General features: G+C 33.1%; 3 protein-coding genes across 3 annotated transcripts; 1 reads left to right on the top strand and 2 right to left on the bottom strand.

The window, feature by feature from the left end:
- Positions 1-7,559: 7,559 nt before the first annotated feature.
- On the top strand, positions 7,560-9,757 carry LOC132755033 (uncharacterized). The gene has a single exon (XM_060745815.1). The coding sequence runs from the start codon at positions 7,684-7,686 to the stop codon at positions 8,170-8,172; it is 489 nt and encodes a 162-aa protein (XP_060601798.1). The 5' UTR covers positions 7,560-7,683; the 3' UTR covers positions 8,173-9,757.
- Positions 9,758-40,239: 30,482 nt separating this feature from the next.
- On the bottom strand, positions 40,240-53,212 carry LOC132755034 (sushi, von Willebrand factor type A, EGF and pentraxin domain-containing protein 1-like). The gene is made up of 13 exons (XM_060745816.1): positions 52,916-53,212; positions 51,742-51,913; positions 51,051-51,114; positions 49,598-49,736; positions 49,051-49,178; positions 48,436-48,580; positions 47,724-47,897; positions 46,944-47,117; positions 45,179-45,352; positions 43,437-43,601; positions 42,615-42,773; positions 40,920-40,988; positions 40,240-40,638 (listed from the first exon to the last, which is right to left on the bottom strand). Exons 5-13 carry the CDS (start codon positions 49,072-49,074, stop codon positions 40,379-40,381), a joined length of 1,344 nt encoding a protein of 447 aa, XP_060601799.1. The 5' UTR covers positions 49,075-49,178; positions 49,598-49,736; positions 51,051-51,114; positions 51,742-51,913; positions 52,916-53,212; the 3' UTR covers positions 40,240-40,378.
- Positions 53,213-66,570: 13,358 nt separating this feature from the next.
- Positions 66,571-71,585, bottom strand: LOC132755032 (uncharacterized; the record flags this gene model as incomplete). Its single annotated transcript, XM_060745814.1, is given in 2 exon segments — positions 66,571-70,628; positions 71,376-71,585. Coding segments are annotated over 2 exon segments (438 nt in total), but the record flags the coding sequence as incomplete, so codon positions are not given.
- Positions 71,586-72,089: the final 504 nt, after the last annotated feature.

The following is a 72,089-nucleotide window of genomic DNA, read 5'->3' as shown; positions in this document are numbered from 1 at the left end:
CGGAAAAAAGTACTAAATTGCTCTTTCTTCAACGAAGGATATTGTTCTTGTTCTTGCCGTCGTGACAAAGTTCAAATGAGGCATTTAAAAATGGCTTTAAACTAGATAAAGGCGATGGTTTTTGGTGTGAGGAAATGCCTTTCTCACCGGGATAAAACTAAAAGTATTACCAAATTTGATAAAAACTTTATATAAGTGTTATCTTGCCTGTACCTATGTGACTTCTGCCACAAGACCCGAGAAAACTCCACGTTGGCCAGCGTGTAAATGATAACCGAAAGTCGCCGAATTAACGGAAAGACCTCGTACCATGATTCTGTTATCAGATGAACTTCGATTTTCACGAAACTGTCCTTGCACTTGGAAACCTTAAATCGACCCTTAGGTTACTTGGTACTTTGGTCAAACAACCAGTTTGTTTTATGGTGATGGGGTTGCTTTTGTTATTGTTGTTGTTTCTGATTTTTTTTTAAACAGAAGCCCCTGCATATTATACCTTATGTGTATATAATGGCTTTATCCGAAAACAGCTTAAGAAAACCATAATGTTTGTAGATTTTTTTATCTGGATAGTGAATAAGCATAGCACAGACGTTATACAAATTTACACCTATAACTTATATCTAGAAACGTATTATAAAATTCTACAGAAGGATGATTTTCGCATACACATATTCTCAAACATTAACACATTATTATTCTAGAATGATAATCCTGTTTTAAAGAAAAAGCATAAATAATATTATACAGACCATACCTCGTATTATATGAAACTTCATATCAAACGTTTGCAAAAACATAATAATAATAATAATAATAATAATAATAATAATAATAATACTAATAATAATAATAATAATAATAATAATAAATAATATAATAATAATAATAATAATAATAATAATAATAATAATAAAATAATGATAATAATAATAATAATAACTATGATAGTAATGATAATAATAATAATGATAATTATAATAATAATGAAAAAAAAAATAATGATAAAAAATATGGGAGACATCATCACGTGCATTTTATATCATTTCATATAGTCATCAATATTGTTTAATATAAAACAGTATTTTCTTTTGAGAATACTAGACAAGGCATTGTTCCCCTTTCACAAGCGCTTTTAATAATACAAAAAAATACGAGAAAGAGAAAAAAGAAAAAATGTCATTTTGTGTCTGCGTGGGATTTCTTTTTCTAATTATTTATAATGTTAATGTATTTAAGAAAAAAAATCATCATCACGATAAAGACATATGAGTGAGGCAAAGTCCAGACGATTTATTTCAATCATGGGTTATTTTTGTTTTTGTTTAACGCGCAGTCACGTATATAGTCATGTTGTTATGAGTATAGTCTCATTCTTATATAAATCACGCGAGATTCTGCGTTGTTTAAATGACCGGAACACTTACTTTACAATTCTGAACTTTACTCCCCCACCCCACCCACCCATCCACTCTTACTGTGTCTAATGGATTTGCCCAGTTATTGTTTAAGAACCGTTCATTTCTAATTAAAGGGAATACTATGTTAAACATCGAGGCAGTCTCATCTGCATATATACTGCTTGTATGGACAAGTTATCATCAATTTTATAACCTGACCAGAGCCCCGCCCCACCTCCGTACATTATGTCAGGTACGGACGGACATCTTTGTACATGTACATTCAATTTGTATATTCCTTTCATGGTTTTTTGCACTGTCTCTGTCGAACGCACATTTGTTAGTATCAAGTGACTCTTTCGTAACCAATTTGGCCTTGGAGGTTCAGCATGTAAGACTAACATAAGATTTTCCTTAGACTGAAACATATAAAGATGTATATACCCTGTAATACTTATACATATACAGTCGGCAATAATAACTATGGAATATGATGATATTAACATATAGCGGGGATTGGAACGGCTTTCAGCAAATAAACTACTTAACTTCTGTCGGCAGATCTGACCGCAGTATGAGAGTAATAAACGATTAACTCTATTAGTAAATATTGTTTACTCGAATAAATAATCCTTTGTACGAAAACGACCCGCGATGTAAACATCTGAGTCATATTCTATTACCTTTCATAATACGATTAAAACATTATTGAACTCGCAAAAATAAAATCCCCAAAGTAGCTTAAGATTTTTATTTTGAATTTAGAAAATGGAAGACACACGAATGCTCCCCGTGACAATTACATTCCTGATTGGTTTCATGTAAAGAACGCGTGGTTTTATGAATTAAAACAAATATTTGGAAAAAAGTACACGGGAACTTTGTTCTGATCACTCGATTAAGCATGCAAAATTTTAGAGAAATTTAATCCGCGCCGGGAGAAAATCAAACACAGTCATGTTGTGAATTTGCGAAATAAAACAATGCGATATTGATTAAAACAGTGGCAAAATATTATTAACTCCATGACTTCCTGATTTTATGGGTTGTGGACAAAAGTGGGGGGGTTTAATTTCGAAATATTCGACCCCACCTTGGTTCAATGTAGGCACAGCTCAACACATGGTTACTAACAATATAACATATCTTATTTTTAGTTTAATTGTTCTACTATTGTAACAAATATTTTACTTACTAAAAACAATGAGTAAAGAACTTTCCTTAATAAAGTCCCACAATGATTTGATAGTGGTTCTTTGATTTGATAAAGAATAAATGGTAATGTAATATAATATTTAGAGTTATTATGATTTTCGTGACAAAGTGGTTCAGGTCGCTGACTTGGATTAAGTTGGTCCTCAAACCCATGAGTTCGAATCCTCCCTGACTATACTGGTTCATCATCATCATCATCATCATTGTTATTTTTATTATTATTATTATTATTATTATTATTATTATCATTGTTGTTGTTGTTGTTGTTCTTCTTCTTCTTCTTATTATTATTATTGTTATTATGTCTTTGTTTGTTTGTTTCATTTTACGCCTTTTCCCAACAGTGTTTCAGTCTTATAGGCGGGCAGTTTCCTAACCACCGTTCCTGGAGAGTAACATCAGTACTAGACTACCTTCCTCCGCGCTAAACTATCAAAGCATCTCCCGGGATCGAACCCACGCCAGAGAGGTGACTGGATTAGAAGTCATCGACTCTAACCCCTCGACCACGGAGGCGGCCTATTATTGTGTTTGTTTTTTTCATCGGTCTTTAATATATGTGTTTTTAAAGCAATCTTGACTTTATGCTTCATATAAACATATTATATTGAGTGCAACCACTGAAAAGTGTCCCTCCGTACTGCATTAACATTATGACAACAGCAGCATCAAGAGTTCTCATTAAATTTAATTTCTCAACAGCAATCAACATGTTATATCTCTTAAGGGAGAGTTTTGCTCTTCAAATGCTGTAGTGTTATAAACTTTAAGTTCGAATGAATGAAATAATATCACATATAACGTAATTTTATTCAAATATTTGTCATTATGTCTTTTGCAAATAATGTCAGTAAGGTCACTGTTTACGTCATACAAAAAGAAATAAAGGTGAAACAATCTTGTTATTGACTAGCAGATATGTTGAGATAACGCACTATTTTTTTTTCAATTTCCTCATTCAGATATTAATCCGCAATGTAAATATTTAAAAACCACTTGAGTTTTGTATGGACATGTTAAGGGTCTATGTAATGAAATGATTTCTGACAATAAAAGCGATATCGCAATGCAAATTCAATTCAAAAAGGCGTTTTCGCATTTTTATCACGAAAATTTGGCGCGCTTTGTTTGCTGCGATGTGCACTTGGCAATAAAACGCTTGATTTTTTGTTGTTTGTCTTGAATAAAGCTTTTAAAGTACAAGATTACTGTACCGGAGGTAATATTAATGTAATAAATAAAATGAAACGCAGATATTTATCATACAGAAAAGCACTTTTGACATTAATAAATGATGCGGGGCTTTCATTCAACACCCAAAATATAAAATCAAATTATGTGTTAACATTACTTATCGTGTCATATATTTCATTCATGTTGCCAATACATATATTATAATATGATAGTCAAGGTGCTGCAAAATCATTTATATTCATAGTGTACTTATTCAAAATCCCAGTCATATATTACGATCATTTCCATACATGAACAAGAAATTTTTAAGGATAAATTACGTGAATTAAAACCCTTTTTTTTAATTGAAATTCCTTGTTCAAAACTGTCGTTTCTGTTTTAAAACATGCTGTGAGAATATGTAACTTCTGTTGTCTTTATTTTTTCTTCTTCTCATTTGACTTAAAAAGAAAAGAAAACACCTTTTTCATGTAGCACATTCCTTCTTGCTTTAACGCTTGTCTCCGTACCACGTTTTTATTCATATAACGTTTAAATGGAATGCAAAAGTTACGTTCCCGGCGCCCGTTTACAACATTCCGTATATAATGTACAAGCATTAAATATTTCGACAACATCAAGGTCATGTGATCTGCCTCACGAAAGATGATGCTGTCTGAGGCATTTTTTTAAACAATAAAATGTGAAACTAATAATTTTATCCATTTATTATTAATGATTTATGAACTATCAAAGTCATTTAAGATGTTATTTTATCAACCATCGTTTAATTCACCATTGTTGCGACGTTATAAATGATTGCATGGCACTTAGACATTACTTTAATACCAAGATGAATTATCTTAAAATTGATTGAGTAATTTCGCCGTCTTGTGTGTATACACAATGTAATACAATCATATATATTTTTAATCATTTTATTCCATATTTACGTGTTACCACAGAGTTTGGGATAGGGTAGGTTTGTCAAGGCAGCGAGGAGGTGTAGGGATGGGGGTGGTCAAAACGTTTACCCCCTCCCTCGAGTTTTACAAAACTCTTGTTTAAAACCCACATTGGTGCCTCGGTAATATTTTCACAAATTGATACCAGTACTGATATTGTCCGCGAGTGAAACTGGCTCAAGGACGGTCCAATATAAGTATCAAAGATTTCTCTTTTCTAGTCAAGCTAGTTATTTAAGTGGATATATCTAAACTTAATTTTGAAAATGTTGTAAAACTTCACAATAAAAACAAGTGTTCTCACTGCAACACTGTAAATAACTAGCAGCTCAGTTTTATGAAAATAAAAAAGGAAATAATTCAGTTCTGCAAATACCATACACGTCACGCGCTGACGAGCTGTGGGAATCAATGATATTTTCAATTCCCGCATCGAAGAAAATAAAAACAGTTGTTTTGTGTTGTTCTATGTTTCTGACGCATTATTTTACTAAACTATTCACGAACTGGTACGGCAGTACGGGCATTTTAATTTTACGTACGTTTTTGGGTTAAATTAAATATTTTCATAATGAAATTAAAAAGGAGAGGTTTATATCAACATATATTTGTAATTCGGGATAAAGGGATAACAAATGTGTGCAATCATTTTTATTCAAAAGTACATTAAGTTTTCCCCTGTATACGCCCTTGATAACCTTGTAAAAGTTTACCTATACTGAATTGAACTTAAACTTCACTTGTATGATAAATTTTACATGTAATCGCTTGATTTTATTACATTTTATATATATACATGAACGTATTAATCACGCTCCGACATCCATACTGTACAAAATAAGATACGCACGGATTAAATACATAAAATGTCTCATACAACAGAGATAAATATCTGTGTCTAAACTGCATGACTTAAAAATGTACTTTTCAGCGAATCTCATATAAATAATACAAGAAAAGCATTGATGCAAAGCATCAATGGGCGACGCCAAAAGAATTTGATCCAGGTTTGCACCTAAATACTTAACAAAAGATGTGTACTTTATAGCAGCACCATTTCATGTGACCTGGAGGCTTGGCCCAGTTTATGTTGAAACTTAAACAAAAAAAGAATAGACTCTGTCTTGCCAAGATGCAAAGACAATTTATAGTCAATAAACCAATCTTAAGATTTACTTTACCAGATACAAGGATACCTGAGTCATCATCATAATATATTATAATGACAGGCACAAGTATCACACCTGGGAAGAAAAAATATGACCAGATTAATAAAAAATCTGTGTTCATCTTAAAAGTGTCAAAAACCAAAAAAAAAATGTAAATAATGACCCCCTTTAAAAATATACTATTAACTTAAAGTACTTTATTGGTTTTCATGTGGCACAAATCACCCACTATAAAATTTAGTGTACAAATTTATTCAAGGACAAGTATCAATCTACTCTATGAAAAGTCTGTTGTCGGGTTGACTCAGGAGACCTGGAGATTGAGACCGGTGTCCCTCCATTACAAATAGATAAGGCAGAAGCTGTCCTTTTCAAACTATGCACATGTTAGAAAAAAATTAGAATAACTATTCAGAACATGATTTTTTGAGGCTTTATCAATTATATTGCTTGATCCAAGTTTCAGGACATTTTCAATCAATACATGTATTATCATTTATAACTTTAAATGAAAGTCTCATCTCTTTAATAATAATGACATAACTGCAACTCTTTAAATTCAGAAATATTATAAGTCTCATCATACCAATATACTAAGATATAAATGTATGCACATAACATTAATAATTCCAAGTTTCTATTAAATAAATATGAAATATTGGGTATATAAAGCCAGTAAAAGTATATATATATCAATATTCACTCATCAGGGCCTCTATGCTTTTGATGACCTTACAACTGGTAAATTTTATAAAACAAAAATTGTAATCAATACCTAAGATAGACAGAAAAGAACAAATAATTTCGTAAACATGAGTTACTTCCCCTTGAAATAAAGAAAACATGAAACCCAAAAGAACACCCTAAACATCAAAATTAATAAATGTTGCAGGCTCATTTTAATTATGTCATGCAAATTAATGGTAAAGTATTCATAAAAAAGTAGATGGCCATGTGACAGCAGTAATTGCAGAAAATCGGATAGCTGTCAACATCCGGATACTGGTACACTTTGTAAAAACAACCATTCTGTACAACAGATAAACGTAATATGGATAAAATCAATAGGATAATCGTTTACAACAGTCCATTACCTATCCTAATACTCATTTGCAGGTGAACTTTCTTCTTGTAGGAAAGTTTTGAAAATATATAAATGAATGAGCATCAATGTAGACCACAACGATATTCGAAATCCGGGTTTTAGCATTGTCAATAAAACAAAGGGACAAGCTGTTAATCTGAGCCTGCAATTTCGTGAAAATAATATCACAATGCACATGCTTTTTATATAAAGTTATTAAATACAAATATAACAACATATTTGTTTACTTGATTTTTACGAATCAAAATAAATATAATTAACACAACATGAAATTAACTGCTAATAATAACAGCTCCTTCCATAGGCCAAAATAAAAAGTATTCCATAAAAGACGACGCCGCTCACCGGCGTCGCCAACAAAGTGAAATGCAGACAGCGCTTTACTACAGTACCACGTTAGTATTTAACAAGCTCAACGTTGATTGGCTACTTGTTTACAGATATGACGTAAATTTGCATATATGGAAGTTGAACTCTCACGTGGTACAGTTCACCGCCAGTCGATACGCGTGGTAAATATATAGCGGTATCGTCTGCTAGTGTGTAGTAGTAATTGAAAGAAAGTCAGACGATAAAGAAGAGAAGACGATAAAAACAAGCGAAAATAAATTAAAGGAATAAATATACATAGATATTTGACGGAGTTAGAGAAAAATATGAAAAATATAATTGGACAGTCTTGTCTAAGTGGCACTATGTGTAATAAAGAAGTAAATACCAGCGACAGTTTGGAGATTAAAAGCGGACGTTTGTGTCTTGTTCAGATGCACAAGGGACGTAAAATGCGGATACAAGTGTTCGTCCGTGTGTACAGGAGCTCGTTCGAACATTACGCAGTTCTGTTCAAGGATCAGAAATTCAGTCTCCAGTCGGGCTATATCAGTTTGAAGAACTGCATTGTGGATAAAACGAGCGGGAAAGAACACCAGGTTCGTGTTACGTTGAATGACTTTGAAGGAACGGGTGTTACATTTGAATCCAACACGTGCAAAGAAGCAGACGAATGGCAGGAGGCACTCCAGCCCCAAATAATGTCTTCATCTCCAACACTAAGCGCCATTGCGCCGAGTTTATCACCGGTCATTCCTAGATCACCATTAATGCCGACGTTAGCTGAGGAAGAAGAGAGTGACGAAGACGTATGAGGTGCCGACGACGACATTCCAACGGTCATTGTTGTTGTCATTCTGTGAAATGGATCCCTAAATCCATTTGTTCGAAACTAGCGTCAGGCATTATTTTGGACATTTTAGCCGAGTTTTACGACTTGGCGATTTTTTAAGTTGAAATCCCGCCAGACTCTAGTGAAGTTGCCAAGACTTTAGTGAAGTTGCTAACACTTTGGTGCTACATTGGTGCGATTAGAGACGACAGATAACTGTGATATGTAACGTTATAGTGCAATGGATTCTTAGCAGACGATAAAAAAAGTTCTTACTTGGATTACGTACTGCCATAACAGAACATTTAAAATGTTGATAAAAATCTACTCAACAGAACACCACAAACTCTCAACACTATGAAATTTAAAGACGTGTCGTTATTTAACTTAGGACACTTTAACTACAGGGGAGAGTGCATTTTAGGTGTAATTTATATAATTTAAATATTTTAAGGACAAACATTTTTGAAGAGAGTATTAAAATTTTCAAGGACTTCTAGTGAACAATCCTTTATACGCTATGACACAGGTTTTGGTAAACAAAAAACACCCACTTACGAATCGAATGATGTAAATGCTACTTCAGACACGCCAATAAAACTTTACCTGCGTTAATAATGAGATAAATGATATCTCCCCTGGGCGCGTGCCAGAAATAAAAACAAGACTGTAGGAGTAGTCGCCCTTTATCCGGTGTTTTATTGTGTTCTATTGTAAATTCTTCATTGATTTATTTTTGATTGTATAATTATGCATTTCTTTACTTTAATCTAGTCTGCTTTTCTGCAATAAGTCATTTCTAAAGTGTGTTTTAAAATTTTGTAAATCATTTAAAATCATACGATTTACTTCACCGATTCAACATTCACTTGAATGACTCATTTAGGTTTATTACTGTATATCAACTGTAGTGGGAAAGTTTCTCTCTTATCGTATTGTTCATCATTTTATCATGGTTTGATAAATAAAGCTATACAAATAGGCGATGAATCATTGATTGATGGAGATTAAATGTACTACGGAAATCATTTATTACTATCTATTCAACTAAATCATTTTATAGAAATGCTATTTTAAGAAACACCGTGATGTTTAATTGTTTATCATTTCCGAATCGCATGATCCTTTAAGTAAGTAAAACTTTTGATGATAAATCATTGTTCAATAAAAAAAATATGTATAATTTATTTTAAGATCTGGCTCAAAGAAAATTTAAGAACTGTACTAGTTAACATCAGTATATTAGAATATGATAGATTCCTAAGGGAATGCATAAAAAATAGTTTCTTTACTTTGATCAAAGATAATAAAACACACTAGCAGCGTTGTTAAAAATACTGTTGTAATTTATTTTTATTTTTGTGTATTGAGAAAATTGTTGCTAAGAGTTGTTACAAGTTATGAATATGGTTGTGCAAATTTATTCATTGAGTTTTTGAAACATTTGTTAATATATTTATTAGAATTGTTGTATGTTTATATATGAAAAAGTGCTATTTGTTGATAAAATAAATATAAAAATACAGAGAAAAAAAACATTTGAATAAAAATTATAAACTTTTAAATAATGTTATTGCCTTTTCTATTCCCCATGTATTTCCTTTAAGTATAGGTTAAAGTTTATCAGTAAGTATTTACAAAATTAAATTGGCCAGGCGCGGTGCGGTGTGTTACGATTCATTTGAAATGGACAAAAAATAATTTCAACCATTAGATCTAGATGAAATCACCTTACCAATAAAAGTGTGGGCATTTAAAATTTGTGAGAACAAGTAATGAAATAAGTTTAGAAATTATAGCTCTTGGGTTCGAGCCCTACTTGAATAACAAAAGCAAATTCCCCACTTACACCAGTACTGGTTCTCTCCATGAAGCGGACTCGAAACAAGTTCTTATTAGCCCAACAAATTGTGCGTCAGGGCTTTCAATTATATAGATTGTGGTCGCCCTTCATATACGTGTATATGTAATATCAGTTTATAAAATAGGTCGGTCTTGCAGTCGAAATATTGAGGCTAGGCTCAGATAACTTTAAACTACCTAAAATCTGACTATTATTATTATTATATTACAAAAAATGTACCCCCCGCTCTAGAGCACGATAAGCGAAAAGTTTTGTGTGACTAATAATAAGTACATATATATTTCAGTAATTGGCAGATATATGATTAAAACACTTATTCAAAGTCATACCGTGTTCCTTACTCATCGTTTATCATGCACGTTACCTTCGTGGTTAAATTTGAGGACCTTGAATCACTTGCCCCCACCGAATAAAGCTAAGGATGGTAGATTCTCTCTTGTCTGGAATCTCTGTAGTTAGTTTGCGGCCGCGGAAGGCTTGCTTATCTCAGTGACCCGCATGTCCGGAGAATACACAGATCAGTTACACACATGATCAAAGGGAGGTAATTTCACAGATAGGCTGCATATATTTACCTCCCTTGAATTTTGAGTTTCTTTACCAAAAATGTAAGGTGATTTTTATCGATACAATAAAAAAGGATGTTAGGATTAGTGTTAAATGCACATCAATTCATTCGTCAACGATATTATGAAATCATAACGTATACAATGTACGTTTGTTTTATACTCCAACTGTAAATGAATTTTACTTAGATTTGCTTGTTTGACTTGATTTGACTTGAGTTAAAAAAAAACCGATTCCGCCAGACGCAAACAAATCCTGTTGTAGTTATATGAGTTTGTAGAAGTACGTGTGGTGTGAAATAGTCATAAAACAATGGAAACAAATGACCTCATTTGGTAATATGTCATTGAAACATAATATTAAGTGTTTCACAAGGCCGTCTATAGCACATCAGTAAAGTTGGACAAAACTTACTTACAAAATATAGAGTTTGTCTGTTGTTTTTTTTTTTCGGCAAAAGTGGGGGAAATTTTTTAACTTCAGGACATGTATATGTAAACTGTGTAAGCTTTAACGATGCTAAAGTATCTTTATGGATATCATAATTATAAAACATTTGAAAAATAATTAAAGATTTTTCAAAGTCGATTATTGCTTTTTTGTGCTTAAAACGAAAACATCCGTCCTTTAACATCTAAGTTTTGTGAAATCCATCTCCGTCATTTACAGGGAAAAATCTTTTCTTTTCTTATGATTAAGTATGATGATGATTATAATGATGATGATGATAATAAAGGGTAATGATGCTGCTGTTTAAGGATGATGATCATGATGATGATGATGATGACTAAGTATGATTATGGTGATGATGATGATTTAGGATGGAAATGATGATGACTAAGTATGGTGATAAAGGATGATGGTGATAAAGGATGATGATGATGGTGGTGGTTGTGATGATGACTAAGTATGACTATGATGCTGATGATAATTATTATGATGATGATGATAATGATGATGATGACTGAGTATTATTATGGTGATGATGATGATGCTGATGATAATAAGGCATATCACGATTAAAACTGTTGTACAATGTTCAAGACATTTTAAAATTAAATATAAGGTTAAACTAACTTTAAACAGGTTCGATCATTTATTGTCAGGAATATTCTGCGGTATATTAACCTGTTTATGAAATACGCATGTATGCTTGAATATATTCCCACCATCACATCCGGTTTATGAAATTCGTTACACTCGTAACTAATTTTACCTAGTCTAACTAAAGGGAAGCAACTTGTACTCATAACAAAACAGATATTTACAAAATCTACTTAATCCCCATTCAAAGCTACGTACATGTATAATTATAATGGCATTTGGCTAGCCCCTTTTATAGTAAACGCTCTGATAATGGTATAATATTGTATGGTACGGTACGATACGATACAATACGATACGATACGATACGATACGATGCGATATGATATAATGTGATACATGAATGATATGATGTGATCCGGTGCAATGCGATGCGTTGTGGTGCGGTGCTGTGCAGTGTTATGTAGATTAATATCGGGCATGTACATACGGGCCTGTGGAAAAATAAGCGAAAACTTTGATTATCAATAAAATATGGTAAAGTATAAGCATAGTTATATATATCTTTTCATGAAATATTAAATAGTTTGGGATTGGTCAATACATTTTGGCAACATTGCTCTACATATCCAACAGTAAATGATTGTGTGACGGACGGACACTGGCTTTAATAGCGACTTCAAATCGTTTATTAAGGCCTGATTGTTCATGTTTTTCTCAGTTGTTACAGAAGTATAAGACCTGTGGATTGTAAGCTTTTGCTTCGACTCCAAATTCTCATTGTCACAAAAAGATACGATCTGCTTATATCTTACAATTCATCTGGAAAACTTACGAAACAGGAAGATGGCATTTCCATCATAAGGTATGTTGTTGTTGTTTTTGAATGTACGTGCACAATGTATGTTCAATGCATAAATTTGTGAAACATTATTAGTAAGTTTTTTCACGACTTTTAACTTTTCGTGATATTAAAGTTTTTGCTTGCTAGAAAAAATTATAATACATCGTCTAACTGTTGCAATGGCTAATTGTCAGTTTTTTCTTTTCAACCATTTCTATTTTCTAATGAATTTTCACTTCCAATCAACGCAAATAGGGCCATATAACCTGTCAAAAATCTTTATAACAAATATTATACCACTGCAGGTTTGTAACGTCTTTTTTCATTGGATAATCGTGAAGTTTATATAATTTTATATAAACGGCTGTTTTTCACTTTGAAGACATTTCATTTTTTTTTCAAGTAAAAGGTGGAAATTTGCTGTATCATAAATTTGTTATAAAGATTCCTGACAGGTTAAATGGCCGCATGTAAATGGTTGTTTGCAAAATATACTGTTTCATGAGTGTATAGGATATTGTTTTTTTTTCATTTAGACATTTGCATTTCAAAAAAGTATGTATGCTAGTTCTATGATCAGCAATAAAATTTCAGTGAAGGGGGGGGGGGGGGCGGGTGATGGTAATCATATTTTAGGACAATTTGCAAAAAAAAGGTCGGTTAACACTTTATAACAAGATCATTTTGATGTATCAGGCATGTCATTTTGCTAGAACAAACACATCTTTTACATGAAAACTTAAAAAAGTATGTTTAAGTATGGAACGCCATAGCTGCCTTATATTCAATCTTATCAAGTCGTGATGTCCTTTGGATAAATGGTGATGTCGTTTTATAGATGGTGCTATGGTTTTGATAGATGGTGATGTTATTTTCATATATGGTGATGTCGTTCAGATAGATGGTCATGTAATTTAGATATATGGTGCAGTCATGTTATAAACGGTGCAGTGGTTTTGATATATGGTGATGTCATTTTAATAAATGGTGCTGTGATTTCAATACTTGGTTAAGTCTATTTGAAATATTGTGCTGTAGCACTGATCGATGGTGTTATCGTTTTTACATATGGTGATGTCGTTTTGATAAATGGCGAAGTCGAATTGATAAATGATGCTGTAGTTTTGTTAAACGGTGTTGTAAGTTTTAAAGATGTGGCTGTAATTTTGATACCTGGTGATGTCGTTTCAATAGACGGTGCTGTGAATTGGATAAATGGTTATGTCGTTTTGTAAGATGGGGCTGTGGTTGTTACAGATGGTGCTGTAATTTTGATAAATGGTTATGTCGTTTTGTTAGATGGTGCTGTGGTTTTTATAGATGGTTATGTCGTTTTGTTAGATGGTGCTGTGGTTGTTGTAGATAGTGCTGTGATTTTGATAAATGGTTATGTCGTATTGTAAGATGGTGCTGTGCTATTTATAGATGGTGCTGTAATTTTGATAAATGGTTATATCGTTTTATTAGATGATGCTGTAATTTTGATAAATGGTTGTCGTTTTGTTAGATGGTGCTGTAATTTTGATAAATGGTTATGTCGTTTCAATAGACTTTACATGTACCTCATATAGACGTTATTTGACGGCTTGTCGACCCCCCCCCCCCTTATGAGGCCTCAGGCAGTACAAAATGCCCTATTTAAGCCCTAGACACTGTTTTTCGTTTGAGAAATGTTGTTAAAAAGTGACCATATTTTCGGCGCCGCCCCCATCAAAATGGTACATCAAGGGGTTGTCAGAAAGGGGATGTGCCCCCTTCTGTTTGGGGGGGGGGTTGAAGGGGGCGGCAGTCCCCCTCATCACCAAGAAAATTTTGGACATGTGACAGGCTTAAATGGCCTCAGGTCGATCGTAAGGTAACGTGTAACCAACGCTGAAAAGCCTTTTGCTCTATCTCAATCCATTGAGAAGTTGCAGCACTTTGAAATCACTTTTGATGGAAAAAAAACAATGCAAAATAGTGATTTTTGGCAATTTTGAGACGTTCCCCCTTTGCCAATTTTACAGGAAATTTAAGATTGAGCATGCTGTTACATGTACAGAGGCTATTGTCCAGTCAACATTTGTGCCAATTTTCATCAGTATCGCAGCATTTTTCATAGTTCCATAGCAATTTGAACTTTTAACAGGAGGCTTTCCATTGAAAACGGCCATTTTTGACAATTTTCTCATCAAGAAAAGGGTTAAATGTTTTTCTCTGAGATAAATTAATTAAAATTAAAGTTGAAATGTATAACTGGTGGAAAACAAGGGAAGCAATTTTGAAAAACATTGGAATGGGTAACTTGTGGACAATGTTTGAAAATGAAAAAATCCCGCCTGATTTTGTCTGCAAATTATCTATGTAGACAATGTAATACTTGGGGGTAAATAACAGTCAAGATGTGATGAAGCTCAGATAAGAGTGTATAGAATTTGGCGAAAAAACGTCTCCATTTTTTAAAATAACCAATCAAAATAGTCCGGTAAACAAACAGGTCATCTATAAATAGTTCATCATCATCGTAATAAAAAATCACAGAACCATACATCAAAATAGTATCACCATGTATAAAAAGAACATCACCACATAGCAAAATAGTATAACCATTTATAAAAAGAACAACACCATATATCAAAATAGTATAGCCATTTATAAAAACAACATCACCATACATCAAAATAGTATCACCATTTATAAAAACAACATCACCATATAGCAAAATTACAGCGACATTTATAAAAACAACAGCACCATATATAAAATGACACCACCAGGTACCAAAGTGACACCACCATATATCAAAACGAGCTCACCATTTATCATTACTGCAGCACCATGTATCAAAACAACAGTACCATATATATAATTATACATCACCAATAATCAAAATGACAAAACCAGCTAACAAAACCACAGCACCATCTGTCAAAACGACATCACCATTTATCAAAACCACAGCACCATTTATTAAATCCACAGCACCATTTATTTAAACTACAGTACCACCTGTCAAAACGACATCACCATTTATCAAAACCACAGCACCATTTACTTAAACTACAGCACCATCTGTCAAAACGAAATCACCATTTATCAAAACCACAGCACCATTTATTAAATCCACAGCACCATTTGTTTAAACTACAGCACCATCTGTCAAAACGACATCACCATTTATCAAAACCACAGCACTATTTACTTAAACTACAGCACCATCTGTCAAAACGACATCACCATTTATCAAAACCACAGCACCATTTATTAAATCCACAGCACCATTTATTTAAACTACAGCACCATCTGTCAAAACGACATCACCATTTATCAAAACCACAGCACCATTTACTTAAACTACAGCACCATCTGTCAAAACGACATCACCATTTATCAAAACCACAGCACCATTTACTTAAACTACAGCACCATCTGTCAAAACGACATCACCATTTATTAAAACCACATAACCATTTATCAGAACCACAACACTATCTGTCAAAAGGACATGACCACTTTAGAAGTGTTTATATAAGGCAGCTATGGCGTTCCATATTTAAGGGTCATTTCTTATAATGTAAGATAATCCCTAGAAACATTACGCGTTATCAGATGTTACCGGATCAAAATATTTACGGCAACACCGATTGTCGCGAAAAAATAGACACCAGAAGAAGAGCATGTTAGAATTAGAAGAGCTTCAATATCAAGTTACTGTCTCAATGTGCTTGTAATTAATTAAATTGCATTAAAACTGCGTGTCAATAAAGTAGTTGAGTATATCTAGTTCATTAATTTATATTGTATCTTTGTCAAGATCACGGAATAAGTCAGGAAAAAAAAGATTGAATATAAACCGGTATTTCTCTGTGTCAAAGCGTTCAACAGATGCTCTAATAACGTGAGTTGCGTGAAGAAATAGGTTAATCAATACATATATATAAACACTTTAAAACCTTGTAACCTCGAAATGTCATTGAAACTGAAACTATATAGATATTTTCTTTTTCGCATATATTTCTATAGAACAGAACGACACATATAGAATATACACATATAAAGCCATACAGCTACTAGTGTTTTACTTATTTAATGTAATATATGTCACATGTATGTGAACCATACATATAGAAATCAAATAGCATTATATAAATAAGTATCTATCAGAATACTCAACGAATAAAGTTATACAAGAATCATGTATTATCATATACAAATGTAATGACAAATCCAATGTTCATTTCCACCCATAACAACTATAAAGAGCACAACAACTACATATTTGCGATATTGAAAAGTTTCATTATACAACTGAGCCGCGTCACGACAAAACCAACATAATGCGTTTGCTGGTTGCAAACGCATTATGTTGGTTTTGTCGTGACGCGGCTCAACTATTAGACATTCTGGCAGTATATATAGCAGCAAGCACCTTACACATGGGGGACCTGCTTTTTTGTTAAATATTTATAATAGTTCTTCCTATCTTTCAAATGGTATCAAAGCCTACATTTCAGTCAAAGAGTATATTACCCCATATACTTTATAGTTGTATTTAATCATATACCCTATTTCTTTATAATTTAGTACATAGCTACTTATATCATATCATATCATATCCCCTACCATTTCTTATAAAAGAAATATCTACTGTTTTCACCGAAACATATGTTACACCTTACATTTTAATTGATATCATATCATATCATATCATATCGTATCGTATCGTATCATATCATTTCATATCATATCGTTTCGTATCGTATCATATCATATCATATAAATCATATCGTATCGTTTCATACCATATCATATCGTATCATATCATATCGTATCATGTCATATCATATCGTTTCGTATCGTATCGTATCGTATCGTATCACATCATATCATATCATATCATATCATATATCGTATCATATTATAGCATATAAATCATATCATATCATATTATATCGTATCATATCAAATCATATCATATCATATCCCCAACGTTTTCATCTAACGTATCATATAAGTTATGTAATATTTTTCCCCTTTTTTTATAATCATTATAACAAAACTCCCATGTTACACATGTATAAAAAGTTATTTTATGAATGCACTATTAAGTCATTTGAGGAGTACTATTTAACTTTCTACCAATCCTTACTTACAAGTATACTTGTCATTCAGCACGTATTCACGTAATACAATATAATTGTTTAAACGATAAATGTATTTTGAAATACCAAAATGAAAAACAGATCAACCCTTTCTGGATATAAATGGTAATAATATACCTCATCTGGAGGCATGCGGCTTTAAGATCTCAAATGATTTTAATTTCCGAGAAACATGAAAAGTTTTCGACGTTATTTTGTTTGTTTCTTTGTTGTTTTTTTTTCTTTATTACTTTTATTTTTTTATTTTCTTTTATGTATTTATCTTTTTTTCTTTTCTTTTTTTTGGGGGGGGGGGGGGGTAGTAAATTCAATTTCATAGGTATGAAGTGCTGAATTCTCTTCTCTTTGGTTCTATTTTCAAACTATCGGTTGTCAAAAACAAATAGTTAACATAATATGCATTCAACAATTATTGTACTTTTCTCATTGAAATTGATATTAAAGCCAAGGAATGGATTAAGAATGAACATCTATCTACAGGCATTATATTTTATCTTTTATTTAAATCTCAACATCGTACAACTCATTGTGCCATTGCATAGAATTTATACATATACATTGCACATAGTCGTAGTCATTCTAAGGACTAAACGAAGTTTTATGTCCAGATGACTTAAACATTTCCGTATTCATGATCTTTAGAATAAATGTCAGATATTCCTTGCATAGCCTGACAGCCACTTTATTATATTGCCAGAGTTAAATGATACTAGTAAGTTGGAAAAGAAAGGATTTAATAAATAAAATTTGACATGATTTTAATAAAAATGCGCTAGATGCGCTCAGGGGAAAAAAAACACACTTAAAAACATATATTACCACTTAAGACTAGTGGTAGAAGATTAGCAAGTAATTTCTAACAAAAAGTAAAAACCATAACGATGGATAAGAATTCAGCATAATTTCAAAATTTAAAAACAACTACTTTTTTCTGAATCATGATGTCCCAAACCATCTGACACAAGGGGGAAAATTTAATTTTAATTTTGTAAAAGTTGTTAACGGGAAAACGACAATTGAGTGTACATGTTTAGTTCTAGCGGATTCAACTTATGTCTGACAATTAAAAAGAAACCGTTTTTACATCTATTATTTCCTTGAAAAGGACTTATTTACTTTAAAATTATCATAAATTAAACAATGACTTCAATGATAACTAATAGCTTTCAATTGATCAATGATGATGGTATATCAACACATTTCTAAATTTCTAACGTAAGTCAGCCATCTTGTGCAGCAACATTTGGGGGAAAAACCTTTTTGTCTAAGATGGACCGAATTTATGCTTGTAAACTGTTGAGTGCTCACGATATCGTCAACCTCAACAGATGCTGTCTGAATTGTGTATATACACTGAAGAATCTGGATTCTTTCGCTTACTATACAATTCATTACGGCTGGTTTATCATTAAGTCAGTATGCGATCTAAAATGTAAGTAAAACCTTTAATATGCCCGTGGTTTGCTTATGATCTTGTCAGATTGCACTTCGTGTGTTGTGCTTAAAGCAGCACGCCTCAAGATGCATGTCAATTTTCATGAAAATTTTGGAAATGTATTTAAAAGTAAGATATTGTGAGGTGAACAAATAAAGTAATGCAATCGGCACTTACTATCCAAGAAAATTACCAAAAAGTCGTCAACATATGCAAAAATAGCCCTTACTGCGTTAGTAACGCAGTAAAAATATGGTAATAAAATACTGCAAAGTCTGTCTTAAACCGCATATAACATGTAAAATATAACATGGATCTTGAATGTTTTTACCTTTCATAAAATTTTAGTACATTTTTCTCAATACTGATTTTCTTGATATACACTTTGTACTTTGGCTCATCTGGAGGCGTGCAGCTTTAAAAACAACATATTCTAATACTTGTTTCTTGTACTTATTGAATTGGGCTAGAGTTCAATTCAGTTTCACTGAAAAAAGTACAGTAGTACAATTGCTACGTGAGTATACAGAGCTAAATACTTCAAATGATGATAATTAGAAAGACCCTGTTAATTGACACTTGACCTGTATTTCAAAAGATCATCTGTACTTGATATAATATCATTTCTTAAAATGGGAGAGGCTTTGTTTAAGAAACATTATTGTATGGAATTTAGTTTATTTTTCCTTTATTCACTTCTTTGCCATTGCGACCAACATGAGAAATATGAGCACCCATAGAAAGATACCATATACTTTTCCTTTCTACGCCATTGAAAATCAGCTGTTTGGTATTTAGTAAGAAGTGAATGCAATAGCAACGAAACCGCAACGTTTCGCACAAGGATGCCTTATGGCGTAGAAAGCAATCGAAAGACCGTGTAGAGGTTTGAAACTCAAATTTCGCGTGTAACAGATGCTACTGACGGTTGGGAGTGGTCCCATTTAATGTATTCAGCAATATTATTCAGTGAGTTTGACCCGTACTCGGCTGACAAACATGTATTAGTCTATGTTTACGTACGGTAACGAATCGTTATGCCACTTTTTGTCTACCTGGGATGAGCTCGTTTGCTGATAGAGATTTCATGGACGACGGGAAGGACTAGAGACTTGGAGTCGTTCTCATTCGGAAGTTTAATACAAAAGTGAAAAAGTGATAAAAGTTTTTTTTAATTATCTGGATAATTGTTTTCACTTTGATACTCTAAAAAGAAGATAAAAAATATTTGATTTGTAACTGGGAATAACAAATCAAATATTTTTTATCTTCTTTTTAGAGTATCAAAGTCCTTATAAGGATTTTATAACTCGTGATTAAAAATAAAAAAGGGCCTAATTAGGCTTTTAAAAATTCTAACAATAACTTTCGTCTCACCCCGGTACGGAATTAGACACAACCCGTTCTAGAAAGTAATTCTTTTAATTTTTGAAGTTCTCTAGTCTGATTGGCCATAATTAAAGTGTATTTATTGCACGTGTGTAGTTTTTGTGTGTTATAGGATGACTCTAAAAGTTGTTTGTGTGTGTGTGTGTGTGTATTTTCCAGGGAACTCATTTGTTGGAGGAAGGATTAAAGATGCACCACCCACCAGCAGTAAGGAGTTTTCAAAGTGGTGAATTAAAACAGTGTTAAAACAGAATGAAGATTTCCTAAAAAAGGGAGTTGACTAACCTATTATATTTGCGGCCTCATTTGACTAAGATAGTGTTGATGTTTAAAGTTGAAGACAGTATGTAATTCATCAAGAACAGTGGAATTGAGAATTAACCCTCAAATGTGACTTATTTACTATAAAACAAAAGTACGAAACCTTTTACACCAGGCGGTTCCGTAGCAAAATACTTTTGAAAACATTGTCATTTATTGGAAATTTCCGACCTTGCGACATTCATTCATCGGGGATATTTTCTAAGGAAAGTGACCGTGCGACTACATACACATTTATTGTTTATTTCCATGAACAAGCTAAACAGGCAACAATTTCAATTTTGCATTGCTATGCATTCTTTAAGGTTTTCAATTCATCTTTTTTAAACTTCCCGCACAAGACAGTAACTTTGTAATAACTCGCAGGTTTGTGTTCTGTGATGTCTGGAATTTCTGTGGCTTTTCGATGTTTCACTAAATACATTGAAGGACCACTCATATCTACGAAAGATCAATGGGGGATATTTCAACTTCATGAATTCCCGATTTGACAATTTTAGTCCTCATATATTCACGATTTCATCTTCACGATTTCAAATTCGTGAATTAATGACTTTTAACTTTACGAATTCAAGATTTCAACTTCACGCATTCATCGTCGTGAATTCAGGATTTCATTCACAAATTCACGATTTCAACTTCACGAATTCACGATCTTAACTTCATTTGTGAAGTCGTGGTGATAATATCGGGAATTAATGAAGCTAAAATAACACCCTACCGGTCCCACGTACATATCTGTCTCCAGCGGTTCAAACTTGATTGTCACATTAGAAACTGTCAGAATGAAAAAAGCTCATTTCAGTTCGAATCTCAAAACTGGTCTCTTTTTTTTCAAACGAAAAAAAACAACAAAAAAATCTCAAATATCAAACTAAGCCTAGTGTAGAAAAATAAAATTGTCACATTTTCATAGTATTAAAATAACTGCTCTACACGCATTAAAACATATTTTAAGATATATGAATCAACAACACTATTAAGTAATTATCTTTAAGTCAGTGAAATTTGTATATCAAATTTAACAATTATACAAACTCATCCTAAGTATAGTTGAAGTTTGAAAGATAACACGCACATATTTATTTTATAATAATTTAAAGCATTGGAAAATAATTCAATGTACCGCTTATATAAATGTCATGGTAACGAATTGCTGCTGCAGCGTTGTGAATTGTCACGTACTGATATTCTATATTTAGCATACCGCTATTTCTCTGCGGTAAAAATAATTTAAAAAATCCATCATTTGTAGAACATGACCACATTTATGTTTCGCCTCGCGACCTCTTCAAGCGAAAATTCGAAATTTAACAAGTTAAAATGGCGGGGACGCGAGGCGAAAACACGAATGACATAAAATGGACACAGTACATATACCATAAATATCTACTTGCGGAAGACAATCCATTGTCATGGGAGGGGGAGGGGGGCAGGAGCGGCGGCTGGTGAGAATAAAGACAGAGGGCACGGAGGTATTCATAATGGTTTCCTCTGCGATATCGTAAATGTGAAATAGATCAGTGTTTGTATACAAATTATGATTATTTTAAGAAATATAATTTAATATATATATTTGTAACTCACCAAGATGGATATCAGTTCTTGATATTATGAAAAAAGCGCAAGATTCAAACAATTTCTGAACCTAAAGGGGCAGAAACGGGCAGAATGTACAACTTGATGTGTCTGGAGTATAGGTCTATTCAAATCTGCTTACATCATTTATACACGCAAAATAGGAAGTGACATAATCTAACGTCATACATACAACAGCTTTCGTTCACGTCACATATGACATAAGTGCATTATATGCAATGTACTACAATAATAATAAAAGAAAGTACATTATACATTTAATATACATTTAGAAAATTACTGAAACAAAATTCATATTGAAATAATTCTTTGTAACAGGATCATATTCCTCGCGTTGGTCGACCTTTAACATCACCTGGCACCTCTCTGAAGCATAACCTTTTTTATGCACTGTAACGACCTCAAATTGGACCGATCGGTTCCCTTTTCCCGAAATGGAATCATTGATCCTGAAATTTGAATTTATGTTCCTTGACATACGTAAGTTTGAAAAATATAAATTAAGTGTTTCAAACATTGGAATGTCAAGTTTATATTTGCAATGTTATATCTCCGTTATTGGCAGTTATCAATATATATATTTAAACTTTGCTAATCGGAAAAGTACTTTCATATTTCCGATGCTTAGAGATAGCTTGAACAATAATATGGCGATGTTGCAAATGTCTCAAATATAAAGAAATCTGTCAATCTTATGTTGGTAGGCAAGTCGAATAATTCATGACCTATTGTCTCGCCCTTCTATCTCTCCCACGTAAATGTGCTCCATGTTTTTCACTGGAACAGTTACTTTTCATTAAATGAGATAAATGTTTAAAAAAATTTCCTAGAGATGTTACAAGGTACATTACTGCAGAATAATGTTATTTATAGGTAAACGATTTAAAGGCATTGCTAGTGGGTGCCAGCAAAGCACGGGTTTAAACATGTTCACGACGCGGTTTATTGCTATGCAAACCTGACCGGATGAGGTATTTATTCGCGCATGCGCAATTAAGTTTTAGTTTATTATCGAAAACCACCTGGGTCTTTTAATACCAGTTGTTTTCATACCTTCCGTTATGTTAATATCTTTAAGGTACACGATGACTCAGAAATGATTTTTTTTTCCTCTTTCAGTTTTAAAACATGAAAAAAAAACAGTTTAAAGCATTATAGATGCTTTTCACACAAAGAATGTTGCGCGAAATATGAACTCATTTGTCATAAAAGTAGCATATTAATATAAACCAAGTAGTATCCTGGTTTCCATGAAAAATATTAAATCATTATAAAAGTACTTTGTTGCCAAAGAGCAACTGCATCAGACGATGGTTTGTGGCAGGTAATTGACCACTGAGCCACTAAAAAGATAGCAGGGCATCAAAATGAAAAAAAGGTTTTTGAGAAATAAAAATATATGCATTTCCTGGGCATTGTGGGCCTTTAAGAGTATAATGTCAGAATTTGTTATTATCTTGACGTGATACCCGAGTTTTATAAGCATCACATTGTCTATGCCATGGACACAAGGTTGTCTTTTTTAATAATGTCAGAAAATGTAATACACTTATATACTGTGAAGAAATTGGATAATGTAACGTTATAGTGTGGCTGATGTCTCAACGTATGTATAAACAACGTGACATATATTTTTAAGTAGTCAAGTCAGTTAAGTCGATAAATCTACATGTGGTGAGGTTTTATAATTTGATATAATTTACGGACTGTAGATTGTGACATGATTGCAAGTTTTGAGTTTGGTAAAATAAAATTCCAGTGAAATTTTACTTTGTTTATGAATGCAATTATTTCACTTTATTCCACAAACAATATCAACATCATATGTACTTTTCTCTAAGAATAAAGCACTTTCACTTCACTGAACTTTGGATCTGACATTTTTATAAAAGCTAAATATCCCATCAAACATCAAATATCGCAAAATCGTCTGCCGTTAAATGTCGCACGATTTTTACTTGCCATTAAATGTCGCAACACTTAGTCTACCTTTTTATGTATATTCATGATAAAATTAAGTTAGCTAGTGGTATTAAAATCAATTAAAAATTTGTAAATAAATGTTTGTATATAATAATTAATAACTTTGAGGCATAAAGAAATGTCCCGGTTCATCTGCCAAATCAAGATGAAAAATGCTTTTTCTATAATGTGTACATTTTCAAGAAGAATGTCAAATATTGATAAAAACAACAGACAAGTATCGTTTTATATTCTTAAAATGAGCCGCGTCATGACAAAACCAACATATTGGGTTTGCGACCAGCATGGATCAAGACCAGCCTGCGCATCCGCGCAGTCTGATCAGGATCCATGCTGTTCGCTATCAGTTTGTCTGCTTGTAATACATTTGGTAAGCGAACAGCATGGATCCTGATCAGACTGCACGTATGCGCAGGCTGGTCTGGATACATGCTGGTCGCAAACCCATTATGTTGGTTTTGTCGTGACGCGGCTCAAATATGTTTGGAACAAAAAAATGTTTTTCTAGTTCTTCATGATTCAATATGACATTGATATGACGAATTACTTATATTTCGAAAACATTTTATTATCAACTTCCTCATACAATTCCTTTTTGGTTTGTTTTCACACATGACACTTAATTAATACTATAAACATAAATACTTATGGTATAATAATTGCAAACCATCATAGACCTATTCACTTTTAATGTCCCTTTTAATACGGAACCAGACAAGGGTCAAACACAAGGGCGGAAGCAGGATACTGAACATTTTCTGCTGACGATCATATTATTCTCAAGAACTGTACCGCTCATTTAGATAATTATAATGTTATTAAATCAGAAATCATCAAGGATAGTTCTCAATTCACTTACACACATAACAACATACATATGCTGGCAGGTTACAAATGCATATCTTTATATAAAAACAAGACCGATCAGTGACAACATGTGTCGCCTCATGATAGCCAATTATGGAACGCCGTGACTGTCTTATGTAATCAATGTTTTTGTTATCTTGTGAAACGATGATATTATTTTGTCGTTTGAGCATGTTAACATGTGCAATTTACATCATGTCTTGTCAAATGAACATGCTGACTTGTACAAACAGCATGTTAACTTGTCAAACTATTATGATGACATGTGCAGACAACATGCTATCTTGTCAAAGTATCGTGATGACTTGTGCAAACAACATGTTAACTTGTCAAAGTATAATAATGACTTGTGCAAATGACATGGTAACTTGTCAAAATGTAATGATGACTTGTGCAAACGTCATGTGAACTTGTCAAATTATTGTGATGACATGTGAAAACAGCATGTTAACTTGTCAAACTGTCATGATGACTTGTGCAAACGCCATGTTAACTTGTCAAAGTATAATGATGACTTGTGAATAGGACATGTTAACTTGTCGAACTATCGTGATGACATGTGCAAACAGCATGTTAACTTGTCAAAGTATAATGATGACTTGTGCAAACAGCATGTTAACATGTCAAATAACCATGATGACTTGTGAAGACAACATGTGAACTTGTCAAAGAATCGTGGGGACTTGAGCAAATGACATGTTATCTTGTATCATGCTGACATGTCAAAACGCACTGTTAACTTGTCAAAGTATCATGCTGACTTGTGCAAATACCATGTTAACATGTCAAAATTCAATGATGACATGTGTAAACAGCATGTTAACTTGTCGAATTATCAATATGACATGTGCATACAGCGTGTTAACTTGTCCAAGTATCATGATGACTTGTGCAAACGACATGTTAACTTGTCCAAGTATAATGATGACTTGTGCAAATACCATGCTAACTTGTCAAAATTTCATGATGACATGTGCAAACAGTATGTTAACTTGTCAGATCATCGTGATAACATGTGCAAACAACATGCTAACTTGTCCAAGTATCATGATGACTTGTGAAAGCAACATGTTAACTTGTCAAAATTTCATGATGACATGTACGAACAGCATGTTAACTTGTCAAGGTATCGTGATGACATGTGCAAACTACATTCTAACTTGTCAATGTATCATGATGACTTGTGCAAATGCCATGTTAACTTGTCAATGTATCAAGATGACTTGTGCAGACAACATGTTAATTTGTCAAAGAATCGTAATGACTTGTGCAAAACACATGTTAACTTGTTAAGGTATTATGAGCATGTCATCACGATAATTCGACAAGTTAACATGCTGTTTGTACATGTCATCATGAAATCTTGACAAGTTAACATGTCGTTTGCACAAGTCATCATGATAGTTCGACAAGTTAACATGTCGTTTGCACAAGTCATCATGATACTTTGACAAGTTAACATGTTGTCTGCACATGTCATAATGATTATTTGACAAGTTAACATGCTGTTTGAACAAGTCAGCATTGTCTGTAGACAAGATATGATGTAAATTGCACATGTTTATGTGCTTAAATGACAAAATAATACCATCATTTCAAAAGATAGCAAAAACATTGATAGCATAAGACAGTCACGGCGTTCCATAGCCAATTGCCAGTTACAGCCACTGTATAGCAGGAGACACAAAATCATTAACAGGGCAAAATTATTCAACCGGAAAACCCGTGTACAATGCGCAAGTATATGAAATACTGGTCAATCCTGTAAAGTTTCATTAAAATTGCATTTTTGATGTAAGATAAGTAGTCCGAACTGATTTTAAAAAATAAAAATCATTAAACGGCCAAAACTGTGAGACAAAAATACCGATGATATACAGAACTACACTTAGTATTGATAACTCTGGTGTTGTTTGGATGAAATTACACCAGTAGTTTCTGAGGAGTAATCCTGTAAAGTATTATTTAAATTGTGTTAGTTGTATAAGATATTAAGTAGTCCTGACAATCTTTTTAACACAATTTTATTCAAGAGCCATAACTCAGCCAAAAATCATTCAAGCAAAAAGTTTAATAGAAGTTTTTGGGGAGTAGCCCGGACAAGTTTTGTGACGGATGGACAGACGGACGGACGTGCCAACATTTGGGGTTTACGTGCTTTTTTCTTTGATCTTTATGTGGGAGTATTCCCCATAAACCAGTAAAATGTACCACAAAAACCGGTCGGTTTATGGTATTTCTTCCTTTTTTAACTAAAATTATGGACGGAATAAAGCTCATAGACCATAAAATGTTCCCCCCGACAGACAGACAGACAGACAGACAAACAGAGAGACGAGGGAGAAGTGATCCCTATAAGTCGCCACTACTCTTTTTTCTCAGAAATTTAAACAAGTTAAAAAACGTGAATGTGCGTAGGACACTTGAATGAATTATTGGTACGTTTTAAGAATTGTATGAATTAGAAAATCGGTACAAATTTAAGTATATGTTTCATGTTTGCTGCAACATCGGCCACATAATGTTGTGATAGAATATGCCTAACACTAATTAAATACTCATGCGTAAAGACTTATAAAGAATCGTTCATTGAAATTATTTACCAGCAACCGTTTTACATCTCTAGCATGTAATACATCTTCTCAACTAACCTAGTTTTAAGTTCTGATAAATGATGACTTCACATAATGACATTGAGGGTTAACAGGTATTAAATTCTTCTCGAGACATTTTTCAAATTCCTTTGCACGCAATGTGCCACAAGTCACGTTGGTGATACGACTGTTGAACACGCAAGAGCACAGCTGATAAATTAGATATTATAATTTAGAACCGCTAGGTTAGCACTTACGCTGGCTTAAGTAGTATTTAATAATTCAACACTTTTAAGTATAATCACGGAGGACTAGCAAAATATAACACAATTGATAAGAGGTACGGAGGAACTTTTTAAAGTACTAGTAGCCAAATATCACCGACTGTTGAAGTTATATAAATAATCTGTAAAATGTAAAAGTGAACTCGCTAAGGAATCTGACAAAGCAGGACAGGAAATATGTTTTCGATATTTTTAAGACACTTGATGAATCTTTTGACCAGTAACTTGTGTGCTTAATTTCAGATTATTCGCGAAATTTGAAATTATTTTGACTATTTTAAAAATTGAAAATGTTGCAGACTCTAATTGATTGAGCCTTTTCATAGATGGTACTGAAAAATACAAGCTTCCACCCACGCCCCCTAAAGCTGAATTCAAAATTTACACGTGTAAATGTTGAAACTTTGAATTCCGAAACATCCGCATATGTGTTTATAGCACAGATACCACGGAACCTTGAATGTGACACGTTTGTGTCATTCCATAAAATGCGGCGTATGGCCGCATAAAAAAAGCATGACCCCTTAATGAGAAAACAATGTGCGGAACTAAATCAAACGGTAGTTTGAAAATTAAAATCAACCAACATATCCTTGGGTGATTAAACAGTAATCAAGTAAGACAATTTGCATAACCCAATTAGAAAAAGATCAAATTGAAGGAACATGCACACACACACACGCACACCAACACACACACACACATGCATGCACACGCACACACACACGCACACACACCGATTATGTCGTGCTGAACGATCTTTAAGGATCGAAAATATACCATCTTTGATTATATGTACGAGACGACTTTTAACGGCCGACACACGGCACAAATAACACTGACATTCTCATGAAATAGAGTAAAAAACAAAACAAACGAACACACACAAAAAACAACAGAAAACAAATCTCTTTAACTTTTAAATTAGTTATTTTTTTACTTCTAAATACAGGCAAGAAGTCGTGTGAAGCGGCATTCAACTGGCATCTATCTCTGTCTCCTAACACAATTTGACGTGGCCAAGCGCATTAAAATAAATGTATCGTTTAATCAAGTAATCACTGAAACATTTCCATGAATATAAACTTAATTTAGATATAGATTTATATATATTCTCATTCCTTAAATGCAGTTGTTTTCTAGTCCTAATTTAATATTGTTTTAAATTTATCATAATGGTTGTTTTTCACACACGTACAAATAACGTGAGAGCAATTGGTCCAATAAATAAACTATTCCGATAAAACGCATAATCTTTTTTAGCTTTGGTTTTTTTTTCTGACAATCTTATTATTCTAATAGAACATCATATATTCTAGATATCATTTCATTTAGCTTATTTTTTTTCTCTTGCTGCAATATTTATGTTTGTCTTTAAGACCGATACTTGATTCGGCTACGAGTACATGATATGTATTGAAACGGTAATACATGAACATGCAAGTAAACAAAAAATGCATTTTATATAACAATTTTGTATATCTAGACAGCATATATTACACTGTCGTCAAACTTAAGATGAAATTACATTTTTTGTAGGGCTTTAAGTAATACCAACTTTGCACTTTAAAGGTCATATGGCTATTGTCCAGATATACTGGAACAGGAACACCTGAGATGCCTTATCATTGACATACCAAAGGCCCTTGAGAGGGTTCTTATCTCAAGTATTACGTCGGTGATAGCCTCGGGGAATGCAGGTAAACTTACACAACCCACAGTGATAGGCCTTTCAAGAGCTTTTATGCACGTTATCCCACGGTGATAGCCTCAGGGAATGCAGAATGGCACAGACCACGGTGATAGGCATGTATTTTATTTATTTTTCTCATCGCAAAATAGCCACAAGGATTACCGGTACATTAAGGCTGACACAGCCTACCGTTTAAGACCATCGAGAGGGTTCAGACCGAAATTATACACACGGTGATAGTCTTAAAGAATGCAGTAAACCTGGCACAACCCACAACCTTTAAGAAGGTTCATTTCGCAAGTATACCTCACGGTGATAGTCTCAGGAAATGCAGTAAGACCGATACAGCCCACGGTAATCCGCCTTTTAGAGTGTTCACCTTGCAAATTATCCCACGATAATACCCTTACTGAATGCAGACAAACACATATAACCATGCATTCGAGAGCGTTCTGAACGCAAGTTGCACACCGTGATTAGTAAAGCTGACACAACCCACGATGATAGAACTTTAAGAGGGTTCTCATCGCATGTTAACCCACGATGTTAGCCTCGGGGAATGGAGTAAAGCTTGCATAAGCCAAAATGATAGGGCTTTCGATGGTTCTTATCGCATATCAACCCACGATAATAGGCTCAGGGACTGCAGTAAGGTTGACACAAAGCACGGTGATAGGCATTTAAGAGTATTCTTATCGCGAAATAACCGATGATGATAGTCCCGGGGACTAACAGTACAAAAAGGCTGACGCAATCCACATTTAATTGCTCTGGAGAGGGTTCTTATCGAAAGTATACAAACAATGATAGCCTCAATGAATGCAGTAAAGCTGACACAACCCAAAGGCATGTTCTTTTCGCAAGTTTACAAAATGTGAAAGTCTTAGGAAATGCAGTATTGCTGACACAACCCACGGTGAAAGGCCTTTTAGAGCGTTATCATCGCGAACAACCCCATGGTGATAGCCACCTGGAATACAGTTAAGATGACACACATCACGATAGTAAGCCTTTTAGTGGGTTCTTATCGCAAGTTAAACAACGGTGATAGCCTCAAGGAATGCAGTAAACTGCCACAATCCACAGTGAAAGGCCTTTAAGAGGTTTTTTTCACGAATTATCCCACGGAACATCCTCAGGTAATGCAGTAAAACACACACAAACAACTAATAGAGTTTTTTTACAAGTTGGCCCACTTTGATAGGCTCAGGGAATGCAATCAAACACACAACCCTTGGGTAATAGGCCTTTTAGAGAGTTTTATACAAGATGACCCACATTAGTAGCCTGAGGGAAGGCAGTAAAACACACACAATCCACGTGTTATGCTTTTTAGACGGTCTTATTAGATGTTGACCCACAGTCATAGCCACAGGGAATACTGGGAAACAAAAAACCCACGATGTAAGGCATTTTAAAGGGTACTTATTACAAGTTGAACCACTGTAATAGCATTAGGCAGTGTAACAAAACACAAACAACTCTCAGTGATAAGACCGTTAGAGGGTGATATCGCAAGTTGAAATATGTTGATAGCCACATTGAATGCAGTTAAACACATAACACACGGTAAAAGCCGTTTAGAGGGTTCTTATAGCAAGTTAACCCGCGGTGTAAGCTTCAGGGGAAAAAGGCAATACAGCTGTCAAAATCCACGGTGTTTGGCCTTTTCGAAGGTTTTTTATCGCAAATTTACTCACGGTGATTGCATGCATTTCGTGGGATCGTGCGGGGTTTGCGTTGAACTTCATTGAACGCCGCCTTTCTTTGTTTATCTTGTTTATCATATTTTATCATAAGATGACCCACGGTTGATATCCATAGGGTACGCAGTAAAGGACACACAACCCATCTGTGCTAGGCTTTTAAAAAGGTGTATATCACAAGTTGACCGACGCTGATAGCCTCAGGGAATGTAGACAAGTTCAACTCACAAAACCCATGGTGATAGGCCTTTTCGATAGTTCATATCGCAACTTGACCCACGGTGATGCAGAAAATGCAGTTAAAGTAACACATCCCGTGCAGACACAACACGATGGGCCTTTTAGAGGGTTTTCATCGCAATTTGACCATCGGTAATAGAGTCAGGCAATGCAGTAAAGCTGATACAACCCGCGGTGATAGACCTTTTAGATGGTTCTTATTGCAAGTTGACCCAACGGGATAGCCTCATGGAATGCTGAACAGCTGTCACAAGCTACGGTGATATGCCTTTGAGAAGGGTTTTATCGTGAATTTACCTACGGTGATAACCTCAGTGTACTCATTTAAACACACTCAATTCACGGCGATAGGCCTTAAAGAGGTTTCTTATCGCAAATCTACCCACGTTAATAGCCTCAGGGAATGCTGTACAGCTGACACATTCCAAGGTGATATGCCTTTGAGAGGGTTCTTATCGCGAATTAACCAACAGTGATATCCTCAGTAAATTCAATAAAACACACACAACCCACGGTGATAGCCCTTTCAAAAAGACCCACGCTTATCGCAAATTAACCATCCACAATGAAAGCCAATGATAATGCAATAAAACAAACAACCCACGGTCATATGTCTTAAAGAGGTTTCTAATCGCAAATCTACCCACGTTTATAGTCTGAGGGAATGCTGTACGGATGACACATTCCACGGTCATATGCCTTTGAAAGCGTTCTTATCACGCATTAACCCACGGTGATATCCTTAGTTAATTCATTAAAACACACTCAATCCACGGTGATAGCCCTTTTAGAGGGTTCTTATCGCATATCGACCCACGGTGATAGCCGCTTGGCATGCAGTAAAGCTGACACAACCGACGTAGATTAACCCTTTTGAAGGGTTCTTATCGCAAATTAACCACCCACAATGAAAGCCACTGATAATGAAATAAAACACACAGCCCACGGTGATACGCCTTTGAGAGAGTTCTTACCGTAAGTTGGCCCACGGTGATAGCCTAAGGGAATGTAGTGAAGCTGACACAATCCACGGTGATGGACTTAAAGAGGGTTCTTTTCGCGAAATAACCCACGTGGATATCCTCAGGTAATGCAGTAAAACACACACAAACCACGGTGATGGGCCTTTTAGAGTTTTTTTCACAAGTTGACCCACTTTCATAGCCTCGGGGAATGCAGTAAAACTCACACAAGCCATCGCTGATATATTTTATCACAAGATGACCCACAGTAATAGTTTCTTGGAAGGTAGTAAAACACAAACAACCCACGGTGATAGGCCTTGGGTAGGATTCTAATCTAAGTTTACCCAGAGTGATAGACACAGGGAATACTGTTAAACACACAACCCACGATGATAGGCATTTTAAAGGTACTCATCAAAAGTTAAACCACTGAAATAGCGTCAGGCAATGAAATAAAACAAACACAACCCACGGTTATAGGCCCTTTAGAGGATTCTTATCGCAAGTTGGCACATGATGATAGCCACAGGGGATGAAGTAGAGCTAACGAAATCCAAGGTGATGGGCCTTTTGGAGGTTTCTTATCGCGAATCAACCCACGGTGATAGCCACAATGAATGCAGTAAAACACACACGCAACGGTTATGACATTTTAGAGAATTCTGATAACAATTTGACCCAGTGTCATAGCGTCAGGAAATGTAGTAAAACATACACTCAAGGTGAAAGGCCTTTTAGAGGGTTCTTATCGCAAGTTGCCACATAGTGATAGCCACAGGGAATTCAGTAAAACTTACGCAACCTACAGTGATAGGCCTTTATAAGGGTCCTTATCGCAAGTTGACCCACGGTGATAGCCTTATGGTATGCGGTTGAGCTGACATAATCAAAGGTAAAAGGCCGTAATAAGAGAGTTCTTTTCGCGAACACACGGGGATAACCTCCGGTAATGCAGGAAAACACACCCAGAAAATACTGTGAAACACACAACCCGCGGTGATAGGCATTTAAGATGGTTCTTATTGAAAGTTGACCCACGGTGATAGCCTCAGGCAAAACACTAAAGCAGACCCAACCCGCGGTCATTTGCATTGAAGAAAGTTCTCATTGCAAGTTGACCCACGGTGATAACATCAGGCAATGCAGTTAAGCTGACACAGCCCGCGGTGATAGGCCTTTATAAGGGTTGTTTTTTTCAAGCTGACCACGGTGATAGCCTATTGCAATGCAGTTAAGTTGACAGAGCCCGCGATGATAGGCCTTTTGAGGGTTCTTATCGAAAATTTACCCTCTTTGATAGGCTCAGGCAATGCGGCAAAGCTGATACAACACGCGGTGATAGGCTTTTAGGGATGTTGCACATTTTCATTATCCCTCATGTACAGACTCAATCAAACCGAGTCTGCAATTCTTTTGTAAGTTTGTTGTGATTGATGCTTCCGAGGGATCACTTTGTTTCCAGATTTTTGTCGAGGGTACATGACAGTATTGTTTTTTTACATGAAAAGTAAAAATAAATGCTATTTTTTGACATGTAATATATCAACTTGCATTTGAAAAAAGAGACATATTTTTTAATCATTTGTATTATTTGGATAAACTGCTCTGTAAACGAGAATATAATGTCAAGCAAACTGTAATTTGTGTTCTGAAGTTTTCATGTACAGACTCAATCAAACCGAGTCGGCAATTTTCATGCTTTGTTTAATGCTTCCGAGGGATCACTTTGTTATGATAAAAGTTAAATGTCGCTAGAAACGTGTCTAGTTGTCTTTCTACGCTATGAATTCACCAGATAACTTGTAACATTCAGAGACATGGATTATACTTCATAACAGACCGTTACTGAATGTATTTCCAATGTATTTGTGACACTTACTCTAAGCTACCAGGTTGTCAAATTCACGGAAATTGTTCTACAGGATCTTATGGACACAGTTTCTATCGTGATTTCTGATCCAATAACAGGCTTATAAGCTGCTACCGTGCCTAGATAATATTTTAGCAAGATCGAGTTTTTTCCCATGATAAAAATGCTTGTATTGTGCATTTTCTTCTCTTTTTAAATGTCTTATATAATTTTGTATCTAACTTTGGGCCGCTAGATTATCAACTTCAGGGTGTTAGAGCGTCCATTTTACGAGTACCTAGAAGATTTTATTTAATGTAATAAAAAGCTTGCATTTTTGTTTCTCTTAGCATCAGACAATCTAGCCCATTTCCCCCAAGGAAATGTAAGAGAAAGCGACGGAAAATAATTTGTTTGCCAGTCGGGTCAATGCTTAAAAAGTTTATTTTTGAGCAACAACTGACATGGCAAGGTTTTTAGTATACATGTTTGTGTTGCCAGCCGATTGTCACCACCTTTATTAGCATAAAAGCATGCATGCTTAAATTCGACATTGTGATTCTATTTTTTGAAAATTTTATTATCATGTCAAGTTTATTAATAGCACTACGGTGTGTTAATTTGCTACCAGTCGTCTACTAAATGACACGGATTTTCTTGTAGATTTATTTACGGTGACAGACAAATGACATACTTTTAACATACTGGTTAAATATGACTTGACATGACTGTACATGATGTAGATAGTTACTTAAGACGCAAGAATATAACTATGTCATGAAATGATGCATTCCCCAACGTCACAAATAAAGACATTGGTAAAAGGTGAGTGTTTATTACAGAAGTTTTAAAGAATAACAGGTTTGATGTATAAAAATAAATTTGTAAATGTACATGATTTTTATACGAGAGAAGACAAGTTGTCGAAAACAAGAATAAAGATCAACAAAGCAAAAGCAATGTTCACAGGACGCAGACCCATCGTCTTTAAACTTATTGGCGATACGTGAACGTTGCTTAACCGCACTAGAGCGAGATGGTATCTGGTGGACTTTTTCTTTACAAAATCTGCGAACATACTCTCGAGGATGTAATCTTTTGTTAGGTAATCTTGATAATCATAAACCAAATTTCATCCGGAAGTCTTAAGGTTTATTTAGTGGTTTCGTGTCTTTTCTTGACCTTCTTAGATTCTCAATTTGATCGATTTGGAATCGAAATTTCGTTATAACGCTCTTATTCAAATGCTTGTCATTTGATAAATTATCAGTGTTTTTCTGGTCACAAGTTGGCCAGTTTTCGCAGGATAATGTACGACTTGATTCAGTGTCATTATTTGCCCATGTTAACATTTCTTTATCGTTTTGTTGGTCGACGTAAAGCTCTCCTGCAATCTCCGGATAATGGCCCAGCGTTATTATAGGAATATTATCTGAAGTTAGTACTTCCATTTGAACTTATTAACGTGGTATGAGAGTATGAGATCGCCATACTAGCACTTAGGTTTGAATATTTATTGGAATATTCTTCAAGGAAGATCGACATAACACAACCAATGGTCTGCTTCAAATAATTTGATTTGTATGAAGAAATCGACTACTTCATTTCTTTATCACTGTTGTACAGCGTCCACCGGATATAACCCCTCAAAACTCCGAAAACGAAAGTTAAAAGGTTTACGTCGAGTTCACCCGATGTAATGTTTCAACTTAGTTCTCCATCATAACATCATCGATTTTTCCAAACTGAACAATTTTGTGCATCTAAATATTTTGCAGATTTTTTCTGTTGGCAATTGGTTTAATTATATAGGATTTTAATTAAGTGTTTTGTAAAGAAGTCAAACTACTACTTTGTTTACATTTTGCTACTTTAATAGCACTTTACTGCATGTTCAGCGCTACTTTTTTAGTTGTTAAAAATCTAAAACTATATTTTTGAAGTATTTCTGTCGCCTGTTTTGACAGTATCTTGATTTACTATGACAGTTAATGTTTCTAAATTCCTTGCGGGATGGGTTGTAATGGAAACAGATCCCACCAATGAAAGCTCAAATAAAACATTTCGGCTTAATATACAGCAAATCAATATAGAATTTTTGGCATTTAAATTTTTCATACGATATCACAATTTAGATCAAATAGAAGCACTGTCTGAGACAAAATGTATAACCATTTTTAATACCGCTCGTGCTGTTTTTAAACACTCCTACCTATTGTTAAGTACATTCACTAGGCCTTTCATTAGTTAACTTCTACTTACTTACGTTAAGTATTTATTTTTACACTTAATGTAAAAATAAAGAACAAACCCAATTTGATGTGCCTCTCTACATCACAAAACTATACGCACATCCCAAATGTTGATGAAATTCAGAGTTGAAAAATGTGACAAAAATACGCACACCATTTGAATCAATATTTTTATTATCGAAATGAAAAGTAAATTTTAGGTTATCACAAAAAATTCTTCTGTTTAATGAGATTGTAGCTGGAAGTAAATAATGTGCAGTGAGTTAACTTATCAATAAATAGTTACATAATTGTGTAAGTTGTCTACTAAACGGAAACGGAAACATAAACGCAATGAACAAATTCAGTGATACCTTTTTGTTTGATTTAAGTATGTAATTTGCTAAAAATGTAAAGGTTTTCCCATGGTTATTCTTGTTTTTTTTTTCGTTAAAAAGAAAATAAAATGACATATCTTTGACTCGATACATGTATCGAATTTTCGATCATTTGAATTTATTCAGAAAAATATACTGCGATTCAAAGTTATCTAATAGTCTCAATTCTTGAGTTGGCGATTTATAGAAAGACTATTGTAAACGTTTTTGTTTTTGTTTTTTTTGAAATCATACAGTTTACACCAAGGAAACCTACCGGATAACTTCATTACAGCATACGTAATTGAAAATATTTCCAATAGGAATTCTTTATACACATTCACTTTCCAATCTTCTATACACATACAGAGGAAGTTATCGCTGCAGAGGGTTTGCTTATGATAGGCTGGCTATCGCCTTTATAGGTTTTTCATGTATTTAGTTTAGTATCGTTACTATTACTAATAATATTTGCGCTTGGTCATAATTTTTACCAGTTGTTCCCTTTTGTTTGTGGAAGTAACTGCAAAGTTTTTTCACTTAAGTAATTCTAAACAGCAAAAGTTGCATAACTTAATTTAGTTACTTGTTAAGGTAATTTTTCTCTTGTTATTGAGAACGAGCAACTCGTATAAAGTTCGTTCAATAAGTACCTATAGATTATGTTTCGTTTATCAGAATAAAGAAAAGACAACTACATTGACTGTTTAAGGATCGAAATATATACAAATTTTGGGTATCATTTTGCACTGACATAAACGCAATATCCTGCAAATGTGTTATTTTTTCAAAGCTAAAACCCCGGATTCAAACAACTTTTACCGTCGTATAGCTTCACGGTGCACTTTCGGCCATAATATTTTAACTTTTAGTCGAGTCTGTCACTGTAAACTTTATGTGTACCTCCAGATTAGGTAGGCAATAACCGCCCCCCCCCCCCAAAAAAAAAATAAAATAATTATAATACCCGAGTGAGTCTATTGCCTTAACATGAGAGTGTCATTTTGTCACTTCAGCCTTCGATTCCTTGAAATTGAAAATGTTTATCTGCAACATCATTCGCATTGTCCTTAAATATGAGGGCTGTTCAAAACGTTCCTTGACTGCGGCTCTATTGTTCACATTTTTAAATTTGCGTACACGATTTTACAAGAGACAAATAATGAACATGTCCATCATGCAATGAAAAAATCAACACAATATGTTTACAAATAACAATTTTGTGAAAATTACAAATAACAATGTATACGCGATCCGGTGCACGTAAATGATAAAACAAAATGACTTTTGCGACGACGAAATATCAAATAAAAATGCCACCAAAGTCATTGACCCTGAAAAGACATTGTCGAGTGTTCAATATCTCCGGATCATATAACCATAACCATTTTTGTGACGGACGCGCCCTCAGGCGCGTTCAGAGCTATGTCATCTACACATGGGATTTCGTCGGCTACAATCGCGCAAGTGTCCTCAACCGAATAACAGCCCAAGAGATGGTACATGAATTTGATCCTATTAACTTCCCATACTTTGTCAGATATCTTAAAGACTTCCATATTTAGCCTTTCCAATTTCAAATTAAGTTATCCAAGTTAATAAAGGAACGTATTTGATTGATAAAAACGCTGTAGCCCCGTAGTATTATTGCGCAATATGCAAATAACTGCTGAAACGATTTACCGCTGTCGAAAAAGTTGGACAGCAAATTATGACCGTTTAGCATTTATTATCAAACAAATTAGTTAAAATACATGTAATGCAAATAGAAACTACAACCTTTAAATTATTGTAAATACACATATATCCTGATGAATAAAATAGAATATTCTTTAAATGTAATTGTCTGGTCAGAATTGAATGTGCAGACCCGATGCAGAAATCAAACATGCCGGACAGCTCGCAAACCTTTCATACTGTACATCCTCCTGTAGAACTTTTGTTATTGACGTTACAAACGTCCTGACAAGTCGCCTCTTTCTCCCTTGCCCCTTTCTGTATGTGATCATGTATTTGCCGTTTTTGAATCGCTTGTGTCAGTTGAAACCGAATGACTTGCTCGCTAACTCATTGCCCTTTGTTAAATCAACCATCTCATGTGAAATGAAGGAGTTTCCGCAGTTTGATTGCAAAACTTTACGAAAATGCGAATTTCAAGCTTTTAAATCGCAATTTGCCACTGCTGCCCAAAACTTGTTTGTTTAGTCATTCAACGTCCACATGACGTCGAATTTCAGATATATGTCAATTAAATATTAATTGATGTTTACCCTGATTTTTCCTCATGAAATAGCCGTTCAAATGTATTTCAACATTTGTTAATATTTAAACATGGTAGGAAAATTTTGTCGTGCGCAAATGTTGCGTTGCCATGGTTATTAAAGTGCACATAACTCGTAAAGGAAGTAAAGGTTTAAGATAAAAGTAAAATTTACTTTTAGAAATTTAGATACTCTTTCGTTTCATATCAACCCAGGCTGTTTTTATGAACCTAGTAAAAACTGACAGCAAAAGTCCACGAACTTTTTGAACATACTCTTCTCGTATATTGTGTCACGTTACGATGTTCTTTCTTTCAATAAGATGTTGGTGGTTTTAAAGGAATGTGTAATTACGACTTTTCCTTTGTTATTTATGATATCAAACGCGCCAAATGTGGCATCTATTAACGAGACTTTTGTTCGGTTTAAGTATTTTTCTTGCATATCTTTCTGTTTTAAGTGTCCCAGCTGATCTATGTTAGAAAATTATTTTTTTACGCTTTTGGACCTCAGTGGAGTTTCTTAAAATTTGCTTAAATTTATTATTAACACTTATGGAAAATAACGGGCATTGCAATAAAGTAACGTCTTAAATCAATATATGTAAGATGAAAACGTTGGAATGGTACATACGTTTTGTTTAATAATAAACACAAATTGTACCTAGCAATATATTGATTTTGATTTCGATTTAATATGATTAATTAAATTTTTGTATTCGGAGAATTACCACGTGGAAACTTCATCATTAAATAAGTATAAAAACAAGATTTTTTTAACATAAGTATTTATTGAGTTTTATTAGTTTGTAATTTTATGGCTTAAACTACCCTTCAAAAAGTGTAAAATTTAAAGTAAATATATACCAGACAATACAATTTAGTACTTATAGTTTCACAAAAAAGCATTTTTCAGGTATGATCGTTTTAACCGGTTCAACAATTTACACATGTCAGTACCTTCAGTCCAATTTTATCATTGTATTGCGTTTTTAATCCTTCAGCTGGAGTTTTGCTGAAGGTAAAACATTGTTTAAAATCATCATAATAAAACATGTAGCCAACACAGCGATACGTTGTGGCATTAAGACATATTTCTCTGCAAATTTCTTCTGAGGCAATAGGTACTACAAAATTTTCATATTCCGATAAGATTAAGTTCGGTAAAAACACTTCGACATCGTCTATGTAACATTCTACAACGGAAATCATATCATTTCAAAACAAGTTTAATTTAAAACCAGTAGACAAATTAAAAACATACATTGCAAATATATACATATGGCAGTGAAAATGGCTAATTATTATTATTTAATATTCAAGATTATTTGCAAATTGTTAAATATCGTTTACTGATTTATCATCGTTAAGCTCTTTAAATTAAAATTAACTTAGTAAAGTGTATCAAAATCTTTCCAAAAATAGTAAAAGTAGGGAACATAAAATTTGAAAGAAATATTAATCATTGCTGACTTACTTTGACCTGGGGAACTACACGATCCGGCAGAAAGTCCACAAGTGTTGTTTGCCTTACATTGTTGTATTTCTTCAAAGTAAAATGGCAAAGAATTATTTATCCATATAAAAAAACGTGTTTTTGTAGTTGTAAAATGAATTTACGTGTGATATATTATAACAAACGATGACAAATAGTGATTTTTGTTCGTTTTGTCATAATGGGAGAGGATTATTACAAGAACTGTACAATTCGCATGAACATAATTATACTACTATAATAACGTTTAAATTTTTGTAAGTTAATGCTGTACTCTAATATTTACGAAAATACTTTTTCTAGGTAATTATAGGCAACGACGTAACATCCCCTAAAATCATTGAAAAACAACAGACTCGTACAAGTAAGCATATCGAAACAACTTATCATTATTTAATGTTAAGGGACAGAAGGACAGAAAGACGAATAGAGAAAGAAATATTGAAAAGATCAAATAAAGATAAAGTGATCCCAAGTATTGCATTTAATTTGTGCTCCCTTAAGATATTTTTTATTAAATTGTTAACATTCCAACAGACATGATGGATACTAAACAAGTATCCAAGTTGATAATTACTTTTACTGAATTAGGATATTTATGGAATGTGTAGAGTTTAGCGCTTTTCCGATGTAAAGAAAAGTAATTGAAGTTATTACCAATCTTGCTCCTTTTTGAAACGTTGCACAATGGTCCCGAAGTGATGTTTTATACATAATTCTCGGGACATTTTCAGAATTGTGAATTGAGTAAATGGATTATTTTGCCAATATGCATTTCAAGGTACACTGTTAGCATGTGAAATTTACTTTATATTTCACGGATATATTTTAGAATGGCTATCAACATCTACACCTGAAGTTAAAGAAATGTAATAGGACACATTTATCCTTTACTTCATGAGCATGTTGTGAAAACTGACCATTTTCATTGAAAAGCCTTCTGTTTCAAGTTCAAACTGATATCAAACTATGAGAAATGCTTCAATACTGGTGAAACTGGGCACAAATGTTGACTGGACTAAAGTCTCTGTAACAGCATGCTCAATCTTTAATTTACCATTACCATGGCAATGGGGGGCGTCTCAAAAAAGCACAAAATCACTTTCTGGCATGTTTTTTTTTCATCAAAACTTATTTCAAAGTGCTGCAACTTCTCAATGGATATCGAAAGAGTAAAAGGCTTTTCAACGTTGGTTACACGTTACCTAACGATCGGCCTGCCGTCCCCTTCAAACCCCCGAAACAGCCGGGGGCACATCCCCTTTCTTGCAACCCCATTGATGTACATTTTTATAAGGGGCAGCGCCGAAAAAAGTGATCTCTTTTTTCATCAACATTGCTCAAACAAAACAGTGTTTTGAGCCTAAATAGGGCATTTTCACTGTTTTCGAAGGCTCAAAATGGGGGGGGGGGGGGGGGGAGGCGATCAAAAAAATGATGAAAAAAACTTGAAATTACCCAAAATCTAGTTTTTAAAAGTTAGCCAGTCAAATGTCCAAACATTTTTGGAAATACAGTCAGGAAGTTTACTTACTATTAATAGTCTAATAGACGGAACTATAAAATCCTATTTAACCAGCTGTAGAAGTTTAAACGATGTTTTATATGTTTTATGTACATGTATTAACTTAAAAAACAATCATTCACATGTTATCTAACATTCTATTTGTAATATACCTGTGCAGGCTGTTGTTTCCCAACTTCCGGTTTCAAGGCAACTTATATTTGTCTTTTTTGCAAGGTATCCATTATCACAGACAACAGCAGCCGTTGATCTAAATGTTGTTGTGGTAAAGTTCAAAGCCCCATTTGACACATTTTGGGGAGACCCACAGTCTGTGGAAAATTATCAAATTCATCCAAATCAATTAAGAAAAAATGTAAAGGCGTAGACAGTTTCAACGGAAAATGGTTTGAACAATTGACACTTCCCAATCAAATAGACGTTGGTCACCTAGTGAGAGCAATCATCCCGAAATATTCAAGTAGTGTTTTATGTGCGTGTCTACTTTTTGGGAGAAAAAAAATGCTTTGATATTCAAGGTCATTCTTGCATTTACATAAGAAGAAATAAAATTTTCGACTTCCTTTTTTATGATTATCCTTTACAGTTTAAAAAATGAGTTTCTGTAGATGATTCAGTTAACTTATCGACACATACAAATATTTGCAAAACAATGAAACTTCCTTTTGTACTTAAAGGGCATGATCGTGTTTATTTGATTAAATTCAAATGTATCACCTCGCTAGGTTATTGAATGTTAGTCAATTATAAAAGTCAAATACTATTAAGCTGTGGATTTGACCAGGCATCGGGCCGTATAATGTTCTCTTTATGTTTTAAAACGCCAACATTTTCGGAACCTTGTTTCTTCAAAACGCATTTATAATAATTTACATGGTACAATTATAAATTATCAATGTTGATGCTTGACTTACATCAGATAAATACAATTTATAAATAATGAAAAACACGAAAATATCTAAATCATAAAATACCTATTATTGTACATGTTGGTGTTTCCCAACTGCCAGTGTCTAGGCAACTTATCGTTGATTGGTTTCCGGCATAACCTGCATCACAGACAACGGAAGCAGTTGCTCCAAATTTTGTTGTGGTAACATTCAACTTCCCATTGATCACACTTGCTGGAGTCCCACAGTCTGTGGATCAAATGCGTTAAAAACAATATAGAAACAATAAAAAAGCGGGCATCGCTTTTCAAATTTGAGGCTAATGTGGTACAGAGTAAGAACACATAAAGAAAGAAAAAAGTGGGTATTTTTTTCACTGAGAGCAATTTAAAGTTGTAAATGATAAAGGTTGAAAGGAAAAAGCTTGATAGGGACACCATTAAGGTGATTGGGATGACCAAATGACCATGTTACATTCGAAGAAGGTCTATATAAGTAACGTGTGTGCAAAATTGTAGGTCATTTGCTCACTCCGTTTTCCAAATTAATAATTACAACTGGTGAAAGGACAAAAAAGTTTTAACTTTTAGCGTCATTATGACACCAAAACGACAATGAACAATGCATGTATGTCCTTTCCTAATTACAAACAATATAAAAATCTAAAACCCGAAGTCGAATACAAGTAGCTTGCCATGGAACGGCAGATTTGCGTCCTGACTTGACAAAATAAAGTCAGAATACATAAATGTTTATTAATCGGGAGTTTTACCACATTTTGATGTTCCTTAGCGTATCATATAATCATTCAAACCTTAAAAATATGGGATTTTTAAAACAATTTTAAGCTGTTATTATCTGACGGCTTAAGGTTTTTTGGGCATATGAATCTATATTATTAATTTTTATAATTATGATTAAGAGAAAGCAGTTTCAAAGTCACTGTGGCATTGGAGAACTTAAGCCGAAAGTGACTAACCGTTTCTGGATCATCATTCTATAAAAATAGTGATTTATCAGGCCTTATGTCTTTTTCTTTTTATTGAATTGGATCAGAGAATAAGTAAGGAATTAAACATCCCATTCTGTCAAGAAAACTTAATTATGTTCTCATACCTGTTATGCTATATAGTAACCAAATATACGGCTATTCAGAAAAATCAGAACATGATTACAATTCTAGGTGCAGTTCACATTTTCCATCACTAGCCAAAGCGACTTTAAAAAATTATGTACTGATGCTTTTCTCTTAACCCATTGTAACTTATATAAAGTATTGGGGTGACACAAAAGTTTTATTGATAAACAAATAAGTATATATTAATTAACTTGATAGTGTTGGCAGTTCTGGGTACTGTTTCGTGTATTTGGATGTTAGGTACTTACTCGTTTATTATCTATCTAAACAGAAAAATATCTAGTTAGTCTGATAAATATTCGTTATTTATTGTGTCGAAAACTAACGAGTTAATTATATAGTAACCGCGATATCAATATGGTTAGTTTTGGAAAAAATATGCCACCATAAATAATAATAATAACAATAATAATAATAATAATAATAATAATAATTATTATTATAATTCAGTCACACCTTTAAACATTTTCCTTTATATGATATGCATTCTCCATATCTATAAATCACTTACTGGTAACAAAGTGGATAAGAGTGTGGATAATTTTGTCAAGCTGCTGATTTCACGGCATTTACGAGTCCTATAATCTAAGAAAAAAAAACATGTTAACAGTTAAATGTTGAACAGATGATGTGTGTAAAGCCTTGCTAGACAAATCATGGAGAAACAAACAATATGCGTTAAAAATACCTTTGATTTTGCACCATGATTCTTCCCATTTCCCTGTGTTCAAGCAAACTATTTTCTCTTTATTTGGCTTATACCCTGGAAAACATTCCAAAGTTGCTGTTGCTCCAACCGTCGATGTCGAATTATTATCAAGGATTACTTTTCCTTTACGAACGTTCTCAACAGGCCCGCAATCTAACAATGTTTGGAGAAAAAGGTCAGAATCATGTTGAATTAGACATATTGGCAAACCAAACGATGACTCCATATTCCCGCATGAAAGTTCATTTAGCAGTTTATTGTGATATAAACTATTCACTTTATTCGCTCTATTTTGTTTAAATTTTGCCGAAATATTGATCATACAGTGCTGTAAGTCAAATGTATATCTTAAATCTATACATTAAATGTGCCGCTTTAATGGACTCCCCTATTTATATAATGTACTCAGATTAACTGTAAGTCAAGTTTAAGGTTATTTACAGAGTTTTAAGAAACTAACTTTTTCGCTTCAGTTCGTTCGCTAAAAGATTAATTTCTTAAAAACACTGTATAATCTATCACCTGTAAGATACACTTCAACACATCTTTAAAAGTTTTAAAACTCAGTATCCTTGATTTTCGGAAGTACATTCACAAAAATAAGAACATGTTGTTACTATTTGATACTTGAATAACGTTGTTTCCGAGTTGTCTAATTTAAATGTCTAATCAAACTGATTGTCTTATGTGAAATCTAATGGTTGATACATATATTATTAAACTACTCTGTGGAAAGTTTCAGAAGAAAATTTTGATATCTGTTTTTAAAGGCACGGATGCCGTTTATAAATAAATAACTTACACCTATATTAATAAAAAAGGATGGGCACAATTAGAAAAGTTAAGTTGTTGTATTCATGGTTATTTGTTGAATCTCACTTGACGATGATACGACTTAATATCTTTATAGTAGTTTTAAACAGAATAGAACAGAACATACTTTTTATTATATTTTGAGATTTAAACAAGTTGATTATTTATACATGCATTACATTGAATATAGAGATCATGTCAAATAAATAAGTTGTTATATAGAAAGTCTGCTTTTCAATTTTACGACAATACAACGAATATACAAACACTTTCGCTATAAAAGTGATGAAGGAAAACAAATCAATGTAAGACAACTTAACAATTGGACAACTTTTAATATAATAAAGTTTTAATGGCAATAAACTTATAATGAATATGCTCCTTGATTCAAAACTGAAGCGGCCAAGAAAAATACACTTTGAAACTCTGAAATAAGTGCCAACTTTTAACAATGAAAACATTTTCTTAAGTTGTATGTAGCCTCATTAGATTAGGAAACACAGACATGAAAAAATAAGGTCCTTGGTTTGTCGATTAAAATACATAACATGATAAATATAATTCTGCGAATGAGTAGACGTTTTCTCAGCCATTTTAAGTGTTGTTTTTTTTGTTTGCCGATTTTTAGACATTTATTTTGGTCGATCATTTTAACGAGCTTTTTTGGAATACTTATTTATCAGTTATTCACATGATCTTCCAGCAGCAGCTTAACAAATATTATAGTATGGTTACTTATTAACATACATATAATGTTTATGTTTTTCGTGTGAGAGAGGAGAGCAATATTTTTATTATTTTTTTTGTTAATATAATCTAATCTTTATGTTTCAAATAAATTGACCTACAGTGATATTGTTTTGTATTGTATAAACATTTCAATCGGTATAATAAACACTTTTAATTATGTATGTTGTCAATTTTAAAGTACCTTTTATTTCGCAAATTGATTTTCCCCATTTCCCAGTTTTTAGGCACTTTATTTTTTCCCGGCTTGCCTTATAGCCAGGATCACATTCAACTGTCGCTGTTGCCCCCATTGTCGACTTTGATGCATCTTCTAATTTTATTTTTCCATTCTGGATATTTTCAACGGAACCGCAATCTGAAAAAAAATGTAAAAGGTATGATAATTATGTCGTATTGAAAATAAACTATATGTTACTTAATTGACATGTTAAATTAAATAATAGAAAGATTTGTGTGTTAAAAGAATAAAAAAAACTCGTTTACATAGTTATACAATAACAAGGATTTTGAAGTGGAATAAATATAATAAATAAGTAGAAAGAAAAAAAGATACATGTAATTGTAATAAACTTTTGTGTGTGAATATTACAAAACTTATCACTGTATATTATTAGTTGTTATACAGATCTCTTACTGGTAACATGGCAAAATTTTAACACTTGTTGATGTTGTTGTTGAGCTTTACGTCAACACACCAACGCAGTGTAGGTCATATGGCGACTTTCCAACTTTACTGGTTGAGGAACACCTCAGGTGCCTATCTGTGCATTATTTTGTTTAGAACCACCGAAGTCCAGTGTGCTAGATAAGCAGTTGTAAGCTTATTGTTCTTGTAAACTGTATATATGTTCACCACAATCAGGCTATTGATCGTTTACTTCTAAACCACATACAACTGTCATTTCCTTATCTGTCACATAGTGAAACTGTTTGTTCTGTATTATAAGTAGCTAGCCCTTACCTTTTAATTCGCAACTTGATTTTTCCCATTTCCCGTTTTCTTGGCAAAAGATTTTCTTTTGGGTTGCCTCATACCCAGGATTACACATAATAGTCGCTGTAGCTCCTATTGCCGTCGAAGATTTTTTGTTCAGCTTCACCTTGCCATTCCGAAAAGTTTTAATAGGACCGCAATCTGATATAATTTAAATACAACGTTTGAGGAGTATATGCATTACATGAACAAGTTGTACAATATGTATGTAACAATGTTGAAAACGTAGAGCAGCAGTGTTATTTATCAGAAGAGAAAGTTGGGAACACGTTGCTTACGGTGGATAATATTCAATTTATCCGCTAGTGGATTAAATCTTTTATTCAAATTTTACAACTTAACAATTTTACTATAACACTCTCGGTGGGGCTCATAAATAGCTATCAGGGGATACAACTTACACTGAAATACGTCAAATATAAGGCAGAACTTATTTTGGGAATGGTCTTTCGAGCGTGGCTCACGATAGAAGAGGTAGATTAGTTTATCTTCGTAAAAATTCTAAAATTATCTTGAATACAGTTGGGGTTTTTTGTTGTTTTTTTTCTACTTTTGTTGTTGTTGTTTGTTTCCTAAGTTGCCAGATTATTTCAACAGTATTAGAGTATTTGGTTTGTGAAATTGTACAAAATATAGAACAGGAGAATGGCATTGATATAATATTTTACTTGATAGATACCAATAATAACCGAGTTAATCCAGTTGACTTGCGGTTTTAGCACTGCAATAGATTGAAGCTGTGATGAGCAAGAATCAGATGATGTGACAGCAAGTCCTTGCAGAATTATTTCTTTCTTCTTGGATCCAAACACTGGACTTCCTGGCTAAAATTTTCATAAAATGTATATTTACATTTAATTTCTTAGCAACTGGGTGTAATATCATTCCAACAAAGCCTGGTCACAGGTGGTTGAAAATGTTACAAATTCAGTTTACATTCCAACAAGGCACGAATTTACACAACATTTAGAATTGACAGTACATCTTTTTCTTAAAATTGTGAATTATAAATAAGTTTTTCAAATTAATACCATAAGAACCATTTCGTATAATATGGTAAATTAGTAAGCACAGCAAGAATACAAAACCTCATGTTGGGACAATCTATCGGACTGAGAAAATGCATTGACTTGCTTCTTTCCCATGCGCTTCACAAAAAAGAAAGAAAGAGAAGTGCCGTGTTCAAAATGGACAAGTCGCCTCAGACCTTAACATTCGTCTTCACATATAATAAGCAAACCTTAGATATGATCATCTTCCAAGAAAAACAACACAATTTCAAATTTCAACCTACTAGACATCTAGCTTTTTTATTCATGTTGCCTTGAACACATTTATGTGTCTCGCCAAAATTACCATCAATTGCTTCCTTCTCACATTGAGAGCTTCTGACAAAATCGACGTCATTTGCAATAAGTTTATCTGTAACATTAAACCAATAGGATACAGTTATAACCAAAGTGACCGGAAATAGAATCATAAAATAAAGCATTTATCAAATACTTACTCAAAACTTCATTGTTGATAACTAACTATCTATTTCACAACGCTTATCAACCTCTTACATTTTGAAGGGTTACCCCCTTTTTATCAAGGAGTTTTTTGTTCAATTTTCCGAATCGCATATTAATTTCTTCCTTTCATTATGTTTCATTTTTTTATAACAAATGTATACTTTGAATGACAAAGCCACAATTTATTTATTTAATTTTTTTAGACGAATAATGAAAGCGTTATCTAAATACATTTAATTAACGAACTTATATATCACAATGTTTTTAGACAAAAGTTTGTTTTATACTATATCTTATCCTTTTGCATTCATTATTTAATTAATTTACCAGATTTGTCTCGATTGTACAGATAAAACCTTTAGTCTGAAGAGGGTGACATGGAGTCAGCAAGTTGTGCGAACTTTGTTTTTGTTGCTTCTTTATCAATTTTCATCTTCAGAAGAATAAATAACTTTCCAACGGAGTCCTTTAATAGATGAATTAATGTCTTACAGTGAAAAAACATACGATACGTCAATATTTACCAAACAAAAAGAGAAAAAAATCAAGAAAAAAAAAGAAAAAAAAATTCAGGGTAAGGAAAGACTTTAATACCAGTCTTATACCTGTAGCAGATAATCAATGATGCGCATTCTTTTTCAATCTTGTGTCATATAATGCAGTAAGTCCTTGGTGTAAATGTGCCATTAACTCCTAGATTTCATTGTTTTTAATTGAAGATACTAATGAAAAATGCCATTGTGCTTCAAAATTTCATTTTACGAAATCAATGGTTTCAAAGTTAGGATTTCAACTTCATGACTTCACGATTTTAAACTAAAGAAATCCGCGTTTTCATGATTTGATTTCCACAAATTGAATTCGGGTTTTTACTTTGATAACCACAGTTTCGCAATCTGTTTCAATATATCAATTTAACTAATTTGCGATTAAATCGTGACGTTAAAACCGTGATATAAGTTGACATCATGAAATAGTGAAATTTTATTCATAAAGTTAAAATAGTTGACTGTTACGGAAACGTCAAAGGGAATCTCTTTAGTGAAATCATGTAAGACATGTAAGGTCTAGGCCAATTTCTGTCAAAAGGACAAATGTTTTATAATTGACGAATAGATACCCTTCACCAACATAAAAACCTCAAGGATATCAAGAAAAGGTCAGACGAATGAACATTTTGTGTTGTTTTTTAATCTTTGTGCTTTTGTTAAAACGTCTAATTAAATCGAATTAAAATCAGACGTCTTACAATTCATGCTCTCACTTTTCTGAGGCATAGATTCGTGTTCTAAATCTAAAATTTACGAAGCTGATATCGTGAATAAATTATGTTGAAAACGTTAATTCATGACTCCTTGTAGTTGAAGTTGCATTCGATGTAGATCTAGATTAATAACTTGTGTGCAAAATTTAGGAAAATTCGCTCAATCCGCATTTAAAGGATAAGTAGTCGTATAATGACAATTACCAAATATTACTTAAATCGAGTTAAGAATAGTATAAGAATACCGTTTACAATTTATTTCTAAGTCTTGCTTTATAATCGTTTGCATATCTTTTTGTTTAAAGCATGCAAATTGTTCTATTTCAGAAATTTAAAATGTAAATGTTTATGCGTTTGAACCCCGGTGGAGTCCCGTTAAAATTAAAATCATATTTGTAACAGTGCAAGTGTACTTAGAAAGATCAGCAATTTTTAAAATTTCATTTTTTTAAATTGAAACATTATACGAATGAGAAATTAACACACTTTTTCCTTACATTGAAGCATCACACTTACCCGGTCTTCGGATATAACCTTTCTTGAACCATCCTTGTGTACAATGCTGTATTTTGTAAGCTTGCTAAAATTGATTAAACACAAGACTTGTAATCAAAGAATAAAAATATTCATTTTATAAGTTGTTATGGCTTTTTTAAAATATAACCTGGAAATTAAGATTGATTTTATTCTTATATTTGCAGGCAACATAATCATCCCATCCCATATTCGTGATCAATCGTTGTAGAGCAGGCATCAGGTGTCGTGTAAGTAAAGTCGCCTTCTACCTGTACTTAAGAGTTGTTATAGCTTTCTGAGCCTTCAATGATCATTGATTTCAACAAATTTAGTTCGACCGATTGAATACCTGCTTAAGCCGTTGCTAGGATGTGTGAGGGATGTCACTTTTACCTAAGGAACAGGCTCGTTCAAACTAAGTTTTCATTTCCATGTAACTTGGCTGCTTTATTTTCTTCAAATGAATTTTCCCTTGCCAGACAGTTAGATGTGATGGTACAATATAAAAGTAAGACACAGATAAATGATCATCAAGTAATACATATATAATAATTCAATATGGGAGAGGACACTCATAAGCTTTTATAGCTTTCTGTCCAATCCCAAAATGTATTGTGTAAATATTGCTCATCATACATAATGTAAATATATCGAATAAATATGTTTAAACAAATATGTTATGATTTCTTACATTTTTTTATCAATGCAGTCAACAAGGGTAAGTACCCAATCGTCAGAGAGTTGTACACCTGCGCACACCTCGTCATTGCCGAGTTTTATATACACTACCCAATTTCCTACTGCCTTCAAATTTCCAGCTTTTTGGGGTCGTATCTCTTGTGCCCCGACGCTGTTTATTTGCCCTGCAAATATCATAATTTATATAAGAATAATTTGTGTAATATTAAATGACAATATTCGTAAAACGGCAAAATTTTTTGTTAATGCATTTCAGACCGAACAACGTCAGTCAAAATTTCACATTATTTGTGATTATTAACAAACATGCTTATATATTATAGAATTTTTATTGTAAATATATTTTTCATCATAACAAGTGCAGCTAACAATTGCGAAATACCGTGGCATATGATCACATGTGCTTAATTTAGTCTATAATTTAAGGTGACTTATAGGCTCATTGGGCCGGGTGTGGACTTGTTTTATTTCATCACAATATGTTCATATTTTGTTTTGTAACACATGCAACTATAATTAAAATTTATCTTTATCTAACATACAAAATACACATTAAAAACTTTTTTTTTTCATGTCGGATTATCTATCAAGTAATCCCGCTACTGAAATAAAAAATACTGTATAAGTGGTTAATTTTGCGACGTGGAAATATTTGCGATATCTGCGATTTTCGCGAATTGAAATTATTCGCAAAAAATAAGCACGCAAAAAAAATTTCTTTCTAGGCAACTTTCTTCAACATGTTTTCATACAACACTTTACACGAATAAGTTTGACTGTTCATGTACTGAGATCTTTTTTTTTTCATTGTTTGTTTAAGTTTGGTCTAAGTAAATCACAAATATTTTAATCAAATAATATAAATTCTGTGTTAATAATACAAAAAGTTATTCAATACATATATACGACATACAAAAACGACATATTCTTAACATGTGCTGCTTAATTAAAGAAATCATAAAAACAGTATTTAATTCAATAAATCATATTTCGCAAATATTTCCGCAAGCAAAACGTCCACATTCTGGCATTTTTTTGTGACGCACAAATATCCACTTATACAGTAATATAATTCTTAAGTCAATTACATTCTTAACTTTAAGACGAAAATATAAGTATTCGTATTGTAATTATTATAAATATATTAATATACTTCATGTACTTACATAGAATACACATAACAATTATTTTAAGAACATCCATTTTGTCCATAGTTGTGTATAAACTAGTGAATAATTACCACAGTGTCTTCAGACCGCTTTATATCATCCCTAATGTCGTCAACTCGGATCCCCGCAAGATAGAATGCCTTACATAACAATTATTGTTTATCAATTAATTGCTTTTAAATTGAAATACTCATTTTATTTTCATTTATTCGTTCTTCCTTTCAAATACCAATGGTGATATTCTATATGTACGTACATAGTTTCAATTTTTGAGCACTGAATGTGTTATTTATTTACTAAACGTTGCAATATTGTCTATTTTACAAAGACCGGCGTGGACAGTAACTTACGCTTACCTCTTGCGTCTGCAAAAAAACCTATGATAGATTGAGGTGTCGATTGCCCATTAGAAGAATATCGTTTAACGTCAGCTTTCTTCATTCTGTTTGTGCATTTTTGAACAAAATTAGTAAATTTAACATTTTGTTACTGTAACACTTAAAGCAAGCATTGCAGAATTAATATTCCCTTTTAAATATTTGATACTACATGTAAGAAGGAAACGATTTTGGTATCAGCGTAAAAATGTGTACTATACATTTAGCGAATGGTCTTAAATTAAAGTTCCAGTTTTTAAACTGGTGCTGAAATTGGAAAGATGAATAGTGTCTGTCCTCGGATGTTACCAGCTAAAAGAAATACTATGGGTCATCTAAAAGATGCATGGATTCAAGTCATTCGAACCCATATGGTCGTCAGGGATAATCGCTGGCTGCAATTCTGATGCCCAAACATTTTAATGCAACCCCATATGCACCCAAAAATAAAAGAACTTTAGGAAAAAGCATTAAACAATCTTAATTGCGTCATGGCCTACTTGTAAACGCGTTGGACTCTAAATCTAAGGGTCTCTAGCCGGATGGGTCAGAATTGTTCACTTCTTATGAGAACTCAACATGTACATGTTAAGCAATTTTTCCTTGAGCAAGAAACTTTACATGCATTGCTAAATACCTGTTGGTTCCAGTAACGGATCCGAGTGTGTGAATAAAAGCTAATATGTTCAGAAATAATGGAACTAAAAAAAATCTTTATATTAAACTAAACCTCTTTTCTGAAATTTTGTGTAAAAAAGGATGTATGCTATATCCAATGTATTGCTTATTAGTGGTATTGATCGTCTGTTATAATATAGGGAGACGGCTCTTCTTTAGAACTTATTAAAGCTTTTATCTTATATATTATATCTATAAATTATTAATATTTCTATATTACGTACACTCATCAAAGTGCTATAACCTATCATTTACAAACACGACTTCAATGTCTTTATAGCAAATTCCAATTTAACGTATTTTCAACCTGGAATTATAAAACACGATTAAAACACACAGTCAACTAGTTTCTATCTATTCATATATTTTGCAAAGCTCAGAACCTGTGCTTTCTTTTTTGCAATATCCCCGAGGCATTCGTTCACGTTTAGAGCCATTGCCTCAGTCGTCAATAAAATCAGTAAACATTTCCTTTCAGTTTCCTATCTAATTTATTTCTCTGTCTTTGTAAGATAATGTGCAGTAAAACGTAATGTGTCAAGATGTATATTCATAATTTCGGCATTTTCTCTTAAAAGTGGGTGCGATTTGACCAATTTTTGTTTTTAATGATTCCCAGAAGAACTTTTTACTAGTTCTATTAAACAATTCTGATCACAGCATTAGAAGAGCAGTCACGTGGTACAAAAATGACGGCTTCCATTTTTACTTTTAGTAGGTATCAGTAATACAATTATTTAATGTACATTGTTGAAAACGCCAATACAGGCATTTCTATTTCGTTATTTAATGCTTCATGTGTATAATTGAACAATTCGCCATATTTTTCCCTCATTATTAAAATGCAACGACTTTGTTATAAACTTTGGCCTCTGTCGCCATTTTGATACCTCCTTAACCCATTACTTCATGAGCATTTTGTGAAAAATGGCTGTTTTCATTGAAAAGTCTCCCGTTACAAGTTCAAATTGCTATAATACTATCAAAACTGCTTCAACACTAATCAAACTTGGCACAAATGTTGACTGGACCATTGCCCTTGCAACAACATGCTCAGGCTTAAATTTTCTGTTACCATGGCAACGAGGGGACATCTCAAAATTGCCAAAAATCACTATTTTTCGTTGATTTTTTCCATCAAAATTTATTTCGAAGTGCTGCAACTTCTCAATGGATTGAGATAGAGTCAAATGCTTTTCAGTGTTGCTTACACGTTACCTTATGATCAATCTGGGGTCATTTATAGCCTCTCACAAGTCCAAAATTTTCTTGGCGATGAGGGGGACTCCGCCCCCCTTCAAACCCCCCAAACAAGTGTTGGGGGCCTAAATAAGGCATTTTTTCACCATTTGAGACAACCAAAAGGGGGGGGGGGTGAAAAAGGCATTAAAAGGCGTGTATATAACGTAATGGGTTAAAAATCTAGTTTCAGTTATTATCTATTTCAATAATAAAAGAAATAATCTGGCTCAGTTCATACATTTCAATCGGAAAATTTCGGCTATTATCAATAATTGCCTTGGGCTTAATATGGATTGTAAGTAGTTCTACCATGTATACAAAAACAAAAGGCGTAATTTTTGATAACATATGATATATTTGACATATAAAGGAAAACAAAAGTCTATTTCGGTACAACTGTGATAACAATTATAAACAATTTACAAATGACTTTTAAGCAAATCCGAAAAAAATATAAACAGGTACACAATTTTTTTCAATTTCTACAACCACAATATTAAGTATGTAAGTAATGTACTATTTCCTGCATTATTTTTATATTTACTTAATTTTGGTAGACTTTTTCTCGATATAATTTTACATAATTATTGTTTTCAACTACTGGCATTAAATTACTATTTGTTTCTAAGCGTTCATGTTGCTAGGTACGACCGAAATACCGCATATGTTCTGTGTATTCTTACTACCGTGTGCGTGGTCCTTATTCGAAGACTGACGGAAAGACCCGAAACATTGCGATTGATAAAAGCAAAGTCAAAAGTGCAATATTTTGTTATATAAAAACAGTTTTATGTCATTCTCTAAGGGTATTTCAAAAATAATATAATGTATACTATGTATTAATTTATATACACGTTTTCTGTAAGATAGTACCCATGTTGTCAACTCTTCTATAAGTGAATATTCAATTATTTTTTTTTAGATTTAATAACCAGATAATATCTGCCCAAACGTATCATATCCCATATGACTTTTGTTTAAACAATTTGGTGAGTAATATCTAATACAAAATCAACAAACAACTACACATGTATAAATTCAATTTAATTTTTTAAGACCATAAAACTGATACATATTTCAAAAGAAATCAACGGTTACATACTTAATTAATGAATATGATTAACTTACAGATAAAATAATATATAGTATTGATGTGATAATAATCATAGCGTAGGGAGCTTGCAGATATGATAAACAATTAAGATGGAGTCATATTCCTAATGTACGTTATTCTATATCGAAAAGTACAGTGAGATACATTATAAAGTTATTGTATAATTATACATGTATGATTTGGTAACAGTCAAGCTGTTGGCCCGATATAAAGGAGATAGTGTTTTGAACTGTTGCCCGAGGATACGTAGTTTTGCAAATATGTTAATAATAAAACTCAATCTCAATTTAACAATATTTTAACTATGTCATACCGCTAACATTTTATATGTCTGCAGGTTTTGCATATTGTTTTCTCTGTTATATTGTAAAAACAATTTAAGGAAACAGTAACTTTTGCTATTATCAACTTCAATGGAGAATCCTTCATGACATCATTTAACCACAGGCACGAGTATCGGACCTGGGAAGAAAAAATATGACCAGATTGATAAAAAAAACCTGTGTTCATCTTAAAAGTGTCCAAAAAAAACAAAAAAAAATTAAATAATGACCCCCTTTAAAAATATACTATAAGTTAAGAGAAGGCCGGACACTCCAGATTCGAGCCTACGAGCAAGGGATTCATTTCCCGGGCCGTTGTGAAAACAATTGGCCAGGCAATTAAAATAAAACTTTTATCACTATTTCACGTTTATATTAAGCTTCAAAATGAGACCAACCCCAAGTCTCTAGCCCTTCCCGTTCATAAAATATCTATCAGGAAACGAGTGACTTCGTGCTTAAAATCCTTGGTAGACAGAATTGCGGCACAACAATTTGGTACGTAAACATAGACTAATACATGTATGTCAGCTGACTACGGGTCAAAATTACTTGAATTTACTTAATAATATTACTAAATACATTAAGTTGGACCACTCACAACCGTCAGTAGCATCTAATACACACGAGATTCGAGTTTCAAACATTTACACGGTCTTTCAATCGTTTTCTACGGCATAAGGCATCTTGTGTGAAACGTTGCGGTTTTCGTTGCTATTGGCCAATCAGAAGACTCGTTACAAAATATCGAACAGCTGATTGACAATGGCGTAGAAAGTAATCTAAAGACCGTGGAAAGGTTTGAAATTCGAATTTTGCGTGTATCAGATGCTACTGACGGTTGTGAGTGGTCCAACGTAATGTATTTAGAAATATTATTAAGTAAATTCAAGTGATTTTGACCCATACTCAGCTGACATATGTTTACGTATCGAATTCCTGTGCCGCAATTCTGTCTACCAAGCATTTTTAGCACGAATTCGCTCGTTTCCTGATAGATATTTCATGAACGAGAAGGGCTAGACTTGGGGTTGGTCTCATTTTGAAGCTTAATATAACGTGAAATAGTGATAAAAGTTTTTTTTAATTGTCTGGCCAATTGTTTTCACAACGGCCCGGGAAATGAATCCCTTGCTCGTAGGCTCGAATCTGGAGTTTCCGGCCTTCTCTTAACTTATAGTATATTTTTAAAGGGGGTCATTATTTAATTTTTTTGTTTTTTTGACACTCTTAAGATGAACACAGGTTTTTTTTATCAATCTGGTCATATTTTTTCTTCCCAGGTCCAATACTCGTGCCTGTGCATTTAACAGGAGGTATACAGTCAAATCTATTGACCGGTCAACAGTTCGCGTACGTGAACGTTTTTTTAAATTTCAGTAAACTGTCAAAATACCAACATTAATTACATTTGTAAGAAATATCGTAATAAACACTATTGAAAGACAATTTGACTTGAAGGCATCATGTTAATTTATAAATTTTCTTGTTCATTACCTTATAAATCAAAAAAATATATATTTTTTTAAACCTTTGTATTTACATAGTAAAAATATGGGAGACTATTTAACTAAATTTTCAAAGTCTAGACGGCTAAACGCCTATTTTTCTTATTGTTTTAATCACTGTCAGATTTTGACTTTTTGTCTGTTCTTCTATGTATATTTCTGACGGAGGTTGCCTTTACCGATTGATGTATAAGAATTGCAGAAACCGTTAAACCCTTTCTGATCGTTAAAGGCGGCTAAATGGGTCCAAATTAATGGAGCTATGCATCTCTTAGCTCTTTCAAGTGAGGTTGTTTTGACCCTGGTGTTTATACAAAATAATCTTTAATGTTTTGCGCCTCATTGTGTTGGTACAACAAACAGAAAAAAAAGTTAATTTAAAGCGAAACCACAGAGGTGTTTTTGACATAACGGGACCGGAAACAATTTTTCGGGATTATTACTCCATTTGATGAGGCTCTGTCGCTCACTCCGTTTTTCCAGGCGGGAAAACATCTCCTCACACGACAAAATAGCATAATTTTAACAAAATAGTACTTAGCTTTCAACACAAAATATACATCCAATATAATTATACGGCTTGCCAAAGGGCAAAATAAGCAAAGTAGTTTTTAATTTGTTTTGATACAGATACAAAATAATAATACTAATATCAATGATATCGGTCTTAGCGGCGTTTATCGACTACATCGGTTTTTATCTTCTTTAAGTCTATAGTGACAAAATCACGAGGAGTGTTAGAATTGTATACAACGCAAATGACGCCACGTCAAAGTGTTATTACACGAGATTTATTACACTTCTGCGCCGTAGTTTAAATGATAATGATAAATAATAAATAGAAATGTTAGCATTTCGCAGGCGTAAGGTGCCTTTTGTACAGGTAATACTCATGTGTTCGTAAACTATATCTTGAAGACCGGGGAAACGGACACAAGCGCAATTCGGACTAACGCCCTCTCTGACAAAAGAAAGGGCAAAGAGAAGCCCTCACGTAAAAATGACAGTACTCGTTGAATTGACAGTGTATTGTTTCATTATCAAATGTAGTTGAGATAGTATCTTGCTTCATATTCATGTGATCTAATAACAAAAGTCAATTATCGGCGAGAAGTCACAATTTTGAAAGCGATGCAATTTTTAATTTGAATCGCCGGAAAACCAGTACCGACGATATAGCCGGTAGGTAAACTGGCAAAACAATCTTACTTCATATCTAAAATTGAGTCCGTTATTTCCAGATTATTTGTTTCAACTTACTTCAAACATCTTTTTTCTCACAAAAGTCAATAATTTGTTTTACTTCCACAAACAAAGGTATTTTGGTACTTCGTCTAATGCCTATCTGTAAACAATGGTTTGATTGCATGGCTTAATTAAGCTAGTTTCCTAGGGAAATCCGAATCACCATATCCGGTGGTAATCAGATCTATATGTAAGAAACAAGTACATCTGAACTTTTAGTCGGATTGGGTCAGAATTATATCCCTTTTATTTCAAAATGAATTCCGCATCTAATGGTTTACCGTTTGTGTGGGATGCTATGTCTTTCCCATCCATGGGAGTTTCTTGAAAGGCATATTTACAGGATTTCTTTAATGACAGTTCCTTCCGTTATGAATGAATATAATACTGTTTTATTTTTCTGATAAAGGTTTATTAAGAACGAGGTTGAGAACCTAGCTTTTCAAGGGTTTTTGATTTATTGCATTTGACATGTGTAATAATTATCAAATTAAATAAATAAATATTAAATAAATAAATAAATAAATAAATAAATAAATAAAATAAATAAATAAATAAATAAATAAAATAAATAAATAAATAAATAAATAAATAAATAAAATAAATGAAAAATGTTTAATATGCATATTTGTTACGTTTAATCAGAGATAAAAATCGTCAATTTTATCTATATGGAATTTCCCTCACAGCTATATGTATTTAATTAAGTATAATAACAGTAACATAGATACAATGTAATAATAATGATTATAATTAAAAAGGACAGATTTCTATACATGATAAAAGTGAGATATTGTAAAAGTTGTTTGAAGGTAGGGTTAGAACAATTATGATGAAAACCAATATATTGACTTAGATATAAATCATATACATGTAAATGTTTTTTTTAACAAACAAGATATATAAATGCTTTTAAGAAGATTCGTACACACGTGTGATTATAACGCGGCAAAGTATTAATCACACGTTTAAGGGTAGTGCGCACGGTCTTTCCTTAACCAAGTTTGCCCCTTGTGGTATAATTCTTTGGGAATACCATTATTTTCAAACACATTGGGTCATCTTAAATAAATGTTTTGCAGGGATTACAGAAAAGAAATACAAAAAGCGTCTTCTGAAGGTATATATGCAAATTTAAAACAAATGTTTTGTTGTTAAATAAAGTCTCAGAAAAATATAAAAATATTAAAACCATGTACAACTGTGAAATAATTACGCAAACAAAACCTTTTGTGTATCTTGATGCACAACTTATGCGTAATGCTGTTAACCATGGATTGTATCAAGCAACCAGATTATCCGACCCTTCACCCATGGTTTCTCGATAATGCATTGTGACATATGAATTATTTTAATGCTTGAAATAGTTAAACTATTGCTGCTAAATACCGCAACCGCCGCAAGATGTCGCAAACTCTTCTGCCGTTAAATTTCACAATGGTAATATTAAATGTCACCAAGTGAAAATGCCCGTTTAAGCCTTTAAACTCCTAAACAGAAATAACAAGGTCCTAATTAGGCTTTGAAAACTTTTCACACTATATTTCAGAATGCCCTCTTATATTGCCTAGCTAGCTGCGCATTTTTCATACAATAATTATGGATTCCCTGCTATATTGCCTAGCTTGCATATCATTTCAGCAGAACGATATTACACGATATTTGTTATGCTCTGCCATATTACATGTACCTATCCAGCTGAGCATTTTTCACACCATATTTAGGAATGTCCTGCTAAGCATTCCAGCAGAGCATTTTTACTCTATTTTTAGAAATGCCCCGCTTGATAAATCTGCCAGCTTGGCATTTCAGCAAAGCAATTTTATACTTTATTCAAAAATGCCCTGCTAGAATGCCTAGCCAGCTGAGTATTTCAACAGAGCATTTTCAAATTATATCTAGGAATTCCTTGCTAGGTTGTGCAGCCAGCTGGGCATTCAAGCAGAGCATTTGTGAACTTTATTTTCGAATGTTCTGCTTTATTGCTCTGCTAGCTGAGCATTCTGGCTGATAATTTTAAGTCTTTATTTCAGAATGCTCTGTTAGATTGCTCTTCCTGCTCGGTATTTCAGCACAGCAATTTTATATTTTATCTAATAATGCCTAGCTAGATTGCTTAGCCAGCTGAGCATTCCGCCAGAGCATTTGATCACTATATTCATGAAAACCCTGAAAGAATGTCTAGCACGGTTAGCATTCCATGAGAGCATATTACCACTATATTTCGGAATGCCCTGCTAGATTGTTAAGCCAACTGAGCATGCCAGCAGAACATTTTACAATTTATGTTAAATGTTCCGCTATATTGCTCGACCAGCTGAGCATTTCAGCAGATAAATTTTACACTATATTTAGGAATGCTTTGCTAGCTTGCCTAGCCAACTCAGCATTTTAGCAGAAATCTTTAACATTTTAGTTCGAATGTTTTGCAAGAAGAGCATTTGTACATTATATGTGCGAATTTTCGGCTATATTGATCCGCCAGCAATGCGTTCTAGCTGAGTATTTTTACTCTTTATTTTAGAATGCTCGGCTAGATTGCTCTGCTTGCTGAGCCTTTCTGCAGAGCATTATAATGCTATATCCTCAGCCAGCTGAAAATTCCAGCAGAGCATCTTTACACTATATTTCAGAATGCTCTGCTTGATTATCTAGCCATCTGAGCTTTCTTTAATTTACACTATTTGTAGGAATGCGTGGCTAAATTGCTCAGGCAGCTGCGCATTCCAGCAGAGCATTTGTACACTATATTTAGGAATGCCCCAATAGATAGCATAGCTGGTTGAGCACTTCAACAGAGTATTTAAAGACTTTGTTTTGGAATGTCCTGCTATATTGCTCTGTCAGCTGAGTATTCCAGCATTTACGAATGCTCAGCGTATTTTCCTAGCCAGCTAATCATTTCTGCAGAGCATTGTACACTATATTTTGTGATGTCCCGCTATATTACTCTGGCAACTGAGCATTCTAGCTGAGCATTTTAACTCTAAATACAGAATATTCTGCCAGATTGCTCTGCCACCGGCTATTCCAGCAGAGCATTTTTACACAACAGTTTTGAATCTCTTGCTAGATTACCTAGCCAGCTGAGCACTCCAACGGAGCTTTTTTGACACTATATTTTAGGAATGCCCTGCAGGATTGAATATCAAGCTGAGCATTCAAGCAGAGCATTTTACCTATTTTAAAGAATATCCCGTTATATTGCTCTGCCCTCCAGCTTAGCATTGTTGTAGAACATTTTTACTCTTCAGACTGCTTTGCTCGATTTCTCTGCCGGCTGAGCATTCCAGCTTAGCATTTTATTCCATATTTTTAGAAATGTCCCGCTAGATTATTTTGCCAGCTCGGCATTCCAGGAGAACATTTATAATATTGTATTAAATGATGCCCCGCAATATTGCTCTGTCAGTTCGGCACCTCAGCAGAGCAATTTCATACTATATTTAAGAATACCCTGCTTGATTGCTAAGCAAGCTGAAAGTTCAAGTAGCGCATTTTTCAAATTATATTTAGGAATGCCCTACTAGATTGCCAAGATACCTGAGTATTCCAGCCGAGCATTTTTACACTATATTTTTTTGAATGACCCGCTACATTGCTAAGCCAGCTGAGCGTTTTAACAGAGCATTTTATTATATATTTAGGTATGCAAATGTTGGAAGACAAAGTCATAGACAAGTTGCAAAATCATGTATAAACCGTGGACTTGGTTACGCAAGTGTGATTACTACCCGATACCAGTTCATTTACATTTGGACACAAAAAGACGTGCAAATTTGTTTAGTATAGGTTAAAGTTTATTAGTACGTATTAACTAAATTAAATTGGTCAGGAGAGGCGCAGCCGCGCGACAAATTTAATTTTGTAAATACGTACTAATAAGTTTTAACCTGCTTAGTGTTTTAAATTATTTTATTAACAGTTGATTAACTAGACTGATTTACAGTTTGCCGATTTACCAAAGTAAATGTGTTACGATTAATTTGAAATACTGCAATTCTATGGGACAAAAAAAATTCTTACACTAAGCGATATTAAGATTCGACTTGCTCTCTGATGGAATTCATCTGTTTACCAAATTATTCTGTGTAATGTCATTTTGAGCACAAACATTTTTGTTCGTTCTGAAAATGACTGAACTGGGGCATTGACTAGTGTTTCAGATCTTGTATTGATACATGATATGTAGACCTGACAGTGATGATGAATTGTTTTTGACATATACTTGTTGCAGTATATATTTGACTGGCACATACGAATGTGTTTGTCATGAGCGTTTCTTCCTATCTATTACTAAGGCATTTTTATATTATCAGTGATGTTAATGAAGAATAATTATGTCAAGGGTATGTTTCGGATCAAAGAAGACAAACTGAAATTCAAAAACCTAAAACTATTTTAAAAGCTTGCATAGATCACCTGGGACACTTAAACAGTACTGTTATATATTATTCTAATGATAATAATTCTTTAAGATATGTTTAGTATTAAATTCAGAATACATATTTAGCCCCATTGGAGTCTAAAGGGTGTAAAGCTATCAATTACTAAATATTTTTATAAACATTCAAATCAATTGTTTCCATTTGATGGTTGTTTCTTGAACGATTTCAATTATAAAATGTCTCTGTTTTTAACAAACGTAAATATTGTTCGGAAACAGAATAAAAATGTTCCGGGACAAAATAATATGCTGCTAATTTTAGAAAGTTTTGAACAATTTAGCAATGATAAATTGCATTAACCATTCGCTAATTAAGACAATCTGCAATGCACTACCAAGTCTCTTTTTTTTGTCATACATTGTGGAAACATTGGCATTTGGTATTCTTTTCTGAAATCAGAATAATAATTTTTGCAGCAGATTTATAGCTTCAATACTGATAAGCGTTGAAACACGTTTTTTTTTTTTTTGGTCGTTTTGCAAAGTTGAAATGGTTATTCTGTACGGACGGAAAGAGCAAATTGAAGAATATTTTGCTCAAAAGCTATTGGTCATAACCTACACCAAATGATACACCCACCTATGTTAAAAAAAGTGTTTCAAAGTCCTTTCAAGTCGAAACCCATCAGTAGAGTCTAAGTTGTCATTGTGAAGTAAAATGCGATTTACATTTGTGTCATATGATTTAAATTTTGTTGGTTCGCCGTAAAGCCAAAAAAACCCAAAAAATACAATGTTCTGTTAAGCATATCGGTAAATCAGACAGCGTTGATGTTGTTGTTGTTCTTGTCTCGTCTGCCATATACGTCTGTTTCTGATTTGATTCCAAAAGAATAGATGCTATCATTTTCAGACTGACAAATGATGTGACAGCCATGTTATTTTGTTGGCAGGTGACAACGACAACGCACTGTCAAAGACATTTTACTTTATTAGGTCACATATTACTAGTATATTTATCTCCAATATTAATCGTTCCTTTCTGTTACATGCAAGGTTTTGACTGAATATATATAATGCATACATATTACGACTAGGGGAATGACCAAATAAAACCCTTGTTGCTGTGAACTTATTATAACTATCATTATTTTGATTATAATCATAATGATAAATTATAATCAAAATAATAAATTATAATCATAATAATAAAACAAATAATGATATTATTATAATTAAAATAATAATTATTATTATTATTATTTCATCATCATTATCATCATCGTCATCATCATTATCAACATCATCATCATCATCATCATTATACTTATTTTATTATTGTTTCTTTTGATTGCTTATTCTGTATGTGTGAATAACAAAACAATAGAATTAAAGTCAGTGGTGTGACTGTTTATATTTTTAATTTATTCGCGTATATAGATAAAACTGTGTACTTATATCTGCCGTACTTCGTTAAGTTTTTATAACTTTTTATATGACTTGTGTCAATGCGTTGCGAAGGGTTATAAATGTATTACATCTTCTTTCTTTACAAGTTTCCTAAGTGACTGTAGACAAACGTTTTAAAAAATATTAATTATTCATCAATTCTACATGACAAACTTTGACATTTTACACGTTTTACCGTTTTACTCCGCATAATTGCTGAAAGCCTAAACTTATATAAAATAAATTATTATACACATTATCATGTACAAGTTTTTGTACTTTATTGATTAACTTTTATCAAACACGATCTGTATTATAAAGGGAAGTAAATCATATAAATTGTTGGAAATAACAATCGTCACAGTTATATCCCTTAAATTCTATATTTTCCGTTTAAATTATTGGCACCCAACTTAAAAAATATTGAATTTACAGGTGACAGTCAAAATAAGTTGTGCAATAATTGCTTTCAATCTTATATTCTACTTTTAATGAATATTCATTAACCCACGTGGCATACAGAAATATCTATCAATATCCGTTAGAATGTATTGTTGATTCTCACTAACCAGATAGAATCAAAGCACTGAAAGTACTGTTGGAAGGAAATTTTCATAGAAATTCCCAATGCCTGTGAAGTAAAAAGAAAGGAATATGTAAAGCTATTCGAGCTTCAATCCTACTTTCATTTTTAAAGCTAGCTGATTTGATAGGACCTCAAGACCATGCCATATACAAAATGTACAGCATTATTTAATAATAGTTAATGAAGAGACTTTTTATTTTAAACTCAAGGACCGAAAGCTCATCATGTGCTTACATGGTTAAGTTCAAACATGACTAATTGTGTTTTAGTATGAAATTTATGTACATGCTCTTAAAGCAGCACGCCTCCAAATTCATGCTGATTGCCATGAAAATTTTGAAAATGTGTTTAAAAGTATTATTTAGTAAAATAACCAAAAGGAAGCATTTTACACATTATCAATGGCACTTACAACCCACGAAAATTACTAAACATAGGTAAAAATATGCAAAAATAGCCCTTACTGCGTTAGTAAAGCTGTAGAAATATTGTTATAAATACTGAAAAAGCGGTCACTAATAGCACAATAACATGTAAATTATTACTAGAACTTTGAATTTTATACTTTTCCTAATAGGGGTCACTTATAGCACAATAACATGTAAATTATCACAAGAACTTTGAATTTTCATACTTTTCCTAATATGTTAGTACTTTTTTCGCAGGTTTGATTTTATTGAAAAAATTTTGCTCACCTGGAGGCGTGCTGCTTTAAAGTGAAAGTAAAACAAAGAACAATGATCTATAATAAACTTTTAATGTTAAAACTTGCATAAAAGTAAAAATATATGTTATATAAAAATAAATGCTTAAATATATGGAGATCATGGAATTTAGTTTGTCAGTCTTCATAAACTGTGTAAAAGGAACTCCACTGAGGTTTTTTGACATGATGGGACTGAAATTTATTTTTCTAGATTAATGTACCATTTGATGTGTTTTGATTAGTGCACACTTCATTTTTCAAGAATAATTATTCAAATTGTAAAAAATGACCCAAAATGAAAACGTTTGAACACATTTCACGCAGATCAGGCTGAGAAAAGCATAAAAATACGATTTCCAATTTATTTCAAAGTATATTTCTTAACTATCTGTGCATATATTTCTGTATCAAGTGCCCCAGCTCTTTTATGTAGAAATTCAAATGTTATGTTTTAGGCTTTATAACCTCAATGGAGTTCCTTTAAATTATTGGTACATATTCAGGTAACACAAGTTATAACAATCAGAATGATAGAGGCTTTAATGCAAACGGCCAGTGGTATAGGTGGTGCTGTTTTAAGAATTTACATACAAGACTGACATAATACAACAAAATTTAGTAAAAACTAGAAATGTGCCCATAGGACATGGATGCCACGCAATGAACAATGCTTATATTGAGTGGGTAATCAAAATATGTATATAACTAGATAAGTCAACTGGCAGCAAATCGAGCCTGTTGCTTTTAATCAGAACAGGACCTTAAAGCTTCAGATTAGGGAGAAAGATGTATACATAGGTAAACAGTTGTGATAAATGCTATCAAAATCCAGTCATGTACATTGTATATAGAAATATACTCTCATGTTTTAATTTGTTATTTGACCTTTGACCCAAAGTAGTGACCTTGATCCTGATTTTTCACACTACATTCCACCTCACTATGAAGACTGTTAAATTATGTCCAGAGTTATATGAAATATCTTCATAGATTTCTAAAGCATTCAAATATTATCAGTTATAAATCAATTTTTTGCATATAATTTGGTAAGGAAGGCATAATGTTGTATAAATTTTGTGGAATGTAACTGAAATCAAAACTTGACCTGTGTTTTGATATATTGTTGAATATACCAATTATAAATTGAATCCTTAAAAGGTGTACAAATCTTATTAGTTGGAAACTAATGTTAGTTGAACGTACTGACTGGACCGACAGACGGGGTAACACTTAATGTCCTGGCACCATTATTTAAATGGGATGGGCATATAAACTTAAAACAGTAGAGCTTACAAGAGCATTTCTGTTTTCATATTTTACTAGATAAAGTACAAAGAAATGAGATTGTTATATGAGCCATCACATGAAACTGTGATCAATCTAATATGAAGTTCGGCAAAATAACTAACAAGAACTGCATGTTTAACTATAACAGAATGTATGATTCAGAGGAACAATGTTTAAAAAAAGTAAATAATGTTGGCAAAAATAGGCAAAAAAAAAGAAAGAAAACATAAAAAAGTTGAATATGTTTGCACTTGTCATGAGTTAGCCAAGGTAATCTTAGCATGAGAACATAAATAAAATACAACATTATACAAAAAGGTAGTACAAAAATACTATGATCACAAGTTTGAAAGTGAACACTTGTTGGTAAAATTAAAAAGTAGAGAAAAACAGAATCCTCACAACAGTATTGAAAATGTTTCTGGCTTGATTTGATTAGGCCTGTTCATGGACGGTACTAGAAAGTGAAAGTTACTGCCCACGCCCCCTAGCACTGGCTGATGCAAAATTCAATATTTAAACACTAAAATGGTGACACTATGATCAAATAGATTTAATGCAAAGAGTAAGACCGTGAGGTATATTTGATAAAAGAGCAGTAATGTAAGTGTTTAAAGAAGTTTTAAGTGAAAAATTTAAAACTTAAACTTATGTCAGTTAAGAAGCATGATGAAAATATTCTAGCTTGTGTTCAATCATGTATTTATGATGACATATATGAAAGACATTATTATAAACAATAGTTTGGCAAATTATGGACAGAAAAGATGAAGAAACAAGAGGACCATGAAATCGCTCACCTTAATATAAAAAATTTCCATAACAAGGAACAAGTAATGTTGTAATATTAGGAAAGAAAATCATTGACCTCCTAGGGCAGGGCCAATTTTGACGCCATGAGTTTTAGTTGAACAAATTTGGTAGATACTTTATACTATGAGATGTTTCATACTTTATTTCTATGCTCTAGCTGATAAAGGTATTTTTCTAAAAGTTCTTACTATATACATAAGGGAAGTTAATTACCCCTTGGGTTGGGGACAATTTTTACCAAAGGGCTTTTTTATGATAAAACTTGATTGACACTTATATAAAGATGTTCCATGCCCAAGTTTTGATGAAACTGGCTTATCAGTGACGGGGAGATGTTACTTAAAGTAAAAGTTTACGGACGGACAACAGTTGGACAGAAAGAGATCACAAAAGCCCACCTTGTGGCAGGTGACCAAAAATGCACATATCACAAATTAATGAACTGAACAACTGTGTATCTATCACAGGTAGGGTTGGATACTGAAACCATATCAAAACTAATGGCACTTTACCATTCTAAAAAGTATCACTATATGTTTGTGCTCATATTAATATGTTTTTCTGTTTCTCAGTTTTGAAGGAAAAATTTGAAAACCATTTATTTGCTCTCACATGACAGCCACTTTGTTTCCATTGATTTATTAATATTAAGTTAAATATGATCTTCCATTAAAATGGAAGCTTTTTCAAGGTAACGCTATCATGACATTATTGTAATTAAATGCAAGTAAGCTGGTCTTAGTGTGTCATCTGTTATATGGAGAAAAGAAATATGAAGCGTAACTGTTAAAATACCATAATTTCAAAATACTAGTATTGTATCGTTTTATGTTTTACTTAATGATATCCAACCGTACCTGCAGGAGACACATACTCATATATACATATTTACAACATTGAACAAGAAGTGTAGGAAACATTTTTAAAGATGATTATAAAACAAAGCAAGAAGAAAAAAGCACATTTTTGTAAAAAATGAAGATGTACACAAAATATGTGGCATAATACTGACTAGATCGTTGTAATTATACTTATATGCATATTATATGATTTTATGTTGTTTGTGTTTCCCAGTGAAATAAAGGGGTATAATTATGAGTCCAAGACAGGTATTTTAAAACTTTTTGACGTGCAGCTGTTAAAATTGTAGAGAATACAATCAAAGCAATGTTCAAATTGTGTTAATATTATTATTACAGCTTTTTTGACGTGATAAAAATTGGAGGAACATCAATACACAACAATTATAAAGATAATTTAAGTAAGCAAAATACTAGAACACGAGCATTTCCATATAAGAATAGTCAATGAAACACATTATAAGGAATAGTTGCCTATAAAAATTTGGTAAAAGAAACATCAAATATTTTCATTGTTTGAACAGGGAAAAGAACTCTGAAGTTCTGTTGCATTGTGAAATGTATTGAACAAAAAGGAGAAATTATTCAATAGAGCAACATAGTGATGTTCTTTAAAATAAACACATATACACAAAATGAAACTAAAAAAACAGAACTACAAAAAAAAACAACAACAAAAAAACACTAATCAATGACTAGATTCATTTTTACATGAAGAAAAGTGAACAACAAGACAGATTTATGTAATAAAAGTAAATACTAATATGGCAGTTATGTGTGTTTTGGCACATAAGGTATATTTAGCTGCACAAAATCAAGTGAGCATAAAATGGCCTACTGGCACATGCCCATCAAATCTGTATCCCCTCTAGCTGGACAGCCTTAGTCGTTTTTGACAAACACAATTTTACAGAAATTTGAATGAAACAACTGTTCCCTTCTCAATTTTAAACTGTGCCTCAGCAGGAATCTTTTCTGCCAGCGTACCCTCATCTAAGGCGCTTGAAACCATTTCTGACGGGACGTCGTATGTAGAGAAGTTCTCTCCACATTCTACCATGAGGGAGAAAGTTAAGTCTCCTTCCTCAAATGCCACCACCGTTCCATCTATGGTAGAGGCAGGTTCTTGGCAGTCCTGAAATTAAAAATAATAAATTAACAGGGTATTTTCTAGTATTCACTATCATAATGGGATGAAATTGATGTGTTTGGAATCTTTTTTTAAGAGTATATTTTTCAATGAATTAAGAAGCATCAGCTGTCAAATCATTTATCCAGAGTGTTTCAATAAGCTTATAGCTTCCAACACAATCAAACTGAAATAAATCTGTATAAACTAAATCATTTATCAAGTACCCATTATACCGGATAACAAGGACAAAGAGCCCTGTAATTATGTATGTTTCTTGCAAAAGCATTAATGTAAGAAATCCACTGGATTTAAGCAAAAAACATCTTGTTAATACATTAATGGCAACTAGAGCTGTCATATTGAATGATTAAATACTTTGTAAGCTGGTGTCACCATATCATAACATTACAAATATTAAAGTTGTTTATAAATCCCCAAAAGCTCAAAACAGTGTTCGAAATTAGCAGTAGTCCTATAGCCCCAGACTACTAAATTACTCCTCGGGCTACCAACTTTTCACAGTAACAATCCAGACCAGGCTACTGTATTTTCAGAGGCAATATAAACAACTGTCTTGAACAAATGAATCGTGCTAGTGAAATGTCTTTTGGGCTAGTGAATATTCCAATCTGGTGGTCTGACCAGCCTAGTGTATTCAAATCCGAATGTCTAACACTGTCGAAATGGTAAGAATTAAATACAAATGTAATTAATAGTTTTACTTTATATAAAAAAGGAAACTGTAAGTACCTCAATTTGTGTCCTTGCTGTTGAAGAGACGGAAACCTCATCTTTGTATGAGGTGACCACAACGTTCTGTAACTTGACATACTGGCCAACTAGCGAGGAATCGGTAAGGTCCCTCCAGAGCGCCACTTTCAGTGTGTCAGTTGAGTCCTGAATGTTGATGTTCTTTACCTGAACATCAGCACCTCTCACCTTCACTGTTCTGACTGCCTCCTCATGTACAGAGTATATAACATACCGTATAAGTGGTTTTTTCTGCGGGCTCCAAATTCTGCGGTTTTTCCAAATTTTGACATTTTTTTATTTCTGCGGACTTTATTTCTGCGGCACATTCTTTGGATAAAACGTGATTTAAATTCTGCGGCTCATCTTATCAAAGTCTAAGTCACATTACATGTTTTAGTTGCATGTACACATTCGTATTAAAATTTTGTTTATCGTCGTCACCGCAAAACTATATAGTAATTACAAGCAATTATATTGTTTGCTTGCCAAACAAAATACAATGCGCAACAAAAGACAGTATGCATCTTAATTCTTTTTGATCAGCGTGAAAAGACGTGTGAAAAATATACCCTGGTAGTATCTTTAATTTAATAAAATTGATAAAAGTTTTATCGTAAATCAGACAACAATTAATGTATACGATGATTATTTAGCAGTATAAGGGATTTAGTGGTAAACAAACCTTTTAGCGTACAGGCAAACACTTGATGT

Source organism: Ruditapes philippinarum, unplaced genomic scaffold, assembly GCF_026571515.1.
Source record: "Ruditapes philippinarum isolate M1 unplaced genomic scaffold, ASM2657151v2 ctg1518_1_1_1_1, whole genome shotgun sequence".
NCBI lineage: Eukaryota > Metazoa > Mollusca > Bivalvia > Venerida > Veneridae > Ruditapes > Ruditapes philippinarum.
The sequence above is the reverse complement of the archived record's forward strand: the minus strand, read 5'-3'. Positions and strand labels throughout refer to the sequence as shown.

What these genes read in the sequence shown, in the direction of transcription:
- LOC132755033 (XM_060745815.1), top strand. Translation starts at nt 7,684, where the DNA reads ATGAAAAATATAATTGGACAGTCTTGTCTAAGTGGCACTATGTGTAAT.
- LOC132755034 (XM_060745816.1), bottom strand. Translation starts at nt 49,074, where the DNA reads ATGAATAAAAAAGCTAGATGTCTA. An exon ending in ATCATGGTGCAAAATCAAAG is followed by an intron (nt 43,602 to 45,178) that starts GTATTTTTAACG and finishes TTTGATCCACAG; the next exon opens with ACTGTGGGACTCCAGCAAGT. An exon ending in GGAAACAACAGCCTGCACAG is followed by an intron (nt 40,989 to 42,614) that starts GTATATTACAAA and finishes TTTACTTTGAAG; the next exon opens with AAATACAACAATGTAAGGCA.